This window comes from Phyllobates terribilis, unplaced genomic scaffold (assembly GCF_046119375.1).
Source record: "Phyllobates terribilis strain yellow unplaced genomic scaffold, ASM4611937v1 Scaffold_5__5_contigs__length_657084704, whole genome shotgun sequence".
Classification (NCBI taxonomy): domain Eukaryota; kingdom Metazoa; phylum Chordata; class Amphibia; order Anura; family Dendrobatidae; genus Phyllobates; species Phyllobates terribilis.
This window is the reverse complement of record NW_027362765.1, coordinates 231,118,928-231,191,016: the sequence shown is the minus strand read 5'-3', so window position 1 is coordinate 231,191,016 and position 72,089 is coordinate 231,118,928. Positions and strand designations below refer to the sequence as shown.

Genomic DNA, 72,089 nt, shown 5'->3' with positions numbered 1-72,089 from the left:
ATCGGTTATAGAAACAATTGTTTTTATTAAATTCACTGTTTTAAATTTCTTTTAAATATATATATGCATTTGCTGGTGTGTAACATCAGTTAGACACCGCAAATACGGTAGCCCCAGGGCACAAAAGACTTTGGTCGCCATCCGACCGCATCTACTGCATTGTGGTGCCTAACAAAAAAAACAACATTTCCCACATGTCTAATTTACATAAGCACAATTTTTAGAAACAATTTTTTTTGTTTTGTTAGGAAGTTAAGGGTTAAAAGTTGACCAGCCATTTCTCATTTTTCCAACAAAATTTACAAAACCATTTTTTATTTTTTTTTTGGGACATCACATTTGAAGTGACTTTGAGGGGGTCTAGATGACAGAAAATACCCAATAGTGACACCATTCTAAAAACTGCACCCCTCAAGGTGCTCAAAACCACATTCAAGATGCTTATTAACCCTTTAGGTGCTTCACAGCAATTAATGGAACGTGAAAGGAAAAAAAAAAAAAATAAAACATTTACTTTTTCACGCTGAATGCTGGTTAAAGTGCCGGGCGATCGCATAATTTAAGCGTTCACAAAAGTAATTTTGACCAGGGGTGCCCAAACTTTTACATGCCACTGTATACTCCCCTCCAATGTTCCAGAAGTGTTGACACTGGCTCTCCCAGGGATTGCGTGACATAATGCGGGCAATCAGTGCTGGCTTCACATACCCTACCTTCTGGAAAATCACATCCTTCGGATGTATGCAATACACCTGAATGCAGGGAGTGTGAAGCCAGCGATGACTGACCGGAGTGATTGAGTGTCATAATGTCACGTGATCCCCAGGAGAGTCCGTACAGACACTGCTGGAATGCCGCCAGCACTGGGTACAGGTGTTATTATTTTAGAAGGAGGGGTGGGTGGGAACATTGGGATTGAGGAAAGGGTAGTCTGAGTAGTGGACAACCCCTTTAAGAAATGCAGGGACCATAGCTTGTATTACAGGCCAGTACTGACATTCATGGGCATCTGTTCTATTAGATGAACATTACAGAGCCTCAGTAAGTGCAGCTCTTGGCTTTTGCTAATAATGAAGTAATGCGATCTTTTATTTGGGAGATTAAATCCATTTGCAATGTTCAGAAGCTGAAAGCAGACACTTTAATTTCAAAGACTGTCATTAAACGCATCCCAGGAGATTCCATCTTCAAGCCAAGCATTACGCTAATTGGGATATTCTGGCTGTGTACACAGGGGAGAGACCATTACTAACCTAATCAGAGTCCAAAAAGCCTCTGTTCTACTAATACAGATGTAGGGATCGATATTCTGCGCAAGTGGAAATCTCCCAAGTGTGTGTCAGATAAGCAGATCATGCAAGTAACAGGTCAGACAAAACACTAGAGCAAGTCATGGGGCCGTCTGATCTAGAAAATCTAGAGAAGACTAATCAGCACGAGAACAATACATAAGGAAACTTCCATAAAAGCAAAGTAGGTATCCAGGTTTTACATTGATAACATGCACCATAATTAGGCAGGAGTGCACAAAGACAAAGGACCAAAGCTTGCATTAAAGATGTAAAAATACTCACTTTTTATTTAACTCAGCTTCCAACAAGACACACGTAAACAGAGCGCACCTCCGAAAAACAATCATAAAACCACTTAAATTGTACAAACACAGAAAACCAGTATTAACTTAGGCATATATTACAGCAGTCATGTACAGTGCAAAACACAGCCGGCACATCAGATGTCCTTCTCCTTCACCTGTTTCTTGTATTGCTCGTGTAGGTGCTTCTTGTATGCTGCAAGGACAGAAACGTCTCATTATAAGCTACAGAAGTCTTGAGGGTAGCATTCACATGGGTTAAATTGGCTGGAAATACTGCAGGATTGAGACTGGGGGTTACATAGGTGACATTTCCTCAAATCCCTTGCAACAATGTTACATAGCAGCTGGTCAGCACAGTGCAATAATATAGAAGGGTAATGCCATATTACAGAGAGGAGGGGTTGTATGGTGAAAACAAGTCCACCTAGCCATAGGATGGGGGAGAACGTGTTGATTGTGGTGGTCCGACCGCTAGTAGCCGCACTGATCGGCAGAACGGGAACGTGAGACCCCAACTCAGTTTATGCTCTATGAGGCTGCTGGAGAAAAAACAAGCGTTGCACTTGGAAGCCCCATAGAGAATGAGTGGCAATGTGGACGACCATGCGCACTGCCGCTTAGTTCTTAAGGGTGGAGAGGGGGGGGGGGGGGTAAGAGTTCTGCCTTTCAGGGCAGGTCCCAATGGCCAGACTCCTATCATCAATAAGTTACCACTGGTGTCCCCGCTTTAAACATAACTAATGGCTGCAGATGAAAGCTTACCCAATACCGTTTTCACATTTTGTAAATTAAGGTAAGCTGGCCAAGCAAAGGATTCTGCAGTCAAGCCCTTATGCGTTATATATCAGACCCCACGACCAGGAAACTCTATTCTACCAACAAAAAGAGGGGAAAAAATTACAGTACAAGAAGAGTGGGGGAATTTAACCTTACAATGCATCTCTGTGCATAGCTATAACCTGCTGCTGAAAGTCCTACATGTTGCTGAAATGCCACAATTTTTATTCACTGCAATGCATAAGATACCACTACAGCGTGGAGTGGTGCTTCTAATGTAAGGTCCCTGACCCTAGTCTGATACTTATCCGCCGCCGTCTACACCTTCTATCGGAGCCGCTCCAGTCACGTGGCGCTATCTTGAGACTGGCTGGAAGTTAAAGGCAACGTCACAAGCTCTCAATGCAAGTCTATGAGAACCAGAAGGAGTCTCAGACTTGCATTGAAAAAGTGACCCCCCGTCTCGCTCCAGGAAACACTGGAATGATCCAGCAGGTCACAAACTGCCGGAGACCGACAGAAGCGGCTGTGATAGAAGATGAAGATGGCTGGGGGCAGGAAACTTACATTAGAAGCGCCACTCCAGTACTGCAAAAAAAAAAAAAAAAGTGGTGCTATAAAAGGTCACAGCTAAATCGCCATAGAATATTGAATCTTACCTGGTTTATTGACAGTAATATTTATGCTACTTGTGAACCCAGTCTTAGATCATCTAATATTTAGGTAATCTAGAAATACATACAATACCTGTGTGGCCTGAAAACTACAGATAGAGATGAAATCCAATCTGATCCCTATGAAGAATGCTGTAATGGCAATGTATATGGAGCTGAGAGCTTACCTATCTGATTCTGCCAGAGTTCTGCAGCGTGGGGATTCAAGGGGCTCTCATTATTGGGCTCTGGAAAAACAGGTAGCACACATCACATAACGCTCAGAAGATTAACCCTCTGCTCAGATAATACAGTCTGAGCACGTCACAACTGAACAGTTCTGAAAGCGAAATAACACTAGTTTCTTACAGCATTTCTTAGCCCAAGATCACATCTGTGTTTCTCTGGATGCCCTTGAGCCACGCAGATAGGCCGCCGGTCTCCTGACCTGAACTCAACCACCTCATAAGATTATAAGGGGATGTCCAGTTTGGGTCAGGAGACCCCCAGTCTGTCTGTGCATCCGATACAGAAAGAACAAAGGTGTAAACCCGGCCTTGGAAAGACTGCAATATTGAATACTGGCACTGAATTGTGCCCTCACGGATCTGCCTGCAGTGTCAGCTTCCAAGATGGTCACAGTTTTAGGACACAGGCTTTTCTTGCAGAACAAATCATACTTGTTTCAAATGGTAACATCACTGAATATCTTGTTAAATTAGACAGCATAATCTAAAGGCAGATATGAGTGGCAGGCAAGGTTATACTATTCAGATGGAGAGTTGCCTACTTTGATAAGGGCAGTCTGCCACCCTAGTGCCATAGCCATGTAGTGCAGAAGCCCAGGCCAGACCCCACAGCACCAGCACCCTGCTCACTGGTCTAGGTCAATGCATCTGCACATAGACATTTATATTTCATAAATGAGTAAATAATTTATCTGAGAGCCACTGGATGTGTGCAGAGAACCATGAGAACACAAGATTACGGCCCATGCTCCAGTGCAGAATTTGGTATTGCAAATAATGTGTCAGGCTAGCACATAACATTGGGGGACTGTTATGACAATTTTTTTCTGCTGCATTTTGCAACCTTCAATCTCCCATTAAATCCCATACAGCCAATTCAGTGGTCCCATACATCATTTACTGTATGTGATCCCTACACTGGCCTCAATGGTCGCGTGCATGCACAGGATGTCCAGGAGCAGCAGCAATGGGATATTTACTGGGAGAGGCTTTTTTTTTTTTTTTAAAGAAATGTTCTTATATTTCCTGCACTTTGGGTAAATTATAGTTATTAGGGGCAACCTTTTCTATAGTCAGTGCACATCAAAGTCATTTCTATCAAAAGACTACTTATATCAACCTCTACACAGAATCAGGAATTGATGGCGCAGATCTCACCTCCTAGAAGGCTTTGTAGAGAAAGCAGGATGGTCCTGACATCATATAATGCCGACCATTTGTCCTTTAGGATGTCCAAGCAGATGTTCCCATGACTGTCCACATTCGGGTGAAAGCACGGGGTGATAAATTTCACAGTGGGAGCATTGTAGGGGTAGCCATTCGGAAACTCCAGAGACAGCTTGTATCTTAAGCTCTCATAAACCTAAAAATAAACACAATGAACACCGGCGCCCGGATTCCCACATTTCCTCTTATTGGCCAGTAACAAACTAAAGATCCGATCCTGCTGCCTTCTTTCAAAAGAGACCAAAGTAGAGGAATGGTTGTAAAATAGAGATGGCATTACTTATATCTCAGCTGCACTGCTTCAGTAGTCATTACCGGGTGAACAGTAATGCCATCCTGTCCTTGTGCCAGTCAGGCGACTAATAGGATCGCAAAAGTTCTGGCTCTGTTGGACACCATTGGACTAGAAGTGGATCAGAGGCAAGTAATATTTTATTTTACAAGAGTTCATTTTTACAGGCACTTCTCAAAGATCAATGGAAAATCCCATTAAAATATACCCTTTGTCTTAAACCATGCTGGCACACTGGCTTAAGGTAATGGGTAAAAGACTGGTACAATTCTAGAAGCAGCAGTGCGTTGGGTGAGATTATGGCAAGTAGAACATCCCTTGGACTTCTACAGCAGAAGCCCCAATGACTGCCACCTATAGCTCAAGGGATAGATCATGATCTCGTGAGAGGACAACTTTATAAAAGGCTAGTAGAAATCTTTTACTTCAGCTTATCTATTTCTGTGCAAATTGGCTGTGCACATACAGCTTATCGGCATTTAAACTGGCTGACCTGTGGCCATTGAAGGGGTTGCTTGGGCATAGGGGATTTGTTGGCCTAGCTCCAGATCAGCAAGGCGCCCCCATCAATCTGTTTTCCTTCCTTCTTCACCGGTGGTTGAATGTAAACACTTTGAATAAATCTGCACTCAGCTCAGAGTAGCGGCCGCTGGCAGGTGCTGTGTTACAGTTCCTATTTTGCATAGATGTACTGCAGCGGCCACTATACTGTGTACAGCAGTCAGAGTAGTAAGAAGCAGCTAAGTGATAGGGACCACCTCACCGATCTGGAGATGGGTCATCAAATCCCTATGCTCGGAAACCCCCATACATACATAGAAGCAATACGGTAGTCGTTTACCAGCCTGTTTAGAGAGACTGACCGCACTGCCAAGTGTGCAGAACGATCGTTAATATGATTGTTCTATGCACATTGGCCGTTATTGTTCTCGCCATCAAATATCCTGTTTAAATAAGATGTAATGTTTTTTTTTTTTTTTTAATAGAAGCTTAAAAAGAATTTGGTTTAACAATCAATTTTCTCGTTCGTCAGGTGATCAGTAGCCTCTTTAAAGGGAATCTGTCACCCCCTGGGAGATATCAGACCTCTAATATGGGCATACAGGTTATAGAAAAGTAAATCTATACATACCTGCATGGTCCATAGTAGAGGTGAGATTGCAGAGAAAAGTGTTTATCACCTCTGTTTTGCACAGGCTTGGCTTTTGGGGACACCAAGAAATCCCCGCCTATCTGCTTATTATTCCCCCAAATCCCCACCTATATGCCTAGTTCCCATATTCCCCTGCACGTCCAGGGCCCTGTGATGTGCACTGTGCTCCCTGACTTCCCCGGCATGCGCAAAGCGTCGCTCACATAGAGCGCAGTTTGCTTCCTCCAGGCCCTGAATCTCTGTGCACTGCGCCGCAGGGTTCTATTGCGCAGGTGCCAGGAAGTAACAGTGACTCCCCGGCGAAATAGAACCCTGCGCCGCAGAGCACGGAGAAATAGTGACTCCCCGGCGCCTGCGCAATAGAACCCTGCGGCGCAGTGCACAGAGAGACGGGGCCGGGAGGAAGCAAAGCACGCTCTATGTGAGCGGCACTGTGCGCATGCCCGGGAAGTGAGGGAGCACAATGCACATCACAGGGCCCTGGACGTGCAGGGGAGGGGGATATGGTAACTAAGCATATAGGCAGGGATTTCGGGGAATAATAAGAAGATAGGTGGGGATTTCTTTGCATCCCCGAACGCCAAGCATGTGCAAAACAGAGGTGATAAACACATTTCTCTGCAATCTAACCTCTACTATGGGCCATACAGGTATGTATAGATTTACTTTTCCATCACCTGTATGCCCATATTAGAGGTCCGATATCTCCCAGGAGGTGACATTCCCTTTAAGCAACTCAATTATTGGGAAATAAGTGTTCCTAATGCTCGTTCTCAATAATCAGCCCATGTAAAAAGCACCCCATGGTAGAGGAGCACTGGTTTAATATACAAGTTACAGGCAACAGCTTGACCATCAAAATCAGCAAGCAGTTAGGGAAACAGTTCATTGGCAATTTAGGTAATATTTGCAAAAGTATGTTAACCCTACAAACAGGCAACTGACTAATAATTTATCTTTAGAAGTTCTGCGCAGTCGTAAAGGGGCTGTCTGGGACTTTTATATTAATGGCCTGGTGGGAAATGCAACACCCGACACCCCTCGCTGATCAACTTATCCTGATGATGGCTAGATGGCGGAGTTGCACAGTTCCAGGATAGTGGCTGCCGCCGTGTACTGCACGTCTGCCCCTTACTGATTCAAATAGGGGGCGATGTGCAGTAACTAATTGCGGCCACTATTCAGTTGATGGAGCTGTGGAGCGCCGCAACTCTACACATTCGGCTGACACTGGGAACAGATGATCAACGAAGGTACCACATGTCACACCCACATTGATGAGATATTAACAACCTATCTATATCAAAGTTTCAGACAACCACTTTAAAAGGGATTCAGAACAGAATGACTGTTCAAACCAAGAACAGGCGCTCAGTGCACCCTATGCTCCTATGACAGCTCACTGTGCCTTCACTGCCTCCTATTTTACATAATGCATCTAGTAGTGCGGGTCTAGGTAAAATAGGAGGCAGGTCAGTGAAGGCACGGTGATCTGTCATAAGAGCATACAGATGAATATGCAAGCAGAGCACCAGATGGAGCGCCCCCCCACAGCACGAGCATATCATTATCTCCAAACTGAAAGTAAAGATTACACAAGAACTACAGGATGGATTTCATCAACCAAGGTATCATATTAATCAGTGTAATGTCGCCCACCTGACAGTGTATGTAGTTTACTGAGCACAATCCTGCTGACAGGTGCGCTTTAACTACACCTTCCCTCCATCTGCACCCTTCTTTGGCTCTATGAAGCCAGAGCTGTCAAAGAGTGGGTTGGAGATAGAAGGAAAACTAGCAGGTGGGAAGGTGTATATAATTGATTGGTGCGGCAGTGAAGCACTGAGCGCTTGTACTTGGTTTGAACAGTCATTCTGTGCTGACAGAGTCCCTTTAACATTGCAGCCACAGCCTCTGGTTTGCATATCTTTCTCCTCCTTACAGTGTGTCGCTCATCCATAACATGGCCACAAATGGCAGGACATGTGATGGGACAGTCAGAACTAGAACATGCGAAATAGGGTTCATCAGAGGATACAGAGGGACATTTCGTCATGTGGCCATAATATGAGCAGAGGCCCAGATGACAGGAGGCAGGCTGTATATGCAATCTAGGGTTGTGCCATTACAGGTAAAAGAAATGGCACAGAACTTCCAAAAATAATTAGAATTTTTCACATTTTAATGTTTATTACACATTGATAATGACTGTCTGTCTTGTCAGCCAGAGAAGACTAAGGCTACATTCACACGTCCATGTGATTGTGAGAAAAAGATGAGTTTGATCCATAGAAATCCCTGGTGTTTGTACAGGAGTCCAATGGGCGGTCCTACAAGTGATTGGCAGTCCTCTATAGGAGTATACATACAGGAAGCTGTCAATCAGCAGTAGGACCGCCCACTGGACTCATATGTACAAACACCAGGGATCTGAATAAATATACATCATTCTCAGCTTCTCTACCCACAGATCAGACCACAGTACAAGGGGACTGGGTCCCTTTGAGGTGGAGAGTTATCAGAGCCCCCTGGAGCGGCACCCGCGCGCAGCAGCGCCCACACACACGGTAGCGCCCTCCTCCTCACCGTCCCCGCTGCTCCATCTATGGTCCCGATCCACTTGAAGAGATTATCAGACTCGGGGAAGGCGGAGATCCCTTTATCTCCAGACATCTACGGACAAGACAGGACAATGAGCCTCCAATGCCGCAGGCCCCGGGCAGTGCCGCACAGTGTGTACTCACCATCAGCGTCATCAGCTCCTGCTGCAGCCTGCAACACAATACAACAGCGTTATCACCGCACCACAGCGCACACTCCACGGCCACAACATCGCTCCTACCTCTTCCCGACAGAGCCCCGGGCTGCCTGCGCTCCGGCCTCCATCCCTTTCCTGGCAGTGGCTGAAGGAGCCGCCGCTGGATCTACATTCTGTGAGGCCATTAGTGTACGAGGTGTGGGCTGCCGCGAGCTCTGCTCTCCTCTCCGGACGCTTCACCACTGAACCTACCGCTCTCAGTTTGAATGCTTTAAACTTCAATCTCGTCAACCAATCGGCTGTGTGAAAGGCTTTGACTCCACCAATCAGTGCGCGTTGTTTCGGCAGTCACCAAGGTGATAAGTGGCTTGGCCTCATAGGGAACGTTTAAAAAGGACAACAAGGATTGGCTGCTAACATACCCCCCCGTTCTCTCTGATACGTGGAGCTGAACGTCCATCACCCCCAGCGTCACTAACCCGTTGGGTGCCGTAAATAAGCGAGGCTTTATTGCACGTCACTGCTTCCTGGTCGCTGCCGCCGCAGGGCACTGACACATGCGGAAGAAGCCTAGCACTGATACTGGGGTGCAGCCTGTAATGTGGAGCCTGCTGTACAGAAATAGATGGGCAGCCAGCTGCTGTGAGACGTACCAGTATATAGCTCCTCCTATATACAACATACCTATCGCCTATATGCTGAGGGTCCGGCCGCTGGGACCCCACCACACACAGGACCTGGGGCCACAGGCTTAGCTAGGGGTGTGATTCAGGGGGTGAAACTTCTGAGTGGGCCCCTAACCATGTACCCCTGATTACAGCTGTGGTGGCGCACCCTAAGGTCCTCTTCACGCCTCTGTTTTCTATGTTCGTATGCGGTCCGTTTTTTAAGTCTATACACACACCCATTGTATTGAATGGGGGTGCACTTGTCAGATTTTTCACACAGACCGTGAAAAACTCGCAGACATGTCAGGTTTTTTTGCACAGCACAGATAAGATGCATGCCACACATGTGCACACTGGTACCACACAGATGCCATCTGTGTATACATACGTGCCACGTACCAGCGCCTGGGAATCAGCAGTTCAGTTCGCACAAATCCCAGGAACCCGCTGCTGGAGGAAACTATCATCATTCTCCCCTGCTCGTGCTGAGATCAGCACCACCAGGTGACAATGATGGGAGTTGTATTCAGCCCCGCTGTGTACATCCTGTGTAAAAATAAGAATTAAATGAAAAAAATGGCGTGGGCTCCCGCCGATTATTCATAACCAGCAGAGGGAAAGCCGACCGCTGGGGGCTGATATTACTAGCCAGGGAAAGGGGCCATTAGCCAAAAATGTTCCCTGGTTATTAATAACAGCCCTCAGCTGTTTGATTAGCATTTACTGGCTAGATTACAGGGGGACATCAGAAAAATATTGACATAGGGTCCCTCTATAAATTCTACCCAGCAAAGGTAAACAGACAGCTGAGAGCTGATATTAATAGCCAGAGAAGGGGTCATGGATCCTGGACCCCTCCGAGGCTAATAAGATCAGCCCACAGCTGTTTGCTTAGCCTTTACTGGTTGATTACCGGGGGACCCCAGAAAAACATTGACGTAGGGTCCCCCTATAAATTCTACCCAGCAAAGGTAAAAAGCTGTGGGCTGATATTAATAGCCAGAGAAGGGGTCATGGATCCTGGCCCCCGCCGAGGCAAATAAGATCAGCCCTCATCGGCCTCAGAAATGGCGCATCAATAAGATGTGCCAAATCTGGCACTTAGCCTCAGCTCTTCCCACTTGCCCTGGTGCGATGGTAATAGGGTTGGGGTTGATGTCAGCTTTGTATTGTCAGCTGACATGATGTCCAGGGGTTAGTAATGGAGAGGCGTCTATAAAACACCCCCATTACTAACCCCACAGTAAGTTTTGAAATAAACACACATCAAGAATAAAATCCTTTATTTGAAAGAAAAGTCAACACCCTCTTACACATTTAATAATAATATTTTTTTATTTATATAGTGCCAACATATTCCGCAGCACTTTACAATTTTAGAAGGGACTTGTACAAACAACAAAGACATTACAGAATAACACATAACTCAGATATCAAAAGGAGAGAGGCCCCTGCTCACAGGCTTACAGTCTATGAGGAAATAGGGGAGACACAAAAGGTAAATGGTAAAATGTGCTTGTATTGTACAATACAGCCATAATATACTAAATAGGGTATGCACATAACACTGCATGAAGCGGTCACTAGCTAGTATGTGTACAAGTACAGACACAGAGGGCTAGTAAGTGCATAGAGGGTGTGTGAACAGATGCTACGAGGGTCCTGATTTTGAAGAAAATTTTGTATGGGCCAAACGGGAATAGTTAGGTAAGTGAGGTGGGGCTAGTCTAAAGAAATGCATTTTTAGGCTATGCTTAAAACTGGGGGTATTGGGAATTGAATTGTCCAGGATAGTGTGTTCAAAAGAATTGGTGCAGCGTGCTAGAAGTCTTGGAGACGGGAATGGGAGGTTTGTATTATTGAGAATTTTAGTTTTAAGTCATTAGTAGAACGGAGGGCACAGGTAGGGTGATAGACTGAGCCGAGGGAGGAGATGTAGGGGGGTGCTGGACCGTGGAGTGCTTTGTGGGTGAGAGTGATAAGATTATATGGAACTCTGTATCGGATGGGCAACCAGTGCAACGACTGGCACAGGGTAGAGACATCGGTGTAGTGGTTGGAAAGAAATAGCAAATTCTCACGGTGCTAGCAGAGATCTCACTGAGGGCACCCCAGTTCATCGGCCCGCTTGCAGCATCTCATTCTCCCCTGGTTTGGAACATGAACGGTAGCATCATGCCATCATTCAGTTTGAAAACCACATGTCGCACAGATGGATTACGGCGTGGGACAGTATGGGTTATTTTCACGTTGGACAGGTGGGGGATATGGTTGTTTATTATTTTTGTTTTTTTTACAGGGGACATTGGCTTCAACGGATTAGGCAAAAAGGTGAGTATAAATGTGTTTTTTTTAATTTTTAATGAATGTGTAAAACATGGCGTTGACTTTTCTTTCAAATAAAGGACTTCTTGTGTGTTTATTTCAAAGCTTACTATGGGGTTAGTAATGGGGGTGTCTTATAGACGCCTCTCCATTACTAACCTGGGCTTGATGTCAGTTGACAATACAAGGCTGACATCAACCCCACCCCACTTGCCTCCGCACCAGGACAAGTAAGAAGAGCCAAGGCTAAGCTCCCGATTTGGTGCATTTTATTGATGCGCCATGCTGAGGGCTGATGTTATTAGCCTCGGAGTGGGCCTGATATCCATAGCCTGGCTATTAATATCAGCCCACAGCTGGTTGTTTAACCTTTGCTGGTTAGAATTTGTAGGGGGACCCTACATCACTTTTTTATGGGGTCCCCCTGTAATCTAGCCAGTAAACGCTAATCAAACAGCTGTGAGCTGTTATTAATAGCCGGGACATTTTTGGCTAATGGATCCTTTCCCTGGCTAGTAATATCAGCCCCCAGCGGGCGGCTTTCACTCTGCTGGTTATGAATAATTGGCAGGAGCTCACGCCATTTATTTTATTTAATTCTTATTTTTACACAGCATGTACACAGCAGGTGCTGAATACAACTCCCATCATTGTTTCCTGTCGCGCTGAACTTAGCACGAGCAGGGGGCAATGATAGTTTCCTCCAGCAGCCGATTCCTGGGATCAGCGCGAACTGTACTGCTTTTCTCAGGTGCCAAAACGTATCGCATGGATGTGACACACTGATACAGTACAGACCAAAAGTTTGCACACACCTCATTTAATTATCTTTCTGTATTTTCATGACTATGAAAATTGTACATTCACACTGAAGGCATCAAAACTATGAAGTAACACATGTGGAATGATATACTTAACAAAAAAGTGTGAAACTACTGAAAATATGTCTTATATTCTAGGTTCTTCAAAGTAGCCACCTTTTGCTTTGATGACTGCTTTGCACACTCTTGGCATTCTCTTGATGAGCTTCAAGAGGTAGTCAGCGGAAATGGTTTTCTCTTCAAAGGTGTGCCCTGTCAGGTTTAATAAGTGGGATTTCTTGCCTTATAAATGGGGTTGGGACCATCAGTTGTGTTGTGCAGAAGTCTGGTGGATACACAGCTGATAGTCCTACTGAATAGACTGTTAGAATTTGTATTATGGCAAGAAAAAAGCAGCTAAGTAAAGAAAAATGAGTGGCCATCATTACTTTAACAAATGAAGGTCAGTCAGTGTGAAAAATTGGGAAAACTTTGAAAGTGTCCCCAAGTGCAGTTGCAAAATCCATCAAGCTCTACAAAGAAACTGGCTCACATGAGGACCGCCCCAGGAAAGGAAGACCAAGAGTCACCTCTGCTTCTGAGAATAAGTTTATCTGAGTCACCAGCCTCAGAAATCGCAGGTTAACAGCAGCTCAGATTAGAGACCAGGTTAATGCGACACAGAGTTCTAGCAGCAGACACATCTCTTCAACAACTGTTCAGAGGAGACTTTGTGCAGCAGGCCTTCATGGTAAAATAGCTGCTAGGAAACCACTGCTAAGGACAGGCAACAAGCAGAAGAGACTTGTTTGGGCTAAAGAACACAAGGAATGGATATTAGACTAGTGGAAATCTGTGCTTTGGTCTGATGAGTCCAAATTTGAGATCTTTGGTTCCAACCACCGTGTCTTTGTGCGACGCAGAAAAGGTGAACGGATGGACTCTACATGCCTGGTTCCCATCGTGAAGCATGGAGGAGGAGGTGTGATGGTGTGGGGGTGCTTTGCTGGTGACACTGTTGGGGATTTATTCAAAATTGAAGGCATACTGAACCAGCATGGCTACCACAGCATCTTGCAGCGGCATGCTATTCCATCCGGTTTGCGTTTAGTTGGACCATCATTTATTTTTTCAACAGGACAATGACCCCAAACACACCTCCAGGCTGTGTAAGGGCTATTTGAACAAGAAGGAGAGTGATGGGGTGCTACGCCAGATGACCTGCCCTCCACAGTCACCAGACCTGAACCCAATCGAGATGGTTTGGGGTGAGCTGGACCGCAGAGTGAAGGCAAAAGGGCCATCAAGTGCTAAGCATATCTGGGAACTCCTTCAAGATTGTTGGAAGACCATTTCCGGTGACTACCTCTTGAAGCTCATCAAGAGTGTGCAAGGCAGTCATCAAAGCAAAAGGTGGCTACTTTGAAGAACCTAGAATATAAGACATATTTTCAGTTGTTTCACACTTTTTTGTTAAGTATATAATTCCACATGTGTTAATTCATAGTTTTGATGCCTTCGGTGTGAATGTACAATTTACAAAGTCATGAAAATACAGAAAAATCTTTAAATGAGAAGGTGTGTCCAAACTTTTGGTCTGTACTGTACATGGATGTCACACTTATTTCACATACGTACGGACCACGGATCTCACCAGTGCTGATTTTTCCTGTACAGGAATCACCAGGACGTGTGAAGGAGGCCCAGTAGTGGATGTAGGAGAACCTTAGCAGATGACCGGGCTGTTACTAAAAAAAAAAATCTCCATACAAAGACCAGCACTGATATTGCTGCCACATAGTGACATGTAGTCATAGATACCAGTCCTGCAGAACATATAAGAGATTACAGTACAGTTATTGATGGTGACTTACAGCTGATGTTCGTTCGGATGGAGTCGTTCACTTTTCCATCTGGCCCAGACCGACACGACAACTTCTTCCAGCCAGGACTCGGCTGCAGAGATTACAACAAAGACACATTTGACTTCTCACATTTCAGGCACCATCTCCATCTATCCCCAACCTGCATAAACTCCTTATCCTACTGATACCCCAATGCTGAGCTGCTGCTGGAGGTATGTGTCCCTATTCCTGCACCTGCTGTGTGGTAATGTGTGCCCTCTAATTTTCCTACTACTTGAGCCCTAGATTCCCCTTTCATTGCACTCAGAAAGTATGATGTCGACAAAAGTGCTCCACAAACACTAAGATACCCGTACAGTGAATTCCTCCACAGTACCCTCCACATGCACAGTATGATGACCCTACTGTACCCCATCCCTCAACTGTACCGGAAAAGTATGGTGACCCCAACACTGTATGATCCCCCAACTGTGACCCCCACACAGCCCTCCATGCAGAATAATGGGCCTACATACAATATAATGGCCTCACACCTCTCCACACTGTATAATGGCCCCCATACAGCCCTCCACACAGTATGATGGACCCCATGCAAACCTTCACACTGTATAGTTGCTTGCATACAGTTTAAAGACTCCCACATAGCCCTCCAAATATTATAATAGCCCCACATAGTCCTCCATACAGCATAATGCACCCCATAGACCGTATAGTATAATACACCCTATTGTCCGTGCAGTATAATGCACCCCATAGTCCATACAGTATAATGCACCCCATAGTTCATATAGTATAATGCACCACCCCCTCCGTACAGTATAATGCACCCCATAGTTATACAGTATATTGCACTCCGTAGCCCATACAGTATAATACACCCCATACAGTATAATGCACCCCATAGCCCATACAGTATAATGCACCCCATGGTCCATACAGTATAATGCACTTCATAGCCCATACAGTATAATGCACCCCATTGCCCATACATTATAATGCACCCCATAGCCCATACATTATAATGCACTCCCATAGCACATACTGTATAGTGCACCCCATGGTCCATACAGTATAATGCACCTCATAGTCCTCAATACAGTTTTATGGCCACCACAATGTTCTAAAAAAATAATAATATACAATACTCACCTCTCCCCCTTGTTCCCTGCTACACCGGTCTCCACAGCTTGTCTTCTGAAGCGTCGCACATCTCAGCATAGGGGACGCCATGTTGTGATGTCATCGTGCTAAGACGTCAGACGCCGAGGAAGAATGATGGGGAAGGAAGCGTCAGCTGATGCTCCCTCCTCCATTATTGCTTTCAACTGTATCTGAAAATGCCGATACATTTGAACTTGCGGGGGATGGGGGCCCAGTGTCGGAGCTGGCATCAGGCCCCCCTGACTCACGGGCCCCATAGTAGCAGTGCAGGGAGATAGTCTCAAACTCTGCGGCAGAGCAGGGAGACACAATGTGCACACTGCTCGTTTTTGGTGCATTTTTGCTGTGTTTTTTCCACGCTGAAATGGGCCAAAAACGCTAGGGAATCCTTGTGCCAGCTGATGCAATGACAATCCTGAAGTGCTGTGCACATGATCAGGAATTTTCCTGTCAGGATTGTCATTGTGTTTAAATCTGCAGCATGTCAATTCTTTGTTAATTTTTGCAGCGTTTTTCACCCATTGACTTCAATTGAGTCAGTCAAGTCCGCAGCAAAAACGCAGGTATAAAAATATTTGCTGTGGATTTTTGCTGCGGATTTAACTGACTCAATTCAAGACAATGAGTCAAAAACACAGCAGAAATGCCCACGGGAGACTACTCCTCCCATCATCCTATGGCTGCTCCACTGATAACAGCGGTAGCAAGCGCTGCTGAGGGGAGAAGTAGTCTCCTCAGTCGGCGTCTGTGCTCCTTGTAAAAAGAAAAAAAAGTTACAATAAATTGCTATTAAAATAAAAAACACTTTATACTCACCTACCATCATCACGAGTGTCCCACGGCATATGGATCACCCGACAGCACTCTATACACTGACAGGAGCGCGATCGCTCGCTGCCGGGATGGAGGTCACTGGAATTTTCTCACCAGGCGGTGCAGTAAGTGAGGTCACCGGAGCTCGTCAGCTGATCATCAGCTGATTGAACTCCAGTGACCTCAGTCCTGGCAGCTCAGCACTATACACTGACAGGAGAGATTATAGTGTCAGTGTATAGAGTGCTGTCCTCTAGAACAGTCGCACATGTGATTGCTGGTGTGCCTGCTCTAAAAGGGACCCAGATCGTTGTAGGACCTGGATTATGTCATCATGGCGGACAGGTAAGGGAAATGTTTTTTTTTTTATCTTCGTTTTGTTTACAAGTGATAATGACTTTAGCAGAATGGGTTTTAGGTGAGTATACGGTGTTCTTTATTTTTAAATCGATGATTAAAAGCTTGTAGAATTTTATTTTAAATAAAAGACTTTATTCTTGCCGTGTCTTCATTACAAAAACTTTACTAAGGGGTTAGTAATGGGGGAGTCTTATAGACGCCCTCCATTACTAACCTGGGCTTCATGTCAGCTGCCAATACAAGGCTGACATGAACCCCAACCCTATTACCCCACTTGCCACTGCACCAGGGCAAGTGGTAGGAGCGGAGGCTAAGTGCCAGATTTGGCGCATCTTATTGATGTACCATTTCTGGGGCCACTGAGAGCTGATATTATTAGCCTTGGGGGGGGGAGGCAGGATCCATGGCCCTTTTCCTGGCTAGTAATATCAGCCCGCAGCTGTCTGCCTAGCCATTGCTGGTTAGATTTTATAGGGGGACCCTAAGTGAATTTGTTTCTGGGGTCCTCCTGTAATCTAGTTAGTAAACGCTAAGCAAACAGCTGTGGGCTGTTATGAATAGCTAGGGAACATTTTTGGCTAATGGCCCCTTCCCCGGCTAGTAATATCAGCCCCCAGTGGTTAGCTTTCTTTCTGCTGATTATGAAAATGACGCAGAAGCCTACACCATTTTTTTTAATTTAAGGGTATGTGCCCACAATCTGGACCTAGCAGTGCTTTGGACGCAGCATATTTTTGCTTTGTCCAAAACGCTGCGTTCTATTGAATGCGGTAAATCGCATTCAATACATTCTAGTGGTCAAATTTCTGTTGCGGAGACTAGAAACTCTGCAAGAGAATTTGACATGCTGCGGTCCTGAAAGACGCGTCGCATGTCAGTGTCCGTGGATGATCCGCAGCCTCAGATGCATGCATAGTGGACATGGGATTTCTAGAAATCCCATCCACTAGGCTGTAACATCTGACTGCTGCGGGTTATACACGGCAAAAATACGCAGCGTCAAACCGGCAGCATTTCCTGATCATGGGCACATACCCAAACTCAACTGCAGCATGTCAATTTCTGTAGTGAAGACGCTAGTCTCCGCTGCCGATTTTGACCGATTTAAATGTCATTACATGTTGTGGATCTGCAGGTACTGACAACACAAGTGCGACATTAGGAGTAATGGGATTAGGGTTAATGGGATTAGGTGTCGCTGACACCTAACCCTAGCTTTAGTAATGAAGAGGTGTCAGCCAGACACCCTTATTACTAAGTAAAGAGTTAAATAAACACACACACAGAGAATAAAACACTTTATGGCTGAGTGCCCACGTAGCGTTTTTCAAGCGTTTATGCTGCGGAATTTCCGCAGCGGAAACGCTTGTGAAACGCTAGGTAATCCGCACCCCATGGTCCCCAAGGGGATTCCGCATGTTCTATGCACATGCTGCGGATTTTTCCGCAGCGTTTATGCTGCGTACAAAAATCCGCAGCATGTCATTTAATTTTGCGGAAGCGCAGCGGAACTCCCGCCATTGACTTGCATTGAGACGCATAGAAACCGCGACTGTACATTTTTACAAGCGGCTTCTATGCGTCTCTATGTGCGGATGGTACCCAGTTCTGGAGGAGAGGAGACTCTCATCCAGACCTGGGCACCATTGTACCTGTAAAAAAAGAATAAAATAACAAATAAAGTTTATACTCACCTGTCCGGCGTCTTCTCTCTGAATGCCGGCATCGCTTGAGGACCTTCGGTGACGTCACAGTCATGTGACCGCAGGCCCTTCACCGCTCTGTCTCGCGATATGCCGGCAGCCGGGAACCAGCCAGGAAGCAGCGCTGCAGCCACGCCGGGGCCTCGGGGGTGAGTATAGCTTTATTTGTTTTAATTTTTACGGTTCACACTGTATAAATCCATGCTGTTTGCATGGATTTATACAGTGTGACCTAGTTGTCAAGCACTTTCCAAGTGATGCTATCGCCTGGAAAGCGCTTGTCAATCTGCATGCGGAAACGCATGTGAATCCGCATGTATTCTGCAGGAAAAACGCATGCACAATCTGCGTGCATTTTTTGTGCCAGGGAGATGCAGAAATGCTGCAGAAATTTTCTGCTTCATTTCTGCATCGTGGGCACATAGCCTATTTGAAATAAAACAGACACATTCTTTAATCATTTAAATTAACCAATATACGCACTCCAGGTCTGACAGTAGTCCATGGCTTTATGTGAACATGCATTTACATTTTGCATGCACATCAATTTACGTTTCAGTTCAGACTCCCAGGTTTTTTCTTAGTAGTCCAAGGGTTGAAGCTATGTCCCACTTTTCTTTTTTCAAATATCTTTATTTAGCACCAAAAGTATTCATTGCTGTACAAAAATGCATAAAAAAAAAAGCACAAAAATTGTGGCAAAATGCGCGTTTTTGGCGCAGCGTTTTGGCTGCCAAGAGATGCAGGAACCTTGTAAAAAATTTTGCAATCAAATAGTGAACGTTCGCACATAGCCTAACTGTATTGACACACGCTGATACAGTTAAAAGTAGCATAGCTCCAGGTGGGCCCCTCAGAGCGCAGTGCCCGGGGTCACTGGCAGTAGGCATGCTGTGTGCACATGCTCACCACCGCCCCCATCCACATAGGGGACTTTGAGCCTCAGGTCTTGAGATGGGTGGGGTCTGAGCACCCGCCCTTCCAGGAGGCATACATATACCATCTAGCTTGTAGGTAGGTGACAGATGTCACCAGGCCAAGTGTTTAGATTTTGCTCCTATTTCATTCCTGCTCAGTGTTCAGCTTTGTGTAAATCCACCATATGGTTTCAGTGATATGGTACCTTGTTATTTAGGGTTAATTCTTATGATCCTTACAAGGAGGCGTGGCTTGCGGGATTCTCTGGGGGCGTGTCTATAGGCGGCTATGCATTATTACCCTGTGAGCCACGATGCCTTGGTAAAGATTATAAGAATTAGAACTAAATAAAAAGGCCTATATCTCTGGCACCGTATGGCGGATTTACACAAAAATGAATAGTCGAGGTGCAGTGGTAATAGAATAAGAGCAAAAACTGCTCACCTTAAGGGATCGCTCACACGAGCGTATAACACAACTGAGTGCTCTCTGATGTGTTATCGGATAGCACTCGGCCCAATGTTATAGGGCTGTGCAGATCTGCGATTATTTTCTCCTGCCGATTCAGCCGGAGAAAACTATAGCAGCATGCTATGAGTACATCAGAGAATCAGATGGCACTCACCCATACAAGTCCATGGGTGCGTTTGGCACATTGGACAGCACTCTGATGTCGTCCGAGTGCAGTCCAATATAATATACACGCACAGAGACAATAGAGAAATTGAGTTCTCCATTTTCTCCGCACATGTGCTGCGATTCTCTCATGCGATAGAATCAGATCACATTCATATGCACTCGGCTCAAACTCTGTCAGAGTTTGAGCCGTGTCATTAGCATAAGCGACCCGGTTATCTCGCATGAGAGAATAGAGGGCTGTGTGACCCTGTCCTCAACCTGGTGACAGGTCCTCTAACATGGTGCACTCTGATGTACAGTACAGACCATAAGTTTGGACACGCCTTCTCATTTAAAGATTTTTCTGTATTTTCATGACTATGAAAATTATACATTCACACTGAAGGCATCAAAACTATGAATTAACACATGTGGAATTATATAGTTAACAAAAAAGTGTGAAACAACTGAAAATATGTCTTTTATTCTAGGTTCTTCAGAGTAGCCACCTTTTGCTTGGATGACTGCTTTGCACACTCTTGGCATTCTCTTGATGAGCTTCAAGAGGTAGTCACCGGAAATGGTTTTCACTTCACAGGTGTGCCCTGTCAGGTTTAATAAGTGGGATTTCTTGCCTTATAAATGGGGTTGGGACCATCCGTTGTGTTGTGCAGAGGTCAGGTGGATACACAGCTGATAGTCCTACTGAATAGACTCTTAGAATTAGTAATATGGCAAGAAAAAAGCAGCTAAGTAAAGAAAAACGAGTGGCCATCATTACTTTAAGAAATGAAGGTCAGTCAGTCCGAAAAATTGGGAAAACTTTGAAAGTGTCCCCAAGTGCAGTTGCAAAAACCATCAAGTGCTACAAAGAAACTGGCTCACATGAGGACCGCCCCAGGAAAGGAAGACCAAGAGTCACCTCTGCTTCTGAGGATAAGTTTATCCGAGTCACCAGCCTCAGAAATCGCAGGTTAACAGCAGCTCAGATTAGAGACCAGGTCAATGCCACACAGAGTTCTAGCAGCAGATACATCTCTTCAATAACTGTTAAGAGGAGACTTTGTGCAGCAGGCCTTCATGGTAAAATAGCTGCTAGGAAACCACTGCTAAGGACAGGCAACAAGCAGAAGAGACTTGTTTGGGCTAAAGAACACAAGGAATGGACATTAGAACAGTGGAAATCTGTGCTTTGGTCTGATGAGTCCAAATTTGAGATCTTTGGTTCCAACCACCGTGTCTTTGTGCGATGCAGAAAAGGTGAACGGATGGACTCTACATGCCTGGTTCCCACCGTGAAGCATGGAGGAGGAGGTGTGATGGTGTGGGGGTGCTTTGCTGGTGACACTGTTGGGGATTTATTCAAAATTGAATTCATACTGAACCAGCATGGCTACCACAGCATCTTCCAGCGGCATGCTATTCCATCCGGTTTGCGTTTAGTTGGACCATCATTTATTTTTCAACAGGACAATGACCCCAAACACACCTCCAGGCTGTGTAAGGGCTATTTGACCAAGAAGGAGAGTGATGGGGTGCTATGCCAGATGACCTGGCCTCCACAGTCACCAGACCTGAACCCAATCGAGTTGGTTTGGGGTGAGCCGGACCGCAGAGTGAAGGCAAAAGGGCCAACAAGTGCTAAGCATCTCTGGGAACTCCTTCAAGATTGTTGGAAGACCATTTCCGGTGAGTACCTCTTGAAGCTCATCAAGAGAATACCAAGAGTGTGAAAAGCAGTCATCAAAGCAAAAGGTGGCTACTTTGAAGAATCTAGAATATAAGACATATTTTCAGTTGTTTCACACTTTTTTGTTAAGTATATAATTCCACATATGTTAATTCATAGTTTTGATGCCTTCAGTGTGAATGTACAATTTTCATAGTCATGAAAACACAGAAAAAATTTTAAATGAGGTGTGTCCAAACTTTTGGTCTGTACTGTATGTGGCTCAGCCACTGTCAGGATGCTCCAGGTGGAGCTCAGACTCTGAACCACTTAGCTGCAATTTTAGGCCATGTTTAGGGATGAGCGGACCCGTGGATGTTTGGGTTCGGTTCGAGCACCACAACTTGACCCTCAACCCAATAGAAGTCAATGGGGACCCGAACTTCGGTGATTTAAAATGGCTGTAAAATGGTCATAGTAAAGGCTATGGGGCTTGTGGTAAAGCGACAGGCTCGGCTGTATGCGGAGATAGACACAGGATACTGTCTCTTTAAATTTTGGGTTAGTTTATTCAGCAGGCATAAACTACCCTGGAGTCCATAAACAAAAACACAGCCCATTTGGCTAAGGAGACAAAACAAAATACAAAAAACTGCACAGTCCGTATCTCAGCCAAGGTCTGGCCACTCAGGATTAGGCACACACTGGTTCAGCACTGCACGTGCTAGCTCCATTCTGGAGCAGGTTTCTCCAGGTACTGAACACACCTGAGTGTCAGGGCTGGCTATTTAAAGCCCAGAGCTCTCCCTGGATTGGAGATAGGGTGGATGACGTCCTGCCCTGCACTTCGTCATCCATTAAAAACGTTCCTTTGTAAGCCTGGGCCGTAAACCCTCTCTGCACTTAATGTGCAGGAGAAACGTCCATGTTTTCACATCACTGAGGCTAATAGTCTCAGTTGCACATATCTCCCTTCCGACTCACTACCAGTAACTTTGTCACAGGCTGCGAAAGGAAGCTAAAAGGGGGTAAGAGCAGGACAGTTGGCTGTGGACAGGCGGATGCGCCGGTCTGTAATGACAGCCCCTGCCGTGCTAAAAACACGTTCCGACACTTGCTGCAGGGCAGGCCAGCACCTCCAAAGACATAAAGGGCAAGATTAGGCCAGGTGTCCAATTTGGAGACCCAGAAGTTAAATGGAGCAGGCCCATCAGTTAGTACGTGGAGATGTGTGGACGGATACTCTTCCACCATATTGTTGAAACGCTGCCTCCTGCTAATAAGGACCGTATTAGATGGTGGTGCTGGATGTTATGGCATGCTGGGGAAGGTTTTCCACATTTCGGACTCGCTAACCCTCCCTTCCGAGGTGGTGCTGGTGCCCCAGCTGTGTTGGCGACTTCCGCCTCTGCCTTGCGCTTCCCTGCTGTCAGCTGGGAAAGCCGTCAGTAGTGCGTTTTCCGATCCCACTCCAGTGACAGAAGGATGGTAAGTTGTCCTTGTAGCTGGATCAAGCAGGGTGGCCCCCCAGTAATCAGCACTGGTAACAATCCGGGTAATTCGGCGGTCATTGCTTAGGCACAGCAGCTTGTATTGGTTAATGTATGCCAGGTTGTTCAGAGGCAATGACAAGCTGTCCTCGTTGAGAGGTGTATCGTCTGAGTCCTCTGTATCCCCCCAGCCATGCTCCAGTGATGTCCATGAGCTGCTTTGAGTGCCACCTTGCTGTGAACACGGTTCCTCCTTATAAAAACAGTACCCTGGCTGTTGGTACAGGAATCAACCCGATGAGCCATGTGTGGACGACTGGCCTGATAATGGTGTGAATAGTCCCTGTTCCTCCTTCTCTTCCTCCTGTACAACAACCTCATTCATCATCGTATGAAGCTTTTTTTTCAAGGAAGCATAGAAGTGGTATAGTAATGCTGATGATTTGTAAGAAGTAAGGGGCAGACCTAGCACCACACTAAATATTAATTATGTATTTGTGCCAATGTCCCCATGAATGCAAACAAGCATAAGAAAAAGACAAGGGGGATTGGGACAAATCCAGGGCACCAAATACAATTGATAAATAGATATAAAGACACTAATGTACAAGAATATGCAAAATTTTATTAGTCTCAAAACACACTACATAGGACATTATTAAAAAACATGATAAAAAACATACACAGGACAAAGGACAAAAAAGGAAAAAAATTCACCCAAACAAAAAAAAATAATCAATAGATATGTCAAAGATGTATTACACAACTGTGCAAGATAAATGTACTTCACTAACAATGGTACATAATTCCAAATATCGCTAAAATATATATGGCATGGTATAGGTAAATCAATTGGTAAGAGAGCATAGTAGAAAATATCTATGCTCCACTATCAAGCCCACAAATAAATTAAGCATAAAGCAATGTAGGAATAAGGAGAGTACCAGAAAATAAAAATGCACAGAGAAAAGGAAAAAGTATAAATAACCTACGCGTTACGCCAAATGCTTATGGCTTCATCAGGGGTGTGATCCTTTTCTCTGTGCATATATATTTTAGCGATATTTGGAATTATGTACCATTGTTATTGAAGTACATTTATCTTGCACAGTTGTGTAATACATCTTTGACATATCTATTGATTATTTTTTTTTTGTTTGGGTGAATTTTTTTCCTTTTTTGTCCTTTGTCCTGTGTATGTTTTTTATCATGTTTTTTAATAATGTCCTATGTAGTGTGTTTTGAGACTAATAAAATTTTGCATATTCTTGTACATTAGTGTCTTTATATCTAGTAATGCTGATGATGGCGTCACCAGCACTTGCTATGTTCGTGGATTATTCGAAGCAGAGCAACATGGCACACACGTCGGTGGTGGTAGGACATGCGCCAAAACGCTTTCTGCCTCAGGCCCAGCTACGATTCATCCAGTTTGTGCCGGAGGCAGGTCTAAGCCTGACGGAAGTGCCGCATAGGCCCTTATGCCTTTGCCCCTCTCACGAGCGACCTTGTGCGTCGCCTTGGGTGCATTGTGTGACGAGGCAGGGCAGCCGTGGTGTCTTCTAGAGGTTATGCACCTCATCCTCCCTGCTTTGGGGTGTTTTCCAGATGCTTGCCGCTTTGGGACCTGCCCGCACAGCGAGTCGCTCTCCCTTCTGACCACACCCCATACCTTACAGGCTCTCTTCAATAGTGACCACGGGTAATGGAGAATCAAGGTTCGACTCCACAGAGGGAGCCTGACAAACGGCTACCATATCCAAGGAAGGCAGCAGTCTTGCAAAATTACCCACTCCCGAATGGGTAATGGAGTGAAGCATAATAACAATACAGGAAGCTCTGTAATTGGAATGAGTACTTTAAATCCTTTAATGAGGATCTATTGGAGGGCAAGTCTGGTGCCTGCAGCCGCGGTAATTCCAGCTCCAGTAGCGTACACTAAAGTCTCCCACGACTACCACGTACAAACGGATGGTACAATGAAACTGCGAATGGTCATTAAATCAGTTAATTTTGCTTGCTTTGTGAATTTCTGTCTACAGATGACCGTAAAAAGCCTGAATCTGTCAATGAATGAATCCACCATACCGCTGCATGACCAGCTCTACCCTCACCTACTGTATCCTCACCCATCCCTTGTAGACTGTGAGCCCTCGTGGGCAGGGTCCTCTCTCCTCCTGTACCAGTCGCTGACTCGTTTTTGTTCAAGATTACTGTAATTGTTTTTGCTGTGTATACCCCTTTTCACATTTAAAGTGCCATGGAAAAAATGGTGCTATAATAATGATAAATAATAATAATATAAATTTCTCTCCAGGAAAATGTTAATTTCTTTCAACTGGAGAAACGGACATATTTGTAACATAGAGCTCCGTGATCCCAAAAACGCTTTGTTTGATAGTACCAGAAAAGTGAATGAGATGTCTGAAATCTCATGGAAAAGCAGCTTATTTTTTCGGTGCAGATTTGAAGCAGCTTCATGTCTGCAGCGTCTATTCTTTCAGCATTTTTTGCAGCGTTTTTCACCCATTCTAAAGAACGGGAAAAAATCTCATAAAAAACTGCAGCAATATTAAGGCGATTTTCCTGCCAAGAGACACGTTTTTTGTGCAGCAAATACTTATTGTGTGCACATACCCGCGCCATTTCATTACTAATAAACATTGCAGTCTATGGGCTGTTATCTTTACTAGATACTGACTAACAATTATCTTGGATAGGGTAAAGGTGCATTTACATCAGCTGACTGCAGCCATTGAAACGGCTTTCCACCCCTTTGTCATGTAACTATAAGTATGGGATTTCCACAGTTGCAGTTAGGTGCTGAATAGATTCTCATCATGTTCTCTCAATGTTCCTCTGAGTAAGGGCTTATACCCATATGTGTGAAAATAAAGTTACGAGATCTGGAGCAAAAAATTGGACGAGTGTCATGCAATTTTCATGAGAGGACAATTCGATTTTTCACACCTAGCATCCATATGCAATGCTTTTTTTATCTCTGCAACTATTATTCTACAATTATTTACAGCACCATTTACAGTGTTCTATGCTATAGAATGGTAATGTATCCGTAAAAATCGGACGGCATACAGATGGTAAGACATAATCAAGTGAGGCCCCTGATGAAGCCACTAATGTGGCGACACGCGTTTGTTTGCCCATCCACATTCACTTGTGAATTTTTTTCCTCCTCACTTGATTATGTCTTTATGATTTTATGGGGCATTTTGGTCAGTGCAACTGCCTGCCCAGCTGAGACAGTCTTTCATGGGCTGACCAGGAATTCTGAACAGGGCTCTGGTTTACAAGATATACCTGCATTTGGTGGGTCTCTACTGGGTATGTATTGCTGAACAGGCCTTGTTGTGCATAGACATGCATCTACGTTTACATTAGTTTTGCAGGTCTGTGCTCATCCATCTGGTACTAAGTTACCTCTGTTGCCCCATAACAACAGCAGTGATTGGTCTTTTTATTTAATGTGGGGAGTTTAGTATCATAAGGATCTTTGATCATCAGAAACAGCATATGTATATTCTATCTGTATCATTCACATCTACAGTGCATTGTGAAAGTATTTGGCCCCCTTGAACTTTTCTGGCTTCAAACATAAAGATATAAAATTATATTTTTTTGGGAAGAATCAACAACAAGTGGGACACAATCGTGAAGTGGAATGAAATTTATTGGATATTTTAAACTTTTTTAACAAGTTAAAAACTGAAAAGTGGGGCGTGCAATATTATTCGGCCCCTTTACTTTCAGTGCAGCAAACTCACTCCAGAAGTTCAGTGAGGATCTCTGAAAGATCCAGTATTTTCCTAAATGACTGGTAATGATAAATAGAATCCACCTGTGTGTAATCAAGTCTCCGTATAAATGCACCTGCTCTGTGATAGTCTCAGGGTTCTGTTTCAAGTGCAGAGAGCATCATGAAGACCAAGGAACACACCAGGCAGGTCCGAGATACTGTTGTGGCAAAGTTTAAAGCCGGATTTGGATACAAAAAGATTTCCCAAGTTTTAAACATCTCAAGGAGCACTGTGCAAGCGATCATATTGAAATGGAAGGAGTATCAGACCACTGCAAATCTACCATGACCTGACCGTCCCTCTAAACTTTCATCTCGAACAAGAAGACTGATCAGAGATGCAGCCAAAAGGCCCATGATCACTCTGGATGAACTGCAGAGATCTAAAGCTGAGGTGGGAGAGTCTGTCCATAGGACAACAATCAGTCGTATACTGCACAAATCTGGCCTTTATGGAAGAGTGGCAAGAAGAAAGACATTTCTCAAAGATATCCATAAAAAGTCTCGTTTGAAGTTTGCCACAAGCCACCTGGGAGACACACCAAACATGTGGAATAAGGTGCTCTGGTCAGATGAAACACAAATTTGAATTTTTTGGCCACAATGCAAAACGATATGTTTGGCATAAAGGCAACACAGCTCATCACCCTCAAAACACCATTCCCACTGCCCACTGTCAAACATGGTGGTGGCAGCATCATGGTTTGGGCCTGCTTTTCTTTAGCAGGGACAGGGAAGATGGTTAAAATTGATGGGAAGATGGACAGAGCCAAATACAGGACCATTCTGGAAGAAAACCCATTGGAGTCTGCAAAAGACCTGAGACTGGGACGGAGATTTATCTTCCAACAAGACAATGATCCCAAACATAAAGAAAAATTTACAATGGAATGGTTCAAAAATAAACGTATCCAGGTGTTAGAATGGCCAAGTCAAAGTCCAGACCTGAATCCAATCGAGAATCTGTGGAAAGAGCTGAAAACTGCTGTTCACAAACGCTCTCCATCCAACCTCACTGAGCTTAATCTGTTTTGCAAGGAAGAATGGGCAAGAATTTCAGCCTCTGGATGTGCAAGACTGATAGAGACATACCCCAAGCGACTTGCAGCTGTAATTGCAGCAAAAGGTGGCGCTACAAAGTATTAACTGTAGTATCGCCGTCCCACTTACCGCCGCGTTCCCTGCCCGGCGTCCTCCGGCGCTCCTGCCTCTGTTGCTGCCGGCACGCACAGCTTCCCCGGCACTGTGCTTAGGGCGTGTGCGCGCGCTCCCTCCCTCTTACAGGGGGCTGCGCGCACCGTCCTAAGGAGTCCTTTCATATAAAAGGCACCGCCTCCAAAATGGAGGTGCCCGTGCAAGGTTGTAGCTTTGTGTGTTATACTCTGCTTCAGCCCTCAGGTCCCGCTGCTAGTCTGACTACCAGTCCAGCCTGCCAGCCTTACTTCAAGTCCAGCCCGCCAGCCTGACTACAAGTCCAGCCCGCCGGCCTGACTACAAGTCCAGCCCGCCGGCCTGACTACAAGTCCAGCCCGCCGGCCTGACTACAAGTCCAGCCCGCCGGCCTGACTACAAGTCCAGTCCGCCAGCTTGTCTACTCTCCAGCCCGACAGTCTGTCTACAGTCCAGTCCGCCAGTCTGTCTATGGGCTCTGCCCGCCTGCTTACCTGGAAGCACCGGCCCATTACCTTAAGTGCCTGCCAGCCCGCTTACCTGGAAACACCTGCCTGTTACCTGCCGTGCCTGCCAGCCCGCCTACCTAGAAGTACCTGCCTGTTACCTGCCGTGCCTACCAGCCAGCCTACCTGTAGGCTTCTGCTTGTTACCTGCCGTGTCTGCCAGTCCGTCTGCCCAGATCACCCGTCAGCCAGCCTGCCTGACGTGCTCATCTGGTGTACCGGTCAGTCCCTGCCTTCTGACCCGTGGGAGTCACCTGCTCTCATACAAGGTTGGTCCCCAGAGTAGCACCTGGTCCCTCTGCTCGGTCCTTCCCTGGTCACGGAGTCGATTGAGCCGCCGTACGACCTTGGTCGGTCCGAGTTGATACCTAGTTACGCCCCTCTGGTCCCTCCTTGCACCGCAGCACAGAGGTTCCACCACCCGGATCCGTAACATTAACTCAAGGGCCTGAATAATATTGCACGCCCCACTTTTCAGATTTTAATTTGTTAAAAAAGTTTAAAATATCCAATAAATTTCGTTCCACTTCATGATTGTGTCCCACTTGTTGTTGATTCTTCCCAAAAAAATTAGAATTTTATATCTTTATGTTTGAAGCCAAAATGTGGCAAAAGGTAGAAAAGTTCAAGGGGGCCAAATACTTTCACAATGCACTGTATGTTGCTTGTATAGTCTGATGTTGGATGGGTTACCACCCAGTGTGGTGTTTACAGGGTTTTTACTTGTGTTTTAACATTTTTTGGTTTTGTTCTGTGACATGCACTTTATACATTTTTCATATATCTGTTGCATATGTTGATCACTGCATAATACCATGCTTCTTCTTGTTCATTTTTGGTCACTTTGTGGCATGCAGCATGTGGATCCCGTTTGATTAGATGGTGCCCTTCTCTTGTACACACTACATCTTTGGATTCAGGATCTCTTTTCCTACATTATACTGTTCTCAGATGAAATAAAAAAAACTGCAGACAGATTCCCTTTGAGTAAAAATTATTTTAACTCTGCAGCTATTCTGAATCTAAAAGTAATGGATCAAGGCAATAAATAAGAAAGTGATTCAGCTCATCCACACTGAACTAGCGAATCCTCAGCTCGAATGAAAAACAACTCCTGCTTGGTGGTAGCAATAGGAAAAGATAGGGATATCCAGCTGTTTTTTGGTTTAAAAATGTAAAAACTATATTATTAGTAGAATTAAAAAAACAGGACATTTCTAGTACTATAGAAAAAAAATGTGAGACCTTTTCCAAAATGTTCTGTTTTATTCAATTCTACTAGTAAAAACATTTTTTAACGTTTTTTTATCCAAAAAACATCTGGTTATCCCTACCTTTTAGAATGGATCAAGACACCCTCCAAACTGCATATGTTGATTAATAACCTCTGACCAGTGGCGTACCGCCAATGGTGGCAGACCACGCCACTGCTATGGGGCCCGTGGCCGGAGGGGGCCCGTGAGCCGGGAGGGCCCCAAGCAGCGTGGGAACGAGGAGGATAGGTGAGTAGGAGGTAGCGGCGGCAGAGGAGCGGGTTGCGGCAGTGGAGGAACGGGGCAGTAGCCCCTGCCGCAGCTACTACGTGTGCCCGCTGCTAAAGGGACATAAATATTCCCTCTTCTCTACTCCCATGGGCGTGGAGAAGAGGGAATATTCATTCTCTTCAGCAGTGGGCACGGAGGAGCACTGAGCCGCTGCTCCGGTCAGTGCCCGCTGCTAAAGAGAAAGCATATTCACGCTTCTTCACGCCCATAGTCTCGGCGTGGAGAGGAGTGAATGTGCCGGCAGCAGCAGCAGCTCACCTCGGCTTCTGAGGGCGCGCGCAGCTCAGATGCCGACATGAGCTGCAACAGACAGGACTCAGCGCTGGAGCAGAGGTGAGGAAGGAAGGTGAGTATTAGTGTTTATTGTTTTGTGTGCAGTGATTGGGGGATGAGGGGGCCACACATACCAGGAATGGGGGATTGAGGAGGCCACACATACCAGGATTTGGGGATTGAGGAGGCCACACTTACCAGGATTGGGGGATTGAGGAGGCCACACTTACCAGGATTGGGGGATTGAGGAGGCCACACTTACCAGGATTGGGGGATTGAGGAGGCCACACTTACCAGGATTGGGGGATTGAGGAGGCCACACTTACCAGGATTGGGGGATTGAGGAGGCCACACATACCAGGATTTGGGGATTGAGGAGGCCACACCAGGATTGGGGGATTGAGGAGGCCACACATACCAGGATTGGGGGATTGAGGAGGCCACACATACCAGCATTGAGGGATTGAGGAGGCTACACATACCAGGGATTGTGGGATTGAGGGGGCCACACATACTAGGGATTGGGGGATTGAGGAGGCTACACATACCAGGGATTGTGGGGGCCACAGATACCAGGGATTGTGGGATTGAGGGGGCCACACATACCAGGATGGGAAATTTAGCTGCTGCTGCATTTCCCACCCTAGGCTTATACTCAAGTCAATAGGTTTTCCCATTTTTATGTGGTAAAATTAGGGGCCTCGGTTTATATTCGGGTCAGTTTATTTAAAATATACGGTATTTTAAAATCAGTGAGTACGTGGTGCCCATAATACTGCAGGACTGTGGCGTGCATTATACTATATGGGGGCTGCATTTTACCCTATGGGGTGTGTAATATACTGTATGGAGGACTATGGGGAGTGCATTATATTCTATGGAGGACCATGGGAAGTTCATTATACTATATGGAGGATTATGGGGGCGCATTATACTATATGGAGGATTATGGGGGGAGCATTATACTATATGTAGGATTACGGGGGCGCATTATACTATATGGAAGATTATCGGTGGTGTATTATACTATATGGAAGGCTATGTTGGGCCATTATATTTGAGGGCTATGTGGGGGGCCATTATACTGTATGAAAGCAATTATACAGTGTGAAGGTTTGTGTGGGGTCCATTATACTGTTTGGAGGGCTGTGTGGGGGCCATTATACTGTTTGGAGGGCTGTGTGGGGGCCATGAGAGTGTATGGAGGGCTCTGTGGGGTTCTCAGTTGGGGGATTATACTGCGTTATGGTCACCATACTTTGCCATGGGAGTTGAAGTGGGGTACAATAGGGTCATTATACTGTGCATGTGGAGGAATGCACCATAGGGGTATCATACTGTTTGGGGGGCACTTTTGTTGGCATCATACTTTATGGGGCAATGAAAGAGGAATCTACGACTTCAGAAGGAGGAAAATTTCTATGTAAAGGCTGGAAAGTTATGAGATCTGCTCTTCTGTGACACAGACAAATATATATATATTTTTTTTGGGGGGGGGCCCAATAGAGCTTCTGTTATGGGGGCCCCATGACTTCTACTGTATGTACGCCCTTGCTTCTGACATTATGATATTACAAAAGGATCTGGAAAAGATTGCGGCAAGGGAAAACACATTGCAGATGAAGTTTAATGTTGTTATGGTAAATATTTATACTTTGCTTTGATTATTATTTAGACAATTAAATATACCTATACATCTTTGATAATTGTGTATTTTAGTATTAGCTTTATAAGTGTTATTCATAAAAGCAATAACAAAGAGCATTGTATCTTATATAGAGGTGACTTTGTGTTAAAGCTTTCCGTCTTTATTTTTAAAAGTCTAGTTAATTGGGCAGAGCCAGTTTCAAGGACTTATGCAGAATCCATAATTTACGATTTTGTTATTGCAAATTAAAATATTTTCTTTCTTAGGTAATGTACTTAGCCATTCCCCTTTCTTCTGCCGTGTAATAAAATACTTGTTGCTTGGGATCTGAGGGCAGACAAGAATTGTACACTCAGACACTGGCTGTGTATTACTTTCTTATCGCCGATGCATCATATTTATTTAATTAGAACCAATAATAGCAGATTGGAGATAGTTTGTATCTCAACCCAAATTAGCTCTTCTTGGAAGGGGTTACCTCGACAGTGTTAATAAATGTAGAGTAATGTACCCCAACGGGAGTAATCATACTGCTGCATATAGATTAAATATAAATATATTAGAGATTACAGAACAGGAGAAGGGCTTGGGTATTCTGATTACAAGTGAGCTGAGCAGCAGTACTCAATGTCAGGCAGCAGCTGCAAAAGCAAACAAGATTTTAGGGTGCATGAAAAGAGATAAAATCCTGTGATCAAAATGTATTATTACACCTCTATAAATCACTTGTAAGGCCACATCTTGAATATGGGATCCAATTTGGGCTCTATTTAAAAAAAAAGATGTTTGGAATTTAGATTCAGTTCAAAGGCGGAAACTAGATTATTACAAGATCTCATTTATATGTATAAATAAATATGTGGTCAATGCATAGTACTGGTACATGACTTCTCACGTTCCAGGACCTTACAAAGGGTAATTGAACATTTGTTACATGCAGAGGAAAGTCAATTCTGACAGCTAAATAGGAAAGGGTTCTTTACAGTTAGAGCAGTCAGACTGTGCAATGTCCTACCACAAGAGGTAGTAATGGCAGACACTATAGCAGCATTTAAAAAAGGTCTGGATACTTTAGCAAGACATGACATTGTGAGTTATAAATAATCTAATAGAAAATGTATAAGTTTGAGAATAGTTTGAACTTTATGGTCCTAGGTCTTTTTTTCAACCTATATAACTGTGTAGAATGTACATTAGGAAAATGCTTGAAATGCAATTCCCTATAATATTATTATACAACTAATTTCCTCTTACATTTTTTCTTTGGAAAATGCTTGTTATAAGCCCAATCTCTGCATCTAAAAAGTGCAAAACACTCCTGAAACACTTGCACGTTTAATCTGTATTTCTTATGGTGTCTAAGGGAAGCCATAATGATTAGGCGCCTGCTTGGTAACAAGTGCAGTTATTTGCTTTTATAATGAAAGTGAATTACCAATGATGAAAGGGTTAATACTTGGGCTCTGCATCAGTAATAGCCCCTGTAGTAACCATGACAACTGTTATGAGGTTATAAACGAGGGTCATAAAGAAGATTGCATAAAAGAATGGCACGCTGCCACGATCAGCGCCATTATTGATGCGCCTGAGGACCTTGAGCTTGACCACCCCACGTAATGTGCCGACCTTGGTGTAATTTGGAGGTTCTAGCAGGGAAAGAGGTTGTCTGCTTTAGACACCCCCAGTGCATGGGAAGGTAACGGAGGGGGGTCGACAGCACAGGATCCCCTTCTGTTACCTTCTACAAAGAGCTGCTCTCTTTTGGGAGTTCATGGACGGATCTATGACTTTAATGGGTGATAAATTGTGAGGGAGAGGAGGTGATATTTATCCTATTAGGGCTTATCCATGATGAACAATCCTTTAAACCAAGTGTCCAACTTCTTGACACTTGGACCTGAATCTGTAAGGGAGAAATGATACATCCTTCTGGGCAATCAGATCAACCAAATTCGTTCTAGCAATCAATGTAGTGACAGATATCGCAGCCAGATCTCTCCCACATCCAGTTTATCACATTTATAGTCTATATTTGTTATGTCGTTCTCTGTAAATCTGGTAAAATGTCCAAATTGGAAAATTCTGCAGTTACATATCGGCATTAACTCTCTAAGCCCAAGGGAAGGGCAGCCCTCCAGCCATGGTTCCCTAGAGGTTTCCGCCACAGGGGGTTTTCCTCTCCTGAGTGCTGGAGGGTGACTCTTCGTGAGTCGGAGGTTGTGCTACTTTCAGTGTCATGTAAATTTAAATAAAGGAGAGAACGTTTGACACCTAATTGCAATGCTTCGTGTATTTATTTTGTGTGCTTCTGTCTGATTCATTTTACTTGGGAGTTAGGGTCCATCACATATCACTGAGTCATACATCTGGACATCTGAAGCCAGTTTTACCACTGGGTTGTTCCTGCTCTGGGCAGTATGATGGAGCAGAGAAGACAAGCATTACAGCACAGCACCTGCAACTGAACACTTATCCTCGGAAAATAAGGACTTATATTACAGTATTACAAGCAGCTTCCTCGCCTCATTCACACAGTGAGTATTTTGGACAGTAATTTACATCAGCATTTGTAAGCTAAAAAATAGAGGGAAACTAACACAGAGAAAAATAATAACAATAATAACAGAATCACTTTCACCTCTTCTGTGTTTTGGATCCACTCCTGGCGTCTATTAACAAATACTGATGCAAAATATCACCATGTAAAAGTGTCCTAAATCCTTACTGACTGATCTGACAGTTTAAGTTGCAGTGAAGCAGCAGAGTTTGCAAGGGTTAAAGGAGTTTTCCAGTTTCAAAAACCCCTGTCCCATGGTTAACGTTTTATTTGTACTTTCCTCACCCTCCCCAGGATAGACTTTGCAGCATATGATCACTTCTATGATAACCGCCGCCCTATCCTCACCTCACTTACAACCAGCTGCTGCATCTGAGTATGAGACGCACTCATTTATAATAATAATCTTTATTTATATAGCGCCAACATGTTCTGCAGCGCTTTACAATTCAGTTCTGCTGTAGATTTTCATGCAAATAAAAAACATTACAGGATATTACAGTTCCAGCAAAATGGATGACATGTATATAATCAAAAAGTCAGCTCGCTCATAAGAAGATCCACTGCACGGAGACTTGTAATGAGGCGAGAGGTAGGAAGAAGCAAAAAAAAAACAGTGAACCAGCATCAGAGTCCTCTATTAAAAACCATACTTTATTGCGCATAAATAGAGAAAGGAAGTCACAACTTCATCTCTAAAAATCATTAAAAAACTCTGCAAACGCATTTCAGACTGTTTTAATCATTGCAGGTTTTTGCTTCTGACATGTATGCAAATCTCACGCCCCTGGGCCTTTTTTTTTTTTTTTAACACTAAAGAGTTTGAAATGCGTTGAGTTTTTGAGATTTCCAGCATGTCACTCTTGTCGTTATTATGCGTTTTATTTGCGGGTTTTCCCCATAGACTTAAATGAGATGCAGAAAATCAGCATATAAAAAATACATATATGTTTCTATTGCGTTTCTGCAGCAAAAATTGATGTAATCCACACGACATTATCAATAAAGCTTTCAAAGCTCAGCAGAAAGGAAGTTTACAAAATAAAGTAGTTTTTTTAAAACACAATCAAAAAGAAACAAAAGAGAAAATGAAAAAAAAAGTGATTCAAACACATAAAATAAACACTCAAAAATGCAACAAAAAAAACCCCACAAGTAACCTAATGTAGCTAATTGAAACATCAAATGCTGCAGAAAATCTGCAGCGTCAAAAACTCACCAAATAATCACTGTGTGCACATAGCCCTAGAGGATAATTCTGCTGATTGTGAGACGGGTGATTAGAGACAAGTCTGTTACCAATGGGAGAGAATTTGTGGTCTGAATTATGGGGGGGGTTCTACAGCTAAAAAAACCCCAAAAAATTTCGATATAGTCTCTTGAAGAATACTAGGGAATATAGGGGTGCTCTTTGTCCGTGGTCAGTGTGGTTAAAAAGAACACGTCTTGCTCTTGCCTCCAGACGGCTGTTGTGCCCTGCAGTAACAAACAATCCACGGATGAGCGCAGTATAATAATTCCATTCTGTGGTGGAGCTAAAGGACAACTGAACAGTGCCACTGATTTCCTGATCTTCCTCTGGCAGCAAATGTTTTTTTCCACCTAATTCGAGAGTAGCATTGTATGTAGACAGAGACGCTGATTCCAGTGATGTGTCACTGGGCTGCTTGCTATAGTTCTTATAAAATCACAGTTTTATCAGCAGGAGATTATCACTACAGGACTAGTAAATCGGCTGTCATGAAGTACTCTATATTCAAGGGCTCTGTATAACCCCGCCCACACCACTGATTGGCTGTTTTCTGCATATGTACACAGAAAGCAGGACAATCAGTGGTGTGGGCGGCGTTATACAGAGCTCAGCATTCAGAGAACTGCTTGATCTGCAGCAGAGAAAACAGGGATTTTATCAAAACTGCATCAAGCAGCCCAGTAAGTGATACATTACTGGACAGAGGGTTTCTGCCCCTACATCATGCTGCTCTCGGAGTAACAAAAACCTGGTGATAGATTTCCTTTAATGCTCAACAAGGACTAATCATCATCTGGGAAATTTTGCATACTTTATGTTCCTCTGCCTCTTTTAATTCATGGCAAAAATTATGTAATTATGACCAGAGAATGTTTACCCAGCTACCTCAAATAACTGAAAATAAAACACATTTTGTTTTTTTACAAATCAAGTAGAGGAAAAAAATGAGGACATCTCTTTGAAATGAGCATTTTTAAAATAATTTCTGTCCCTTGTCTAACAATGCAAATCAGCCTGAAGTTAAAGAGCTCAGGTACATGTAGTGAAGCAAAGGATAAAAATGGAGAGATAAAAAGCGCAAATAGGGTCTTAACTGGTACTAAAGTTATGTAAAATATTATAGGTACACTCACCTGATAGGGTAGTGAAAGTCACAACTGCTAGAGAAGCATGTAAGGGCAGCTGCAGGACCACCAAAGGAATACGATGCATTAAATGAGGAATACGGTGGTTCAAAATCCACGCAGCCCGAGATACAATCACACACTGAGGTGAAGCAAAAGTTTATTGTGTCAACGCATTTCAAGGTTTTCACACCTCTTCATCAGGACCAAACCACAATGATCATAAAGAGATGATGAACTTACATCCCAGTTCATCTCTTTAGGTTTTCTGTTTCAGTTTGTTTGCAGTCAGTGCCTATAAAAGGAGTGGCCTGCCTTTTCTTTTTGAGCTGGACATTACATTCATGTAGTTCCCCATGGCTGTCACTAGCTGGGTCTGCCCTTCTCAGCCCTTATTCACATGCACATCACTTGACAAATGGTAAGGCTTTAATATTAAAGGTTAGGACTGTCCCAAATAGGGTCACTGTGACGTGGTGGGATGGCTTTTGCATTTTAACAAAATTATGTTAACTAAGCACCCTATATTTTTTCATGCACTACTGGTGTTCATTTATTTACAGCAGGGTATTTGCTTATTATATTTTTATCTTGGGTTTTAGTGCTTATAACTAGTAGGCAGCTCTTGCACTTGTTTGATTTGCAGAAGGGCCAGTCATGTCCACAATTCATGTACATGTATGGTGCAGGTTTTAGAACCGCCATTTGAAGGTAGCCTTCTACTGTATGGTCACTATGGCTTGATCATTTATGGGGATAATTGACATCTAAGCATGGTGTTTATCACATCTACCTTACCATACAGAAAAACCAAGACTGGATTCTCAGTGGTCAGCCTTCTTTTATTTTACATTTCACATGTCATATAAATCCAACTTGACTACGTCATAAGCACCTATAGACTTGTGGAGAAACGGTTAATAAGACATTTATTCCTGCTCTGTTCTCATGTGCTCCATGTACTTTCTCATCTTCTCAATCATCCATGGAGGAGCAGTAAATGGCTTCAGCTCATCTAGCCGCAGCTCCCTGCTGTCTCTGTAAGATATCAATAAGAATCGGGGAACAAGTCAATGGAGATGTAAAAGAAAAACAAAACAGAATATAAAAGTAGAAGGCTGACATTTTGCATGTTCTGCATAGTCTTATACCACTTGCATTCATATACAGTACCTGTATTCATCTGTATTTGACAAATCAAGGATATCTGCTTCCAAAAGTATATACACCTGCAATATAAAAAGTATGAACAGTCAGATCTCATAGTAATAAACGGCACTGAGGGCATATGCAGTATGGTATATGTAGATAGCTCAGAAATGTACCATTTTACCACCGGTAGCTCTCATGTACTGCTTTTCTGTCAACCACTGTTTGTCCTGAGGGTCAACTGTATACTGCGAGAGAAACAAAACAACTATAAATTTGGTGAAACCCTTTTATGTGGGTTTACTTTTCAAAATGGTATATGCAAAATTAATTACATTGGAAATCTGTATTTATTATAAATACAGCTTAGGAGACACTGAACATGCTTCTAGAAAGTTTTCCGCAACATTATAAAAAAAAGAGTTGCTGTCATCCAGCATTCATAGTGTCCGAAATAATAACCTGTCTAGTAATAATAAAAGTAGGAATATTTTATTATTTATCTACTACTGTATATGTTACATTATTGCATGGAAAAGTTCAACTACTTCCAGACCACCCTTCGACTTTAAACATCTGGGCTCTCTGCAGTAGTGATCTAAAACATCACTGCGTAGAATAGCAACTGCCGGAGGACATCCAGCTGCAGGAGTGGGGAGCCAGCTGCAGGAGTGGGGAGCCAGCTGTGAGACACAGCCAGACTCTCCATACAGAAGGCAGGGAGGGTTTATTACTGGTTCCTGGATTATGGATGAATGGCCGACAGAATGGTGAGCTCTCACTCTCCCATTTTTTCCCAATTTATTACCAGCTCTGTCTTTCTGATTGCATTATACACAGCGCTGAAAGAGTGCTGTGTATACAGTATAGGAAGCACTAACAGTGCTTCCTCTTCCAGACGCAGAAGTCATGTGATTATTGGGTTCAAGGAGGAAGCAGGAGCTGCTGATTCCTAATAGACTCTGATCAGCTGTGTTATGCAGGCAGGAGGGTGAATTTGCCCTTTAACTAATATACAAGGCACAATGTGTGAAATAAATGAATAAATAAAACACAGAAAAAAATACAAATAAAAAAGGTTGCCAGTGCAAAACGCTTACTAGCGCAACCCCCATTGAGAAAACCCCCATTTGTCCAATATATAAAAACTAGCTATTGAGCCCGTTCTACGCTCGGGTGGCAAGCATTTTTTATTGGTATATGGTCTCCCATGCTGGTATTTGTGCTGCCCCCATCCTGGTCCTTCATCCTGTTATGTGCTGCCCTCATCCCTACCCTGGTATGCATGGCACGCCTCATCCCTATCCTGGTATGCATGGCACCCCTCACCCCCAATCCTGTTATGCATGGCACCCCTCACCCCCAATCCTGTTATGCATGGCACCCCTCACCCCCAATCCTGTATGCATGGCATCCCTCACCCCCAATCCTGTATGCATGGCACCCCTCACCCCCAATCCTGTATGCATGGCACCCCTCACCCCCAATCCTGGTATGCATGGCACCCCTCATCAGGGTATGCATGGCTCCCTCATCCCTATCCTGGTATGCATGGCATCTCATCCCTCATCCTGGTATGCATGGTACCCCTCATCCCTATCCTGGAATGCATGGCGCCCCTCATCCCCAATTCTGGTATGCATGGCACCCCTCACCCCCAATTCTGGTATGCATGGCACCCCTCACCCCCAAGCCTGTATGCATGGCATCCCTCACCCCCAATCCTGTATGCATGGCACCCCTCACCCCCAATCCTGGTATGCATGGCACCCCTCATCAGGGTATGCATGGCTCCCTCATCCCTATCCTGGTATGCATGGCATCTCATCCCTCATCCTGGTACGCATGGTGCCCCTTATCCCTATACTGGTATACATGGTACCCCTCATCCCTATCCTGGTATGCATGGTACCCCTCATCCCCCAATCCTGGTATGCATGACACCCCTCATCCCCAATCCTGGCATGAATGGCACCCCTCATCCCCAATCCTGACATGCATGGCACCCCTCATCCCGGTATGCATGGCTCCCTCATCCCTATCCTGGTATGCATGGCACCTCATCCCTCATTCTGGTATGCATGGTACCCCTTATCCCTATCCTGGTATACATGCTACCCCTCATCCCTATGCTGGTATACATGGCACCCCTTATCCCCAATCCTGGTATGTATGGTACCCCTCATCCTGGTATGCATGGTACTCCTCATCCCTATGCTGGTATGCATGGCACCCCTCATCCCCAATCCTGGTATGCATGGCACCCCTCATCCCCAATCCTGGCATGCATGGCGCCCCTCATCCTGGTAAGCATGGCTCCCTCATACCAATCCTGGTATGCATGGTACTCCAACCCTCATCCTGGTATGCATGGCCCCTCATCTGAATCCTGGTATGTATGGCCCCCCCCAGATTCCTATCCTGGTAGCATGGTACCCCTCATCCCCCAATCCTGGTATGCATGGCTCCCTCATCCCTATCCTGGTATGTATGGTACGGTATGCACGGTACCCCTCATCCCTATCCTGGTATACATGCCCCCCCCCCCAGATCCCAATCCTGGTATGCATGGCACCCCTCATCTCCCCAATCCTGGTATGCATGGCACCCCTCATTCCCAATCCTCGTATGCATGGCACCCCTCATCCCCAATCCTGGTATGCATGGCACCCCATCTCTCATCCTGGTATGCATGGCACCCCTCATCCCAAATTTGATATACATGGTACCTCTCATCCCAATCCTGGTATGTATGGCACCCCTCATCCCTCAATCCTGGTATGTATGGTACCCAATCCCTCATCCTGGTATGCATGGCACCCAATCCCTCATCCTGGTATGCATGGCTTTTTCATCCCAAATCCTGGTATGTATGGCCCCTTCATCCCTATCCTGGTATGCATGGCACTCCTCATCCCCCAATCCTGGTATGCATGGTACTCCTCATCCCCCAATCCTGGTATGCATGGCACCCCTCATCCCCCAATCCTGGTATGCATGTTACCCCTCACCCCCCAATCCTGGTATGCATGGCACCCCTCATCCCCCAATCCTGGTATGCATGGTACCCCTCACCCCCCAATCCTGGTATGCATGGTACCCCTCACCCCCCAATCCTGGTATGTGTGGCTCCCTCACCCCCCAATCCTGGTATGCATGGTTCCCCCTCATCCCTTTCACGGTGCACACATACAAAAAAATAAACACTTATACTCACCTTTCTTCCCTGTGCTCCAGCGCTGCTGTGTCCTGTTCTGCCAGGGGATGAGTGCGGCGCCGGAGTATGCGTGTGCCCATACAGCGCTATCCGGCGCCATTTTGCTTAAGACACACTATTCATGATGTGATGGGAGCAGGATCTGGGCCCCAAAATGTCACTTAAGAGTTGGTAGCATTGCTAGACCTCAGCTACCAAAGGCAGTCATCATGTCAGCTTGGCTAAGTCTTTCATTGAGATTCTACATAGGACCTACTTGATTCTCACCAGGGTCCACTACTTTTTCCCCAAATCATCTCCTCTCGGTTTCAGGAAAAGCTTAAATACTTGCTCCACAGCAAATACAAGGAAAGGTGGTATTGTCCAAAATGTCTAACTTTTCATCCCACGTGTGTCAGTTAATATCTCTGGTCTTAGCACCTTTCCCCAAATAGGACTGTCTACTAGCCATGAAAACTTCCATGGTTTTCTAACCAAGTTCATAAACAATTACATCTGTATGACAGAACGTATCCAAGTCGCTTCCCAGTAGAAATCTTCACACCTCAGCGTGAATGTGCTTAAGTCCACAGTAACCCATACAAAGATCCTATAAAAAAAATAAATGCCATCCGGACAGACTTGATGGAGCCCTGTCTGAAAACTTGGTAAACCTGGGTTGATTTTATTGATATTTCTGGTCTTCTTCCATAGCATGCATCCCTAGGCCTTACTACTTTACCTACTTCTTCCTAATCAGTCTCATTTTGGTCATTCCTCCCTCTTGTTTGGTTGTACTTGGCTATAAAGACTACTCGATGAACAAAAATCCACATGTGTACTAATGCCGGTGGACCAAGGGGAATACAGGGTACAGCGCATATAGCAAACTGCTGCCGGGGCACAAACTTAATAGAAATGGAACAACCCCTTTAATGAATGAGTTGAGTATGAAAGTATGTGTCACTTACTAACAAATATTGACTACCAAAAATTGTGTCCCCAACACATTTGTTAAACAGAACCTGTCATGTTGAAAATGGCATCAGATCTGCAGGCAGGATATTAGAGAGCAATTAAACAGGCATTTTATTTACTGAAATCCCTGGTGTTTGCATGTATGAGTCCAGTAGGCGGTGCTATTCAGCGACTGACAGTCTTCCCCTGTATGGCCATGCATGCATGCACAGATAGCTGTCAATCACTGGAGTAGGACCGCCCACTGGACTCATATGTATGCAAACACCAGGGACTGAATCTTTCCCATCTGTTCAGCTTCTCCTTCTCTATACCATGCCGTTCACAGATCAGACTACATGTAAATGTCGCAGGTTCCCTTTAAAACATACCTGTCATTTTATATCTGACTTTCTTGAGTAAGCTGTTGTGTGGTGTGTGAATAACACAATTTCTGGCCATTATGCACTCTTCAACATTGAAAATGCAACACCAAGAAGGAAAAGTCACGAGATTATGGAAAACACAGGATCAATAAACATGTCAATCATATACAAATGATGAAAAAATGGAAATTCATGTCCTCATTAATAACATACCAAGATGTATAAGTGCAGGGATTTCTGTGCGTGGCGTTGATACATAATACTGAATGAATCAAGATGTTTTGAAAACTTTGTTTCCATTTTTTCAGCATTTTCATATCATTAACATTCCTATCCATCCTGTGATTTCCATAATTCCACGGCTTTTCCTTCTTGGTGGTGCAATTTCAATGTGTCTTGTATTATTCATTATTCAACAGTTGTATCCTCCATCCCCAACAGCTCTAATTATAATTTTCAGTTCTCTTTAAGTTAAGTTAAGTAGAAGGAGAGTAGCTACCTTTATGTCTACCATACACAGTACACATAGATATGAAGGGTTCCTATTCTCTTGTCTCTCTGTAGCATCAGTAACAGCATAGAGGCCATTATAAAGAAGTAGTGAGCAGTGTAGCTGTGAACTCAGCACTATGTGGCGATAAAATACTTTGTAGAAAGGAACAGAACCATTAACATGTGTCTGTTCCTTTTCCTCTCTCACTCTGCTTCTACGCCCCTCTCTATACACTTCAATAGGCAGATATATTTTGATACCTTAGTAAGCTGGAAGTCAGCCTTTTTTTTTTTACTAAAATACACTATAGTAGTTTTTTAAAGTGATGGGTTCAGGAGGCAAAAGGGATAAAAAGTGGCTAATAAGTGAAGTAAAAAAACTATTTCACTGAACACTTATTTAAAAGTTTTATTACTATTGTTTTAGCATAGTTTGTTGCATATATGTTAAGCTTTATTTCTTATTACCAAGCTCCAGATCCCTTATTTACCTGGCACAGCTATCTATCTAAAAGTAATATATTCCGAGGTTTGAATGCAGCTAGATATGGCTGCATGTGGCTTTATTTCAGACACTCTTTCCTTATTCTATGCTTTACATACCTTAAAAAGCTGTGGGTGTTTTAGATAAATACGTCCCCTGGTCCCTCCCATTCCTAAAGCCCTAAAAGAGAAATGAAAAAAACACTGATAAACATTATACACACAAGCAGTGTGCAGCATTTTTTCCACACTTGCCTAAAACTGGCAGAGTAAGTATGCTCTCAAAAATAGAAGTGTTCGTTTATTTTTATGAATTTCCAAAATGTAAAGTGAATGAACTAAAGAGAAATCTACATCAAATCAATATTTGGTGTGACCTCCTTTTGCCTTCAAAACAGCATTAATCATTCTAGGTACACTTGTGCACTGTTTTTTAAGGCACTTGGCAGGGAAGTTGTTCTAAACATCTTGGAGAACTAACCACAGATCTTCTGTGGATGTAGGCTTGTGAAAATTCTTCTGTCTCTCCATGCTGAGAAATACAGACTGATACTTATCCATAATGCAGTACCATCTTGGAGGCGTCTGATTGGCTTCAAATTTATTCTGCAGCAGGACATTTGTCCAAATATACAACCAATGCCATTAAGTACTATCATCAGGGTAAACAAGAACAATGAGTACTGGAAGTGATGATATTGCCCCCCACAGAGCCCTGATATCAACATTGAGTCTGTCTGGGATCACATAAAGAGTCAGAAGGATTTGCACAAGCCTACAAACACAGATCTGTGGTAGTTCTCCAAGATGTTTGGAACAACCTCCCTGCCAAATGCCTTGAAATACTGTGTGCAAGTGTATCCAGAAAAATAGTTGCTATTTTGAAGACAACATTGCATTGTTAATTGATAAAAATAACCTATTAACACCTCTATTTTTGAAAACTTCTTACTTTGCAGCATTTTTCCACACCTGCCTAAGACTTTTGCACAGTATTATACTGTAGATGGTTAAATAAAAAGATCAAAAAGCCCATTCTTCTTACTTATTAGCACGTGATCCCAGTACAAAGTTAGTTGTCTCATTCAGTCTTGCTGGATCCCACTATAATAGAATAAAAAAAAAATCAGTTTAAAGAGTGGATTAAGTGTTTTCTCATTACAAATGATAGACCATGTTCCCAGTTGCAGGGTGACCACTGACTTGATGTTTCTATGAAAACTTTCTATTTTTGCTTTCACTATGAATACTATGGACTTTAACAAAAAAAAAAAAAAAAACTTTCTAAGAATTTATACTTATATATGAATGTTTGCTAAATCAACAAATGAACCTTTGCCTGACGGCTTTATGTAAATATATGGCGGGTAGCAGTGTGCCAGTCTGCAGAGCTGCTATATACTTTAGAAAAAAAAAAATAGAGGGCACTGCCACTATAATAGGGAGGGCACCGCCACTATAATAGGGTTTACCTTAGGCATTCCAAAACAAGTAAATGACCACATTAAAAAAGAAGTAAGCCAACAAAAACAGATCACCTAACAATAATAAATATTATTATTCTCTTAAATAGGAGCTGTCACAGGAAGTGATACTGGTATTATTAATAGCAGATTGTGAGAAGGATCATTTAAAACATAACTTTTACTAAACATAAGATAAAATACAAGCTGCAGTCCATTCTGTCTACACACAGGTGACCCTGCCACAGTTAGAGTGGTATGGTCCACCTGTTCAACCAGAATTAGGCAATCACATCAAAAAGAACAGAAGAGGCCACCTGCCCAGGTTAAGGTCAACCTATGTGAAACACATTGAACAAAGCTTTACTGTTCAGCAACATTCAATGTTTAAAACCCAGATGGCCACCGGAGCTACTGGCAGCTGATCAGTGGGGGTGTCAGGTTTTGGACTCTTATCGATCGGATATTGATGACGTATCGTAAGGATAGGTCATTAAGATCATAGACCAGACAGCCCTTTAAATAAATATAGGTAATAAAGAAATAAATAAACTATAAAATACAAAACATTACTGTACTGGTTGAAGAAAAAAAGCGAAAATGAAGGACTTAGATTTATCTGTACAGTACACACTATATACTATCTACAGAGCTCCTGTGTATAAAAGGTCACTAGTGGTAATATTAGCAATAATTACAATGGCTTTTGATAAAAATCAATATGGTGATATTATTCAGTCATCACAGTATGTGGTGGTAATACGCGGTCTGGTCATGGTGTGGTGGGATCTGTCCCTTATATGTGGTATTTTGATCTAGATATAGTGGGCTTTGCTCAGTAACACTAAGTGGTGATAATATATGGTCATGGAGTGGCGGGATTTATCCCTTTTATATGGTATAATTGGTCTTAGTGTAGTGGACTTCGTTCAATAATAGGATGATGATAATATTTGTTATTTGGTAACTGCATGATTGTATTATTTAGAAAATTAGCTTATTTCAGTATGATTTTTATATTTTTATAGGGGGGGGGGTGTATATGTCTTTATAGGCTATAACAACACTACTTAGGCACATGCATCTGGGCAACCAGCTGGTGATGCCCACGTCTAAGTTTTGCCTTGGGGCTCTTATGACACTAGTTATGCCACTATTCTTGATCCTTAAACTGTTTATACAATTACAAAGGACTCCCGCATAATTTATACAGCCTTCTTTGCCAGAAAATGGTGTTCAAGTCTTTCTACACCAGCTGCGTAAATACTTTTATGCCCAAAAAGACAAAATTATTCTAGGAGTGATACCTATTGGCTAACCATCAGGCAGGTTTACAAATGAATCTGAGACAAGAGCACAACATTTAAGAGATGTTACAACAGGACATTTGTGCATAAGGGTGGATTGGGAGTAGCTGAGGTTATTATGAACATGTCAGATTATATCCAGATAACTTTTGGACAGAAAATACTATACCCTGCTTAAGGAAGATCCCACCAAAAAGTACACAGAGGAACGTAAAAATGTCATAAATGGGTTTGACTCTACATCATCCTCTCTATTGGACCTATTACCAGACAATCCCAAAAAAATACCTTCTACTTGTTACCTAAAATACACATAGAAGACAACCCATGGAGACCAATCATTACTGGTATTGGGACACTAACTGAGAATATCTCAGGATGGGTGGAGAACATTCGGAAACCGTTGGTGAGGAGCATAGTTATATCCAGGACAATATGGACATTTTCTCCAAACTCTCAGCCCTGGTCCACTTCCAGAGGACACAATATTAGCCACCATGGATGTAGAGTCTCTTTACTTCAATATTCCTCATGAGGATGGGATTACTTAATGAAAAAAAAAAAAACCAATCTGACCACAGAACCAGCTCATGTTTGTGCTCCATTGCAATTACTTTTCCTTTGAAACAATTTATGCCAACAGTGTATGGGCAGCGCCATGGGAAGAAAAATGTCACCACAATATGCCAACCTGTTTATGACTAAACTAGAGGAGGAGTTTTTGTCATCTTGCTCTATTAAACCTCTAGCATACTTCTGCTACATTGATGATCTGCTAATAATCTGGACAGGCTCAAAAGATGATCTGCTGACCTTCCACGATAACTTCAACAAGTTCCACCCAACCATCAAGCTCACCCTCAACTTCTCAAAATCTCAAGTACATTTTCTGGACACAACCATATACATCAAAGAGAACACCATACAAACATCAGTTCACCATAAATTCACAGGCCATCCGGCCTATTTTAGATATATCAGCTTTCATCCAAGACATGAAAAATCTAGAATCTACAGTCAAGCTCTGAGATACACTGTTCAGTCAGTGAGGATGGAAAACTACACCTGCTATCACTGAGGAATACATTCCTACAACAAGGATACCATCCACTGGTAATAGATGAACAGATCCACAGAGCTACAAGGATCCCAAGAAGCAGCCTCCTGGATTACAGAGGGAGGACAACAACAGAGTACCTCTTGTGGTCACATACAACCCCCACATGAACATCCTAAAGAAAACGGGTGCTGATCTTCATCCCATATTGCACAGAGACCATAGACTGAAAAAAAATATTCCCATATCTACCATTCCTCTCCTACAAACACACCCCTAACTTAAGAAATCTCCTTGTCAGAAATGTCCTCTCATCATTATCAGAGATGGGCACATTCCCTTTAAACAGCAAAAAATGCAAGACTTGTACCCACAAGCACAGTCCGTTTACCCAACACAAACCAGGACTATAAGATCATGGACTTATTTTCACATACATGATACTGTGTAGAAGGTGTCCTGGAGCAACCTATGTTGAGGAAACTAAGCAAAAACTACACAGACATACTATAAAGAATGAGCTGGAAACGCCTGTGGGGAAAAAATTCCCTGGACCTGGACCCAGTATGACAAATTTAAAAGTCTTAATACTGAAAGGTCATTTTAAAGACGATAGAGAGAAAAATCGGGGAATTCAAGCTGATAAAGATGTTCACGTCTTTGACAACAGGAGTTTTTCAATGAAAAATGATTATTATAGATATAATGAGTTGGATTTCAAATCATCAAACTCCTAAGCCATCATTCCCACCACCTCTCTATTTGTAACAAATTCCTTAATTTTATATCCAAGGCTTATCTCTAGGAGGTATTACCCCATGAAGCCCATGCACAAATGTCCTGTTGTAATATCTCTAAAATGTTGAGCTCTTGTCTCAATGATTCATTTGTAAACCCGCCTGATGAAGGAGCCTCTGTGCTCCGGAAGCTTGTAAATATCATTTTTATGATTATCTAGTAAAGGTATCACTCTTAGAATACTTTTGTCATTTTGGGCATTTATTTACATAGAATTTTGAGCCTAACATGATACCACAATATAATAATTTTTTTTATTGTACACCAGCTGCAAAACATGTATCTCGGTTCCTCCATACAAAGGATACTTCGAACTGTACCTTTGGCCCTTCACGTCTGATAGGATCACCAACTTTGGGTTTTAAACTGCAAAATGAACAAAGCAAATACAAATCAGTCCACATACAGCCATTATTGCCTCCATGACTAACTACCGTATTTTTCGGATTATAAAACACACTTTCCCCCCCCGAATTTCGGAGGAAAAAATGGGTGCATATTATAATGCGAAGCTACAGTATTTTACCTGGGGGGCGGTGTCGGTGGAGTGGGTCACAGATACAGGAGGTTGGCGGCGCTGGCAGGAGCCGGGCGATGCTGCGGGCCCCGTCCTCAGAAGAAGGGTTGCTGATTCAGGATCACCTGGGCAGTGGTGGTGGGAAAATGGCCGCTGGAGCATACGCAGATTGAAATCTCAAGAGACGAGATCTCGTCTCCCGAGATCTCATCTCCCAAGATCTCAATCTGCGCATGCTTCGGCGGCCATTTTGCTGAAGCCGACTGCAGGGCTATGTATGGGATAGGGAACCTCCACTCAACGCCGACTTCTTCTGAGGATGGGGCCGCAGCATTGCCCCACTCGCGCCGCCACCACCACCACGTGATCCAGAATCAGCGACCCTTCTTCTGAAGACAGGGCATGCAGCATCGCCCGACTCCTGCCTCTGCCGCCAATCTCCTTTATCTGTGACCCTGGCTCCTGTGACCCCCGCTCCACCACCGCCCCCTTCCCCAGGTAAATGGAAGGATTATAAGGCGCACCATTTTATTTACAAAAAAACATTTGTTCCTATTTTGCAGCCCAAAATTTGGGGTGCTTCTTATAATCCGCAAAATACGGTACTATTTATTATTTTGCTTATGCTATTATTCCTCCCCTTCTTAGAAAAAATAAATAAAACTTGCAAAAAAAAAAATTGGTTTCAGTCGTCAAACTCGAAAACCATAAGCTTGTTAGTGGCGTGAGCTGTAGATTTTATTGGTAACATTATGGGGTCTATACAACTTTCTGATCTCTTTTTATTGGCCGTTTTTGAGAGGTGACAGCTTTTTTTCCCCAGATCTACCACTGCGGAGTAGAATTTTTAGATTATGTCTGACATGGATTCTAGTTAACCATTTCTGCAGTATCCCCAGCATACCAACATGTTATTAGACTATCCCCGTCGCTTCTTCTCCCCACTAAGCATACCCTGCATGTCTAACTGGGGCCTCCAACTATTCAGAAAACCTCCGCTTCAGAAAAGCTATTACCTATAGAGTTAACATTGACGTATTACATGCACATCTAGCTTCCAAAGGGGTCGTCTTGCTTAACCCCTTCCTGATGTGTGATTTACATGTATGTCACATGTCAGACAGTGTTTGGGAGCCTAGCTGAGCTGCAGCTACACATGGCGGGAGCCTAATATCCTATACAGTTGATGCCTGTCTGCAACTGTTTGAGTGCAATAATTAACCCCTAACTTACTTCATTCAATTTGTGGACGTTTTTGAACGGCCTCTGATCCGCATCTCAACATGTTTGGGATCATGGTAATTGTAATGGCCTGGAGAATCATGCTGCCAGGTCATTTTTACTGCACAAGGAACACGATAAAAACAAAACTTAAATAATAGCGGTATTTATTTCTTCCACCACGCCCCCCCTCCCCCCCGATTTTAATGCACTTTTAATTTTTTTTTTCCTGGGTTCAAGTACGTTGCATGGTAAAATGAATGAAGTCATTCAAAACTACAACTCGTTCGCAAGAAATAAAAAAGTCATTGCTCTTGGGAAAAAAGGGAGAAAAAAATGAAAGCTTGAAAACAATAAAATAATGCCTTTTGCCGCAGAGCATGTCGAGCAGCGAACCACTTGGGTCCCACAGATGTAATCTAGACCGCTGCCGATGAAATGACTATTTATACTCACGATGTAAGGCCTAAGGAATTCCGCTCATTTAATGAGCTTGGTCCCGGGGGGCGCCCCTTTCTCTGTAATATAAACACAATTTTCAGATCCCCTTTTAATGAAGACATAATTAGCAACCCTTCAGGTTGTTTACTACCTTTTTGGGAACTGGACTCCTCCGCAGAAATGAGTCATCTTCTGCTATTCTTGTTCTCTGAAGAGAGAGAGAAGAACAATAAACGATTAATGGGCTTGTCTCAAGTTCATAAATGGGTGACATTGCAAAGTTCTTGTAAAAACAAGAAACTTTACACGTTACCACTTATTAAAAATCTTCTCCGGAGGGAGTTTCAATTTTGTAGTATACAGCTTGTAGCCTAGGTTACCGTCCAGCTTTGGAGTCCCAAGAATGGCTGGTTACCTAATCAAGGAGCACACGATGTGAGCATGCTCTATGCTTTACAAGCCTGCTTGCGCTGCTGAGAAGCTGGACAAATCCCTGCCAGCTGAGGCAAGGCTGCTACTAGCAGCATGGGGAGAGCACATCGCGACCATGCCACTGGTCTGATGGAAGAAGTCCACGCAAAACGCGCGTCGGGATTGCATAATCACGGTATTTACACAGGGAGTAATGGGTAAGCGCCATTTTTTTTTTTCACCATACTAATAGTAATCTAGTGTTTAGGTTTTAGCACTATATTATACTGCTCGACCTCACTTAGTATGATGTACTTGATATTTATATAGATATATTATTTGAATTGCTGCTAATAATGTGCCCCCTGTACTTCCTGTCATTAACCACGATATTGCCAGCTTGAGTTCCCACCTTTGATCTGGATTTTATGTATGTATATTTTTGTTATTGTACTTTTTTTTTTAGAAATAAAATTTGTAGTTTTATAATTGGCGAATATGACTCCTTGTAAGATTAAAAAACATCCTCCCCATAGCCTGGAAGAGGTCATTAATATAAAGTGATAAAAGATGATTTCTCAACAACAGGGCATCTGATATGAGGCATATAGGTATCACTCTCCTCAGCTATCTATAACCTCTATGCCCATATTAATAGTTTAGATAGGTCAAATGTGGTGACAACTCCTTTTAAAACATATTGTAAAAATCTCTTGACATATCTTGCTTGATTTGTTAAAGGGGTTTGTCCACTACATGACAACCTCAGGTGCCCAAGATAAAATAATAAAAAAAAAAAGTTGCCTCCTGGGGAAGCAATATCAGCGCTGGGTCTCCCGGGGCTCACGTCGCGTGACATTTATTATGTCATGTCACCGCTGCAGCCAATCAGCGGCCGATGCTAAGCTGTAAAGCTATAGTTACATAACAAATGTCCCATGATCGTCTGACTGTCCTGAGACAGTGTCTGACATTCTCAGCTCTGATTTGACACTTCTACTCTGGCAAAAAAAAAGGTAACTCCAATGTGCCAGTTTATATAGTCCTTCAAATGTCCATATAAAACTGGTACCGGAAAAAACAGTACTGGTGTCACCAGTGTTTTGGATCAGTGTTTTTCCGGTATGGATAAAGAAATAAATGACAAAGCTTCTCCTATACTTCGCAGTGTGAATGCCATCCATGTGCAGTACGTGTTTTCCATGGACCCATAGACTTGTATTGGCCCTGTTCATCCGTGCTGCTGTTAAAAAACGGACTCGTCTCCGTGGGTTTTGCACGGACACACGGTCTGTCTAAAAACACTGACATATGCACAGCCCCATAGGTTATAATGGGTACGTGTGGTATCTGTTAAAAAAACAGATACCACACGTACTGGAAACACGGACATGTGAAGGAGGCCTTATGCATTTCCAGGAGGAACAATGTGGTAAAAAATAGTAATGGATTGCAAATAGAAAATTTTGTTTTTCCTCTAAAAAAAAAATGGACATACAACAGTAAGTTAGGGGATTTATAGACAATACATAATATACAGTACAGACCAAAAGTTTGGACACACCTTCTCATTTAAAGATTTTTCTGTATTTTCATGACTATGAAAATTGTACATTCACACTGAAGGCATCAAAACTATGAATTAACACATGTGGAATTATATACTTAACAAAAAAGTGTGAAACAACTGAAAATATGTCTTATATTCTAGGTTTTTCAAAGTAGCCACCTTTTGCTTTGATGACTGCTTTGCACACTCTTGGCATTCTCTTGATGAGCTTCAAGAGGTAGTCACCGGAAATGGTTTTCACTTCACAAGTGTGCCCTGTCAGGTTCAAGAAGTGGGATTTCTTGCCTTATAAATGGGGTTGGGACCATCAGTTGTGTTGTGCAGAAGTCAGGTGGATACACAGCTGATAGTCCTACTGAATAGACTGTTAGAATTTGTATTATGGCAAGAAAAAAGCAGCTAAGTAAAGAAAAACGAGTGGCCATCATTACTTTTAGAAATGAAGGTCAGTCAGTGCGAAAAATTAGGCAAACTTTGAAAGTGTCCCCAAGTGCAGTTGCAAAAACCATCAAGCGCTACAAAGAAACTGGCTCACATGAGGACAGCCCCAGGAAAGGAAGACCAAGAGTCACCTCTGCTTCTGAGGATAAGTTTATCCGAGTCACCAGCCTCAGAAATCGCAGGTTAACAGCAGCTCAGATTAGAGACCAGGAAAATGCCACACTGAGTTCTAGCAGCAGACACATCTCTACAACAACTGTTAAGAGGAGACTTTGTGCAGCAGGCCTTCATAGTAAAATAGCTGCTAGGAAACCACTGCTAAGGACAGGCAACAAGCAGAAGAGACTTGTTTGGGCTAAAGAACACAAGGAATGGACATTAGACCAGTGGAAATCTGTGCTTTGGTCTGATGAGTCCAAATTTGAGATCTTTGGTTCCAACCACCGTGTCTTTGTGCGACGCAGAAAAGGTGAACAGATGGACTCTACATGCCTGGTTCCCACCGTGAAGCATGGAGGAGGAGGTGTGATGGTGTGGGGGTGCTTTGCTGGTGACACTGTTGGGGATTTATTAAAAATTGAAGGCATACTGAACCAGCATGGCTACCACAGCATCTTGCATCGGCATGCTATTCCATCCGGGTTGCGTTTAGTTGGACCATCATTTATTTTTCAACAGGACAATGACCCCAAACACACCTCCAGGCTGTGTAAGGGCTATTTGACCAAGAATGAGAGTGATGGGGTGCTACGCCAGATGACCTGGCCTCCACAGTCACCAGACCTGAACCCAATCGAGATGGTTTGGGGTGAGCTGGACCGCAGGGTGAAGGCAAAAGGGCCAACAAGTGCTAAGCATCTCTGGGAACTCCTTCAAGATTGTTGGAAGACCATTTCCGGTGACTACCTCTTGAAGCTCATCAAGAGAATGCCAAGAGTGTGCAAAGCAGTCATCAAAGCTAAAGGTGGCTACTTTGAAGAACCTAGAATATAAGACATATTTTCAGTTGTTTCACACTTTTTTGTTAAGTATATAATTCCACATGTGTTAATTCATAGTTTTGATGTCTTCAGTGTGATTGTACAATTTTCATAGTCATGAAAATTAAGAAAAATCTTTAAATAAGAAGGTGTGTCCAAACTTTTGGTCTGTACTGTAGATGTATTAGTTGAGGGACTCCATGCACAGATGTGAGTAATAGGGGGACAGCTGGTGTTTGGGAGCCATATACCCACAGCTGCTCTCAGGATCCAGGTGCAGTTTACAGTGCCCAATATCTGCCAATGGACAGAGGCTGCTGTGAGTTCCCTCCGCATTTATAAGGAGACACACACAGGGCCCGTACTATTTGGCAGGGGGCACACTTCCCTGTGACCTCAATTCATTAATATATAATGCATCTTAGAAGCCATAGAAATACCAGGGACAATCCAGGTTTAATTCTGGACAACCCCTTTAAAGATGATATTCTGGGGAATCTATGTAAATGAAGTTCTCCAATATATAAATGAAGGCTGGCATTACACCTCCACATGAAAACACCTGCAATAACTAAAGCTTTCATCTTACCTTCACAAAGCTGCCCTCTAAAACAGGTTTTACTACGGCCTTGTCTCGATCTGTAAACAGCACCTTGGCCTGTATTAGGGAACAGGACAATACTTAGAAGTAAATACACCGGTCTACCCAGGTCTGCCAACCTAACTTTACGTATTACCTGCTCCAGGCAACTACGGCAAGTCTCCCGAATCAGCTGTTCTGGGTCCACCTGATCTCCGACATTCTCCCTCACATTTGTCGCAGCTTTCTGGAAGAACTAGGAGTTAAAGACAATTAGAACAGACATGGCATATTAAACTAGAATATTACAGCCATTGTGCTGCACAACACAAGCAGACCACTCACATACAGAGACTGCAAAGTGACTTCATATTAGCTACCTATCATGTTGTAGAATCCAGCCATAGAATGAGAGCTGATTACTCCTAGTTTATTCATTCTCCACCCACCTAGTCTGAGTGACAGCTGCAGCTTGTACTGAGCAGGGTGAGATCTCAGCAGCAACCGGGAGGAGGGACACTGAGGAGCTATCAGGCTGGGTGGATGATTCAGTTTAAACTTTTACATTGCAATGATGTAATCTATGCCAGCGCAGCTCTTGATGAGTACTTGGCTGCAACACAGATGGGTGCACAAACTATCTTTTCCATACACAAAATCACTTATGTGTCTTGCATTGAGCTGAGTGCGGTCCATGTGCAAACTACAAGGCCTACACAATGGCCGAAAATATGTTCCTCTGAACGTAACCTTACGTAGTAGGATGTCTGCCTTTAGTTACACCAAGTATGAAGAAGTCTGATAAAAGACTGATCTAGAGGTTGGTCATATGCACATTTCTGGTAAAAGATCTGATGATGGCTTCAGAGCTGGTATTCAACAGAGAACATGACAGATCCTTATGCACCATAAACAAGTAATGGGCAGTGTAGGATGACAAAATCTTTACCTTCATGTATTTATCAAAAACGCCTTGAATTTCCTCATTGATGCTCGGCTGCAGAACTGCACGCAGCAGATCCATGGAGACGGCTGGGTCAGTAAAACTGTAAGTCAGTAAAAAAACAAACTATACAGATTAATAGCAGGAAAAAAATAGAAAGGTGCAGACTAAATAGCAAGGCTCCTAGAGTCTTACCTGACTGCAACATGAGCACGGCGCCCCCTACGCTGCACTTGCCTGTGCTTAATCATGATATTCCATGGGTTCTGCAAGTAAAACAAAGAGACCAAAGGACAAGATTAAGGACTCCCAGAAGCCAATGCTCATATATGTTACTGGAGCCTAAAGCTTTAAGATCTCCCTGCTGATGGCATCAATGTAAGATGGTGTGTAAATATGGGTGCACTTTAGGTAGGGGCACTTACACAAGATATCCGTTAAAAGTCTAAAGGATTATCGTCCTTATCGTCCAGAAACTTTGAAGCCAATAAGTGGTCTGCCTAAAAGAGGAGGGTCCAGAATGAAGGGAACGCTCTGTCTAAAGTGAGTGATCCATTTTAAACCAGTAGATACTAGGAGAACCACATAAGCAGCCCTCAGACATACCGATCCCAATTATTAAGTGGAGTAGCACAACGGTCCTATCTGTGAAGGGCTTGCCTCCGATCAGCTTGGGTGACAACGCTCACAGTAGTAAGTAGGGGCTATACTAATAGAAATTATTAGATTTATCACCTCCCACTCCATGACGTAGTATTATATTATGGTGCTTCCGAAAGTGCATGAAACAGATCCAGGTCAGAGGTGTTATACGGTCCACAATTGCCTTTGAATGAAGTCTATCAGCACAGATTGATTGTTCAAACCAAGTACAGCCGCTTGGTGCACCCTTGGTGTGGCCAAACACTACAGTGCACCTTCCCACCTGCTTGTTTTCCATCTATCTCAGCTCTTCTCTGGCTCTATGAAGCTGGAGCTGTCAATCAAAGAATCAATATATATGGAGCTCTATATGGTGCTCTGCTTACATATTCATCTGTATGCTCTTATGACAGCTCACTGATCGTTCACTGACCGGCCTCCTATTTTACCTAGCCCTGCACTACTAGATGCATTATGTAAAATAGGAGACAGGTCAGTGAAGGCACAGTGAGCTGTCATAAGAGCATACAAATGAATATGTAAGCAGAGCACCAGATAGAGCGCCCCCACAGGTCGCCCCGGAGCACGAGCATATCATTATCTCCAAACTGAAAGTAAAGATTACACAAGAACCACAGGACGGATTTCATCAACCAAGGTATCATTCTAACCAGTGTATTGGCGCCCACCTGACAGTGTATGTAGTTTACTGAGCACAATCCTGCTGACAGGTGCATTTTGTATGTTATCTTCCCTTAAGATGTGAAGGTTACATTTTACTATATTAGATATAGCTGTAAAAAAAATGCACTATAAATTAGTGCTAAGATGGGAATTATTTTTAAAAGCTTTGTTCTTATAATTATTTTTTTAGAGTTTTTATTTAACAAAGAATCCCTTGACTTTAAATCCACAATTTGAGTGGCACGAGATAGAGACCAGGAGGAGTAATGTCTGTTGGAGTCTATGTTTAAGTAAAAAAACCAAAAGCATATTCATTATTGCCAACTCCGTAAAAATCTGATCTATCAAAATAATTTAACCCATAAGGTAAGTGCCAATGTTTTTTGGCAATAGAAAGCAATCAAAATATTCCATGTACCTTAAAATGGTATGTTAAAAACTACAGCTACCCTGCAAAAAATATGCCTTTTCAAAGCACCAACCACAGAAAAAAAATGATGGGTCTTGGAAAATAGTGACACAAGCAAAATTTTTTTATTTTTACAAACAAAATTTTTTCCCACCAATAAACTAATAAAGAAGAGTTTGGTATTATTGGAATTATACTGACCTGAAAATCAAGTCACTAGGTAACATTTACCACGCAAAAAAATGAAACTCAAAAAATAATGGCAGAACTGCATTCTTTTCACCTCACCCAACTTGAATTTTTTATTCCTCACACCGCCCTCCCCTGCTGTACATTGAATGGTGTAGTTCAAAACTACAATTCATCCTGGAAAAAATAAGCCCTCATAAGGAAATGTCGACGGAGAAATGTAAAAAAAATATATAGCACTCTTGAAAAAGTGGGAGGAAAAATTAAAAGCACAAAAATGACAATTGGCCACGTTTGGAAGGGGTTAAAAAGTTCTCATAGACCTGTAACAATGCAGGGTGCACAGATTCCCAGAGAGAATAGTGCTACAGCAAATGCTAATGACTTAGGGTCACATTACCAGACTGAATACCCTTTAAAACCCCTTAGTCAGATCATGTCTGTCACATACACCGATCCCTTACATGGAGGTGATCAAGTCTGTCACATACACTGATCCCTTACATGGAGGTGATCAAGTCTGTCACATCCATGTAAGGGATCAGTGTATGTGACAGACGTGATCACCTCCATGTAAGGGATCAGTGTATGTGACAGACTTGATCACCTCCATGTAAGGGATCAGTGTAGGTGATCACATCTGTCACATACACCGATCTCTTAAATGGAGGTGATCACGTCTGTCACATACACTGATCCCTTACATGGAGGTGATCACATCTGTCACATACACTAATCCCTTACATGGAGGTGATCACATCTGTCACATACACTGATCCCTTACATGGAGGTGATCACATCTGTCACATACACTGATCTCTTACATGGAGGTGATCACGTATGTCACATACACTAATCCCTTACATGGAGGTGATCACGTCTGTCACATACACTGATCCCTTACATGGAGGTGATCACATCTGTCACATACACTGATCCCTTACATGGAGGTGATCACATCTGTCACATACACTGATCCCTTACATGGAGGTGATCACATCTGTCACATACACTGATCCCTTACATGGAGGTGATCACGTCTGTCACATACACTGATCCCTTACATGGAGGTGATCACGTCTGTCACATACACTGATCTCTTACATGGAGGTGATCACGTATGTCACATACACTAATCCCTTACATGGAGGTGATCACGTCTGTCACATACACTGATCCCTTACATGGAGGTGATCACATCTGTCACATACACTGATCCCTTACATGGAGGTGATCACATCTGTCACATACACTGATCCCTTACATGGAGGTGATCACATCTGTCACATACACTGATCCCTTACATGGAGGTGATCACGTATGTCACATACACTGATCCCTTACATGGAGGTGATCACATCTGTCACATACACTGATCTCTTACATGGAGGTGATCACGTCTGTCACATACACTGATCCCTTACATGGAGGTGATCACGTCTGTCACATACACTGATCACTTACATGGAGGTGATCACGTCTGTCACATACACTGATCCCTTACATGGAGGTGATCACGTCTGTCACATACACTGATCCCTTACATGGAGGTGATCACGTCTGTCACATACACTGATCCCTTACATGGAGGTGATCACGTCTGTCACATACACTGATCCCTTACATGGAGGTGATCACATCTGTCACATACACTGATCCCTTACATGGAGGTGATCACGTCTGTCACATACACTGATCCCTTACATGGAGGTGATCACGTATGTCACATACACTGATCCCTTACATGGAGGTGATCACGTATGTCACATACACTGATCTCTTACATGGAGGTTTTTATGACTCTCACATACAGTGGCCACCATCAGCCAGGTACATACATACAGTAGTGTCACTATCGCCCATACAGCCAGGTTGTGCATTCAGTCCTGCCAGCCCCGTCCGCTGCAGTAACACTAACCGGTGATGCTCGGTCCCCGGGGTCTCCATCCTCCTCTCCACAGCTCTGGCCTTTCACTTCCGAATCGTTACTAGTCCCCATCATTGATTTCAGTAGCAATCCCGGACATCACATAAACATCGGCGCGATGACGTCATCCAGACGCGCCCTCCTCCTGTAACCACAGTTACGGCAGCCAGCTCGCTCTTGCGGTCTATCCCCGGACTCTCTCACTGTACGGTGTACACATGTAGTAGTGTGCTAGTGTCACAGGTAGCCATGTGCTAATGTATGGCCCTCAGCAGTCTCTGTGCTCCCGGGACAGGGTGAGAGACAGTCCATCCACTTGGAGGTTCATTGACATTAGTGATGGGTAGCTCCTGAACGAGCCGGCTTTAAGAGCCGGCTCTTTATAGTGAATCATGAGTTGGCTCCTGGCAGGGAGCCAATTGAAATTTAAACGGCTCTTTGCCAGTTCACGTTCCACAGTCAGTCCCCTCCGGCCCCGCCCCTCCCTCCTCTCTGGCCCCGCCCCTCCCTCCCTCCTCTCTGGCCCCGCCCCTCCCTCCCTCCTCTCTGGCCCCGCCCTCCCTCCTCTCTGGCCCCGCCCCTCCCTCCCTCCTCTCTGGCCCCGCCCCTCCCTCCCTCCTCTCTGGCCCCGCCCCTCCCTCCTCTGGCCCCGCCCCTCCCTCCATCCTCTCTGGCCCCGCCCCTCCCTCCTCTCTGGCCCCGCCCCTCCCTCCCTTCCCTCCCCTCTGGCCCCTCCCCTCCCTCCCCTCTGGCCCCTCCCCTCCCTTCCTCCACTCTGGCCCCTCCCCTCCCTCCCCTCTGGCCCCACCCTCCCCTCTGGCCCCACCCCGCCCCTCCCTCCCCTCTGGCCCCACCCCACCCCTCCCTTCCCTCTGGCCCCGCCCCTCCCCTCTGGCCCCACCCTCCCCTCTGGCCCCACCCCGCCCCTCCCTCCCCTCTGGCCCCACCCCTCCCTCCTCTCTGGCCCCGCCCCTCCCCTCTGGCCCCACCCCACCCCTCCCTCCCCTCTGGCCCCACCCCGCCCCTCTGGCCCCTCCCCTCCCCTCTGACCCCGCCCCTCATTCCCCTCTGGCCCCGCCCCTCCCGGCCCCTCCCTCCCGGCAGTAGTCACTGATCTTATCCAGGAGACTGAGAATGCCTGCTCCTCCTGCTGCCGCACATAGCACTGACTCACAGCCCTGACCCCTCCAATCTGTGACAAGCAGCAGTCAGGCAGTCAGGCACTTTATTAAAGGAACACTGACATCTGGATTTAGCCTGATTATAGTTATTTACCGCCAGCTTGTAAATCCTCGCTGAGCGAGGGAGAAACAGCGGATGTAAATGTGCGTCCCTTGTTCTCTCCCATTCACTTGAATGGAAGAGAACAAATGATCCAGCGATGCATATGGGCAGGGCAGATAAGGATCTCCTCTGCAGACATACCATCACTGGATGGAGCATCACTGGATCGCAGGCTCGGGTGCTGCATGGTCCATGCGGTCAGTCAGCGAGCGCTGGCCGACAACATGGTCGCATCCTGTGTGTCTTTTGCTGAATAGGGCTCCGGCACAGGACAACTTCCATGGAAACCCATGTAAACAGTTACATAGGTTTTTATGGAATACCAGCAGGATTGAAGCAGAATTTTTAAAATAAGTATATGGAGAATATACCTATTTTAAAAAGTTCTCTTCAATTAATGGCACTAATGCCCATGTGATCCAACCCCTTTAATGACATTATATTAGTGATGGCAAAAGACATTGGTCCTTGATGGGACACCAAAAAAACAGTCTTTTCCAAAACAGATAATAACAGAAGAAATAAACTGAATCAGTCCATCCAAGCTATGGCACTTAGTTTATCTATCCAATGGGCCCTAAAGACAATTTTAGGCTGCCTTCACACTTTGTGGATTTGCAGCGGAGTTTCCATGCAGATCATCAGCGTGGAAATTCCATGGCATTTACAGAAGCCAACAGTGGCAATGGTTTTTATCCAAAACACATTCTCACTTCGTGGAAAAATTCAGAATCTGACATGAGGTGTGAAATTGGCTTCAGCAGCAGCATGTCAGTATGTGCAGAACATCCGATATGCGAAATTCATTGCAGTCAATGGACGGGTGAATTCCGCAGCAAATTCCTTATCTAAATCCGCCTGGATGCAGATGCGACATTTGACACTGCAGTTTTGCTGCAGACTGTTTGCAGCAGACAGCCCACAGCGAACTTGCCAAGTGTGAAGGTAGCTTTAAAATGTGGCACTGATAATTAGGATCTTGTTGGTATTTTGCATCTTCATTTTGTGTTTGTTAAAGTTTTTACAGCAAATAATATAAAATCTGGTTATTCTGGAAACTATTCTGTTTTATGTCATAAATTGGCACATGTGTAGATTTTTACTAAAAGGTATACAATCATGGGTTAAAACATACCAGAATTTGGCTTCAAATTTAAAGCCAAAGGTAATAGGAAATGAAGAGCCATTTTCGGAGCCAAAAGAGCCGGCTCACCAAAAAATCGCATTTTACCCATCACTAATTGACATAAGTGCAGGGGATGTTACACATAACGACCAATCAGGTCGCTGCTTTCATTGCTTTATTGGCGGCAGAAAAATAGAGCTAGAATCTGATTGGCTGCTGCAGTAAATAAATCCTTCATAGCCTTCAAGGAGGCTCAGTAAGGCCCCTCCATGGCAAAAGATTTGGCACAAACCACACTGTGCTGTTCTTTTCTTTTACTGAAGACACTCATTTATTTGCCCCTTTTTCACGCAAAACAATGGTAAGCAAAATAAAATTCTCATTCTGCTGCCATGTGCAGTCCTATGTAACACTACAAATAACATATAGAGACTGCTCTGAGTCACGATAATGTAATATACCTTCCCTGCAGTCCTATGTAACACCACATACAGTAATAAGTCCCCAAGTGTACAATCCTGGCCAAAAGTTTTGCGACTGACACAAGTTTTGGTTTTCATAAAGTTTGCTGCTTCAGTGGTTTTCCATCTTTTAGATGTTTCTATGGTTATGGTTTTTACACTTTATGCTGACATATACTTGAAGATGCAAAGCCTCAATATTTACAGTGTTGACCCTTTTTTTCAAGACTTCAGCAATTTGCCCTGGCATACTGGATCAGAAGAGCACTGATCAGCTCCCTGCCCGACATGCGGCAGAATGATCCGTGGCATGATCTGCCGACGTCAGCAAAATGGGGTCACCTCATCACGCTGCAGATGTCACTACAGCACCACATAGGAGGAGACCTTTTAGCGGCAGCTGAGAGAAAGCGCTTTGTAGAGCTGGAAATACGGGGGGCTTTTACTAGAAACAGGTCATAAAGAGTCAGGTGCAGCATGGGGGAGGGGGAACAGTGTGGAAAGGGCATTATTGGGGGAACTGTGATGAGGGGCTATGCATGGGGAGAGGGCAAGATCGGAGGACAGTGAAGAGCAGGCTTGTTATGGAGAGAAGGCATCATGGAGAAGACGTGGAAACTGGATAGTACATGAAGGAAAATGTGGTGGGTATAATTCATAAGGAGGAACAGTGTTGGAGTTGTAGTTCACAAAGGCGGACAGTGTGGCAGTTATAGTACAGTGCGGACAGTGTGGAGGCAATATACCATAAGATGGATAGTGTTGGAGTCATTTTTTGTGCAGGGAGCACAGTGAGGGGTAATTATTTATTCAAGGTTATAGTGTAGGGCTTACTGTGGGTACGGAAAGTATTCAGACCCCTTTAAATTTTTCACTCTTTGTTTCATTGCTGCAATTTGGTAAAATCTAAAATGTTAATTTTTTTTTCTCATTAAAGTACACTCTGCACCCCATCTTGACTGAAAAAAAATAGAAATGTAGACATTTTTGCAAATTTATTAAAAAAGAAAAACTGAAATATCACATGGTCATAAGTATTCAGACCCTTTGCTCAGTATTGAAGTATTGAGTAGAAGCACCATTTTGAGCTAGTACAGCCATGAGTCTTCTTGGGAATGATGCAACAAGTTTTTCACACCTGGATTTGGGGATCCTCTGCCATTCTTCCTTGCAGATCCTCTCCAGTTCCGTCAGGTTGGATGGTGAATGTTGGTGGACTGCCACTTTCAGGTCTCTCCAGAGATGTTCAATTGGGTTTAGGTCAGGACTCTGGCTGGGCCAGTCAAGAATGGTCACAGAGTTGTTCTGAAGCCACTCCTTTGTTATTTTAGCTGTGTGCTTAGGGTCATTGTCTTGTTGGAAGGTGAACCTTCGGCCAAGTCTGAGGTCCAGAGCACTCTGGAGGAGGTTTTCATCCAGGATAACTCTGTACTTGGCCACATTCATGTTTCCTTCAATTGCAACCAGTCGTCCTGTCCCTGCAGCTGAAAAACACCCCCATAGCATGATGATGCCACCACCATGTTTCACTGTTGGGATTGTATTGGGCAGGTGATGAGCAGTGCCTGGTTTTCTCCACACATACCGCTTAGAATTATCACGAAAAAGTTCTATCTTCATCTCATCAGACCAGAGAATCTTATTTCTCATAGTCTTGGAGTCCTTCATGTGTTTTTGAACAAACTCTGTGCGAGCTTTCGCATGTCTTGCACTGAGGAGAGGCTTCCGTTGGACCACTCTCCCATAAAGGCCCGACTGGTGGAGGGCTGCAGTGATAGTTGACTTTGTGGAACTTTCTCCTATCTCCCTACTGCATCTCTGGAGCTCAGCCACAGTGATCTTGGGGTTCTTCTTTACCTCTCTCACCAAGGCTCTTCTCCCACAATTGCTCAGTTTGGCTGGACGGTCAGGTCTAGGAAGACTTCTGTTGGTCCCAAACTTCTTCCATTTAAGGATTATGGAGGCCACTTAAGAACCTTGAGTAATGCAGAAATTCTTTTGTAACCTTGGCCAGATCTGTGCCTTGCCACAATTCTGTCTCTGAGCTCCTTGGTCAGTACCTTTGAGCTCATGATTCTCATTTGGTCTGAAATGCACTGTGAGCTGTGAGGTCTTATATAGACAGGTGTGTGCCTTTCCAAATCAAGTTCTATCAGTTTAATTAAACACAGCTGGACTCCAATGAAGGAGTAGAACCATCTCAAGGAGGATCACAAGGAAATGGACAGCATGTGACTTAAATATGTGTAACGGGTCTGGGAGGCGGAACCTCTGAGCTACTATACAAGGGGGCGGTCCTTGTAAGGGAGCGGGTGGCGACCAGGGAAGACGGGCAGGCGGTCACAGCAGGTGACCGGGACAGTCTCTGAGTGAACGGGCTGGAAGTCACGGCAAGTGACCGGGGCAGTCTCTGGACGAACGGGCAGGAGGTCACGGCAAGTGACCGGGGCAGTCTCTGGATGAACGGGCAGGAGGTCACGGCAAGTGACCGGGGCAGTCTCTGGATGAACGGGCAGGAGGTCACGGCAAGTGACCGGGGCAGTCTCTGGATGAACGGGCAGGAGGTCACGGCAAGTGACCGGGGCAGTCTCTGGGTAAAGGGTAGGTACGACCTGTGATGGCAGAGCCTCCAGGTAGGCTAGCAGGCAGATGGTAGATGTGTGCTCCCAGGTGAGCAAGCGAGAGTCTCTGGAATGGCAGGTGGTCACAGCACGTGACGGCGGAGCCTCCAGGTAGGCTAGCAGGCAGGTAGCAGGTGTGCGCTCCCAGGTGAGCGGGCAGGAGTCTCTGGAATGGCAGGTGGTCACAGCTTGTGACGGCGGAGCCTCCAGGTAGGCTAGCAGGCAGGTAGCAGATGTGCGCTCCCAGGTGAGCGGGCAAGCTGGTCCATAGACAGACTGACAGGAGTTGGAGGGCAGACCGTCGGACCTCAGGCTAGCAGGCAGGTAGCAGAAGAGCGCTCCCAGGTGAGCGGGCAAGCTGGTCCTTAGACAGACTGACAGGAGTCGGTAGGCAGACCGTCGGACCTCAGGCTAGCAGGCAGGTAAGCGGAATATCAGGCAGGAATCAGACAGTAAGCTGGCAGGAATCTGGCAGGTAACTGGCAACGGGACCTGAGGGCTGAAGCAGAGTAGTGAACAGTGCAACAACATTGCTCGGGCACCTCCATTTTGGAGGAGGTGCCTCATATATGGTGAAGTCCTCCGGCCATTGGCCGGGGACTCCTTAGGACGGCGCGCGCGGCCCCTTTAAGAGGGAGGGAGCGCGCGCGCGCGCACCCTAAGCACAGTGGCCGGGAAGGAGCGCACGCTGCCAGCAGAGCGGGAGGAGGACGCCGGGCTCGGAGCAGAGGGGTGAGGGGAACAGCGTCCCTGCCTAGCAGAGGGCAGGGACGCCGGCGCTACAGTACCCCCCCCCCTTTAGGCCCCCCCTTTTTTAGGCCAGAGAGAAATTTAGCTAGGATGAGAGGGGCATGGATGTTCTCCCGGGGCTCCCACGTTCTCTCTTCAGGACCAAACCCCTTCCAATCTACTAGAAAAAAGGTCTTCCCTCTTACCCTTTTGGTGGCCAGAATGTTCTCTACCTCAAATTCGTTTTCAGCGGAAACCGGAGCAGGAGGCGTACCTGTAGACTTGGAAAAAGAGTTAAGTACCACAGGTTTGAGGAGAGATACATGGAAGGAGTTAGGGATCCGCAAGTTGGCCGGGAGTTTCAATTTATAGGCCACCGGGTTGATCTGACTGATGACCTCCAGAGGACCGATGAACCGAGGCCCTAACTTATAGGAAGGAATCTTGAGCCGGACATACTTGGACGAGAGCCAGACCTTATCCCCTGGACGGAATTGAGGAGGATCCAGACGTTTTTTGTCAGCATGTGTTTTCATACGCTCGGATGACAGAAGGAGTGCGGATCGGGTACTCTCCCATATGGAGGAAAATTTGTTAACAAGAGATTCCGCAGCCGGATTGTCCACCGAGGTGGAGACGAGAAATGGGATCCGAGGATGCTGACCGAAGACTACAAAAAACGGGGATTTGGAGGAAGATTCGCTCTCGTGATTGTTGTAAGAAAATTTGGCCCATGGCAGGAGATCCACCCAGTCTGAATGGTGGGCATTAACGAAGTGCCGGAGGTAACTGGTCAGGTTCTGATTGATCCGCTCCACTTGACCATTAGACTGTGGGTGGTAAGCGGAGGAGAAGTCCAGGGTGACGTCTAGCAGTTTACAAGTGGCTCTCCAGAAGCGTGAGGTGAACTGTACCCCACGATCCGACACGATGTGGAGGGGCAGGCCATGAAGACGGAAGATGTGGCGGATAAAGACTTTAGCCAGCTCGGGTGCAGACGGGAGGCCTGGCAGGGGAACGAAATGAGCCATCTTGGAAAAGCGGTCAGCGACCACACAAATGACCGTACAACCGGCAGAGACGGGGAGATCAGTTATAAAGTCCATTGCTATATGCTGCCAGGGGGCAGCAGGTACTGGGAGCGGAAGGAGGCGACCGGCTGGCAGATGTCTCGGAACCTTGTTGCGGGCGCAGGACACACAGGCAGAAACAAACTCTATTACGTTATTGTGCAGGGTAGGCCACCAGTAGTGCCGGGTAATAAGCTGGAGGGTCTTTTTCTGACCGGCGTGGCCAGCTAGTTTAGACGAGTGACCCCAGTGTAGGATCTTCTCCCGATCAGGTACTGATACGAACGTCTTACCGGGAGGGAGACGATTTAGACTCACGGGAGCCACCTGCATTACTCTGGCGGGATCGATGATGTGTTTCGGTTCTTCCTCGAGATCAGACACCAGAAAGGATCGGGATAAGGCGTCCGCCTTGATGTTTTTGTCAGCCGGGCGAAAATGAAGAATAAAATCAAAGCGAGCAAAAAACAAGGACCACCGAGCTTGGCGCGGGTTAAGTCTCTGGGCATGCTGGAGGTAAGCCAAGTTCTTGTGGTCAGTGTAAATTATTACCAGGTGAAGAGCCCCTTCGAGCAGGTAACGCCACTCCTCCAATGCCAGCTTGATGGCCAATAACTCTCGATCTCCAATGGAATAGTTGCGCTCAGAAGAGGAGAAGAGTTTGGAGAAGAAGCCACAAGTTACCATTCTCCCGGAAGATGATTTTTGAGTAAGTACCGCTCCGGCTCCAGAGGAGGAGGCATCAACCTCCAGGAAGAACTGCTTGTTGCCATCTGGGCGATGCAGCACCGGGGCGGAAGAGAAGGCCTGTTTTAAGGAAAGAAAGGCCTCCTCTGCTTCGGGCGGCCACTCTCTGGGATTAGTGCCCTTACGGGTGAGCGCGGAAATTGGGGCAGTCTGGGAAGAGAAGTGCGGTATGAAGAGGCGGTAGTAGTTGGCGAAGCCCAGGAACCGCTGAATTGCCTTCAACCCCTCCGGTCGGGGCCATTTCTCGATGGCAGACAGTTTCTCTGGATCCATTCGTAGGCCGGTCTGAGAAATAATGTAGCCCAAAAACGGAAACGGGGTCTGCTCAAAGAGGCACTTCTCATATTTAGCGAAGAGGTCATTCTGCCTGAGCCTGAGCAGGACCTGACGAACGTCTCTCCGGTGAGTCTGGAGATCCGGAGAGAAGACCAAGATGTCGTCCAGGTACACCACTACGCAGGAGTAGAGAAGGTCCCGGAAGATGTCATTGACCAACTCTTGAAAGACGGCAGGAGCGTTACAGAGACCAAAGGGCATTACCAGATATTCATAGTGGCCGTCCCGGGTGTTGAATGCAGTCTTCCATTCATCCCCTTGACGGATACGGACCAGGTTGTACGCCCCACTGAGGTCCAGTTTGGTGAAGATTCTAGCCCCCCTCAGACGATCAAATAATTCTGGAATGAGCGGAAGGGGGTACTTATTCTTCACCGTGATCTGGTTAAGGCCTCTATAGTCTATACAGGGACGGAGAGAGCCGTCCTTCTTTTTTACGAAAAAGAAGCCTGCTCCCGCCGGGGAGGTAGATTTCCGGATGAATCCCCTGGCCAAATTCTCCTCAATATATTCGGACATCGACCGGGTCTCAGCAGCGGACAATGGGTAAATACGCCCACGGGGAGGCGTAGCACCGGGTAACAGGTCGATAGGACAGTCGTATGGTCTATGAGGGGGTAATGTCTATGCTTCCTTTTTATTAAAGACATCAGCAAATGACCAATAGGGAATCGGAAGTCCAGGTAGATTAGTTGGGGTAGGAGAAGGACGGGCGGGATGAACAGGAACCAAACAAGTCTTATGACAGTCCTGTCCCCAGCGAAGGACTTCTCCGGTCTGCCAGTCAAGCACGGGTGCATGTCTCTGGAGCCAAGGTAGACCTAGTAAGAGGGCGTGAGAGAGTCCAGGCAGAACATGAAAAGAGATGCTCTCAGAATGCAGCATTCCCACCTGCAGAGTTACGGATTCGGTGATGAGTTGGATGGGACGTGGTAAGAGGCCCCCATCCACAGCAGCGACAGATAATGGTATAGCCAGAGGTTTGGTGGGAATGCGGTATTTTTCTACCAGGGCCTGTGAAATAAGATTCCCGGCCGCTCCAGAGTCGAGTTGGGCTAGTTCAAAAAAACGAATCTCCCCGCAGATAATTGAGACTGACAGCAGCAGAGATGGAGAGGATTTATTCTTGTCTAGGTCGACCTCTCTGAGCGAACCTAGACACAGGCGTTTCCCGACCTCTCCGGGCAGGTACGGATCCGGTGCTCCTTACTGCCACAGTAGAAGCAGCTCCCCTCGGCACGGCGTAAGTCTTGACGGGTTTTGACCATCTTGGTCTGGTCGACCTGCATAGGCTCAGGAGAGTGTACCTGTGGAGAAACGGAGGGAGTGACGGATTTCTGAAAAGTAGGAGCTAGACGTGGGAACTTCCTCTCACGGGTGACTTCTTTGGCACGCTCCTGGAACCGTAGGTCAATCCGGGTGGCAAGAGTTATTAGGTCATCGAGAGTGGTAGGAATGTCTCGACCAGCAAGTTCATCTTTAATACGGCCGGACAGACCCTCCCAGAGGACAGATACCAGAGCGTCGTTATCCCAGGCCAGCTCCGAGGCAAGGGTACGGAACCGTATGGCATATTGGCCCACGGTGAGACTTCCCTGACGGAGGCGTAGCAGAGATGATGCGGATGAGGTCTTCCGTCCAGGTTCGTCGAAGACTTTCCGGAAAGCCGTGAGAAAGGCAGGCAAGTCGGACACCAGGGGGTCTCCTCTCTCCCATAGAGGATTTAGCCAGGCCAGGGCCTCCCCGGTGAGATGGGACATGATGAAGGCAATTTTGGCCCGGTCGGAGTTAAACTGGTGGGACAGGAGTTCAAAGTGCAGGGTGCACTGATTTATAAAGCCCCGAGCCTGAGCGGAGTCGCCTCCGAAGCGAGGAGGTGCAGAAAGCCGGGTTCCGGGGTAGGATACCATAGTATTGGTGGGCAGCGGAGCTGCCAGATTACGAGTCATGGCACTGGCGGTGGTTGCTGGTGGAGCAGTCAGAGTGTCCAGGCGAGAATTGACATTCCGCAGGTGACCCAGGATGGACTCCTGTTGGGACCTCTGACGGGACAGTTCATGACACAGGTCCAAGAGTAAGGGAGCTTGGGTGCCACCGGGTTCCATGGCCCGAGCAAACTGTAACGGGTCTGGGAGGCGGAACCTCTGAGCTACTATACAAGGGGGCGGTCCTTGTAAGGGAGCGGGTGGCGACCAGGGAAGACGGGCAGGCGGTCACAGCAGGTGACCGGGACAGTCTCCGAGTGAACGGGCTGGAGGTCACGGCAAGTGACCGGGGCAGTCTCTGGATGAACGGGCAGGAGGTCACGGCAAGTGACCGGGGCAGTCTCTGGATGAACGGGCAGGAGGTCACGGCAAGTGACCGGGGCAGTCTCTGGATGAACGGGCAGGAGGTCACGGCAAGTGACCGGGGCAGTCTCTGGGTAAAGGGTAGGTACGACCTGTGATGGCAGAGCCTCCAGGTAGGCTAGCAGGCAGATGGTAGATGTGTGCTCCCAGGTGAGCAAGCGAGAGTCTCTGGAATGGCAGGTGGTCACAGCACGTGACGGCGGAGCCTCCAGGTAGGCTAGCAGGCAGGTAGCAGGTGTGCGCTCCCAGGTGAGCGGGCAGGAGTCTCTGGAATGGCAGGTGGTCACAGCACGTGACGGCGGAGCCTCCAGGTAGGCTAGCAGGCAGGTAGCAGATGTGCGCTCCCAGGTGAGCGGGCAAGCTGGTCCATAGACAGACTGACAGGAGTTGGAGGGCAGACCGTCGGACCTCAGGCTAGCAGGCAGGTAGCAGAAGAGCGCTCCCAGGTGAGCGGGCAAGCTGGTCCTTAGACAGACTGACAGGAGTCGGTAGGCAGACCGTCGGACCTCAGGCTAGCAGGCAGGTAAGCGGAATATCAGGCAGGAATCAGACAGTAAGCTGGCAGGAATCTGGCAGGCAACTGGCAACGGGACCTGAGGGCTGAAGCAGAGTAGTGAACAGTGCAACAACATTGCTCGGGCACCTCCATTTTGGAGGAGGTGCCTTATATATGGTGAAGTCCTTCGGCCATTGGCCGGGGACTCCTTAGGACGGCGCGCGCGGCCCCTTTAAGAGGGAGGGAGCGCGCGCGCGCCCTAAGCACAGTGGCCGGGAAGGAGCGCGCGCTGCCAGCAGAGCGGGAGGAGGACGCCGGGCTCGGAGCAGAGGGGTGAGGGGAACAGCGTTCCTGCCTAGCAGAGGGCAGGGACGCCGGTGCTACAATATGAATGTCTGAGCAAAGGGCCTGAATTCTTATGACCATGTGATATTTCAGTTTTTCTTTTTTAATAAATTTGCAAAAAATTCTACATTTCTGTTTTTTTCAGTCAAGATGGGGTGCAGAGTCTACTTTAATGAGAAAAAAAATCAACTTTTTAGAATTTACCAAATGGCTGCAATGAAACAAAGAGTGAAACATTTAAAGGGGTCTGAATACTTTCCGTACCCACTGTATGTACACACGCAAATACTACTCTTCTATATCAGGTGTTCAGATGAGCTGGGGAGGTGGTCGGCCACATAGTGCAGAGATCAGCTGGAGAGGGCTGCAGAAACCACTGTGGGGGGTGGGGACCCAGCAGAGAGGATGCACAGGCCCCTGCTGCTGCCATGCTGTTTCGTGCAGTGAGCCTCCTCCCCTGACCTCTTCTTGATGAGATGCTGCTATGAATGGAACAGTGGAGGGAGCAGAAGACACACTGTAAGTCCTGCTCCTCCTCCACTATTGCCCCCAGTGTTCTGTGCGGCCCGGGCCCCTGACTACAGGTGAACACTCACCACTGGGTGTCTCCATGCAGGAGGACAGAGACAGCAGCCAGTGAGCACGCTCACTGGCCAGCGTCTCTCTTCCTGCATGACACGCTCCATTTTTGAAGTCCCCAGTCCTGCACTCTGCGCACCGCTCTCGACCCGGCTCTGGGTAATGGGTATCAGAATAATTACGGGTGGTAGTGAGAGGGGCCCCATGCTGCTTGACACCGGGCCCCTTTCACTTCTGTCCGTAATCTTTACTGAGTGTCTCCATAGCTGTTGTGTGGGATGCTGATATGGGCTGTACGCTCCTGCTTGCAAGGGCCCCTCTCCACCTCCAGGTCCCGAAGCAGTTGCACCAGCGGTATGTCCGCCCCTGTATAGCACTTATACCGTAGGTGTTGACTCGCCCTCCCTGAGCGGTGGGGTAACTCGGTGCCGGGTCAATGTATGGTGGTGGTGTGGGATGTCGTCGTGGCCGTGACCCGGTCCGTGCCCAGGGCTGTCACATGAAAAATGGGCTTTTGGATGAGTGGTTGTTCGACTACGCCACCTGTGGTTTCTGATGAAGGCCACCAGCGCTGCAACAGTCCTCTGAGGCTGATGTTCTGGCAGCTTGGTTGGTACTACTCCCCACAGGCGGAGTAGGCCTCAGGGCAGTGAGTAAGATCTGGAGAGTTGTGGTGGGTGCAGTGCTGCGCAGGAATGAACAAACGGAGGCAGTAGGTGAA

General features: G+C 45.2%; 2 protein-coding genes across 2 annotated transcripts; both read right to left on the bottom strand.

Moving 5' to 3' along the window:
- Window positions 1–1,552: 1,552 nt before the first annotated feature.
- UBE2C (ubiquitin conjugating enzyme E2 C) lies at window positions 1,553–9,006 on the bottom strand. The gene is made up of 6 exons (XM_073683888.1): window positions 8,790–9,006; window positions 8,692–8,719; window positions 8,534–8,620; window positions 4,434–4,638; window positions 3,216–3,275; window positions 1,553–1,790 (listed from the first exon to the last, which is right to left on the bottom strand). The coding sequence occupies exons 1-6, from the start codon at window positions 8,888–8,890 to the stop codon at window positions 1,732–1,734; spliced, it is 540 nt and encodes a 179-aa protein (XP_073539989.1). The 5' UTR covers window positions 8,891–9,006; the 3' UTR covers window positions 1,553–1,731.
- Window positions 9,007–35,142: 26,136 nt separating this feature from the next.
- DNTTIP1 (deoxynucleotidyltransferase terminal interacting protein 1) lies at window positions 35,143–59,605 on the bottom strand. Its single transcript, XM_073683887.1, has 13 exons — window positions 59,218–59,605; window positions 55,571–55,641; window positions 55,382–55,478; window positions 54,590–54,688; window positions 54,442–54,510; window positions 50,602–50,658; window positions 50,466–50,527; window positions 48,592–48,637; window positions 44,692–44,750; window positions 43,767–43,827; window positions 38,309–38,380; window positions 38,157–38,212; window positions 35,143–38,021 (listed from the first exon to the last, which is right to left on the bottom strand). Exons 1-13 carry the CDS (start codon window positions 59,299–59,301, stop codon window positions 37,913–37,915), a joined length of 942 nt encoding a protein of 313 aa, XP_073539988.1. The 5' UTR covers window positions 59,302–59,605; the 3' UTR covers window positions 35,143–37,912.
- Window positions 59,606–72,089: the final 12,484 nt, after the last annotated feature.

Coding starts and splice junctions, on each gene's coding strand:
- UBE2C (XM_073683888.1), bottom strand. CDS start 8,890: ATGGCCTCACAGAATGTAGATCCAGCGGCGGCTCCTTCAGCCACTGCC. Junction 4,639..8,533: donor TAGATGGAGCAGCGGGGACG/GTGAGGAGGAGG, acceptor GTTTATTTTTAG/GTTTATGAGAGCTTAAGATA. Junction 1,791..3,215: donor ACTCTGGCAGAATCAGATAG/GTAAGCTCTCAG, acceptor CTGTCCTTGCAG/CATACAAGAAGCACCTACAC.
- DNTTIP1 (XM_073683887.1), bottom strand. CDS start 59,301: ATGATGGGGACTAGTAACGATTCGGAAGTGAAAGGCCAGAGCTGTGGA. Junction 48,638..50,465: donor AATTCCTTAGGCCTTACATC/GTGAGTATAAAT, acceptor TTCATTTTGCAG/TTTAAAACCCAAAGTTGGTG. Junction 38,213..38,308: donor GAGCTACCGGTGGTAAAATG/GTACATTTCTGA, acceptor TTTATATTGCAG/GTGTATATACTTTTGGAAGC.